This window comes from Ictidomys tridecemlineatus, unplaced genomic scaffold (genome assembly GCF_052094955.1).
Source record: "Ictidomys tridecemlineatus isolate mIctTri1 unplaced genomic scaffold, mIctTri1.hap1 Scaffold_292, whole genome shotgun sequence".
Taxonomy (NCBI): Eukaryota; Metazoa; Chordata; class Mammalia; order Rodentia; family Sciuridae; genus Ictidomys; species Ictidomys tridecemlineatus.
The window spans coordinates 195142-267230 of record NW_027522371.1 but is presented as its reverse complement, the minus strand read 5'-3'; the positions used below and the strand labels follow the sequence as shown (position 1 = coordinate 267230).

Here is a 72089-nt window from a genome sequence, read left to right as displayed (position 1 = left end):
CTAATACAGACATACAAGTTAAGATTATCTTTAAAATTAAACACAGTAGCCAGATATTGTTTTGTCCCTTAAGTTAAAGTACTTTGGGAAATCACCAGGCCACTTACTGTATGGATTTTCTTCCCTGGTTTTCCCCCTTCCCTGTAGGGTGGGTTCTGTATGATGATGTTCCATCTAGTCACCCAGCCTGCCTGGACCTGCAGCCAGAAGATAGCTGTCAGCAAACAGCAGCCCTCCCTTCACCCCTCTCCTGCTCTGAGGAGGACACAGGTCACAGGAGTGTTGGCCTGTGAATTTTGCTGCTCGATTTCCACCGCAGGCCTGAGTGAGGCCGACACTCCTTTCTGTAAAGATTGTACCCTGTGATCTCAACCTCGAAAGAACTCCCAGTCAGAGTCGTGTAAGATGGGCAAGATTATATGTATTTGAAGGGGGAAGACTAGGGGAAGCATTTTCCAATATGCCATTGGCTATGTTTTGAATTTTTACCACACTTTATGGACAGAACTGTGTCACATTAAAATTCATATATACAAGTCCCAATCCTCAGCACACCTTGGAATGTGACTGTCTTGGGAGATGGGCCTTCAAATAGGTAATGATGGTTGAATGGGGTCCTTATGGGTGGACCTTAATCCAAGAGGACTGATGTCCTTGCAAGGGGAGAGGCTGAGAGAGTTGCCAGGAAGGAGAGCACAGAGGAAATGTGGGAGGACAGTGAGAAGGCAGAAGCTAAGGACAGGACAGGGCCTCACGGAAACCAACCTGTTAGCACCTTGATCTCGCACGTCCATCCTCCTGCACTGTGAGGAAATGCATGGCTGCTGTTTAAGCTACTTAGTCTCTGATGATTTATTATAGGACCCAAGCAGACTAACACACCGTTGGAATGTGATTTGGGGGTTTGGGTTTTTTTATTTACCTCCTGTAAGAATAATTATGGTAGACAGTTGTGGTAATGCACACCTGTACTCCCAGCTACTCAGGAGGCTGCAGCAGAAAGGATGGCAAATTCAAGGCCAGCATGGGCAGCTTAGTGAGACCTGTCTCAAAATAGAATTTAACAAGGGCTGGGGATGTAGCTCAGTGGTAGGTAGACTGCGTGTTCAGCTTGTATAAAGGTTGGAAACTCGGCACTGCAAAGCAAAACAAAACACACACAAAAATAATGCAGGGAGGAAATGAGGTAGCATTCTGTCAATTTTCAAATTCATGGGATGAAGAGGGTTCCTTTTTCATTTTGTTGGGGAACTGGGGTAATATAGTGAAAATTTTCAGAGTCATGGGATGAAGAAGATGAAGGATTTTTTTTTCTCTTTTGTGATAGGAGTGTTCTGCTATTCTCTCTGTCTCTCTCTCTCTCTCTCTCTCTCTCTCTCTCTCTCTCTCTCTATATATATATATATATATATATATATATATATATATATATTATTTATTTTAATTTAGAGACTGGGTCTTAGTTGCTAAGTTTCTCAAGTTGGCCTTGAATTTGCCATCCTCCCTGTCTCAGCTTCCCAAGTACCTGGGCTCCCGGACGTGCCCACCATGCCCAGCTGGGAGAGAGTCTTTTTATTCCTGCTCTCAAGTGCTCCTTCCTCACAGGTCTCCTGCAGCCAGGTCTCTGTGCTCATTCTCTGTATCCTCTATCCTTGTTCCATCTCTGAGGCTCCAACTCCAGTTGGCCTCTCCTTAGGGAGGACGACTTTTCCACCATTTTTTTCTAATTTAAAATGACATTCCAATCTGGAGTGCCATCTCATTTACACCTACTCTGTAAAATTCTTTCAAACACTTTAAATGTAACAAAGTAGTACATAATTTTATAATATATGTTGTTCTTCAAACTTAAAATGAAAAACAACCCCTGATCCATCCTGTCCCCCAACCTCATGCCTGTCCTACAGTCTCTAATTCTTTTTGCACTTTCTTGTGCTATGTATCTTCCTGTTTTTAAACAATATGCTTCTGTTACTGATGCTTAATTTTCAGTGATCCAATATAAGATTAACTTTTCATTATAAAGTGTGAGGATTTATTTATTTATTTTAACTGTATTGGAGACTAAACCTAGGAATTCCCTCTTACTAAGCACAAACTCTTAACTCGGAGCTATGCCCCCAGCCAGAGAATTTGGTTTAGTTTTCCAACTCTTATCCTTCCCTCAAACCATAGGATAACCCCCACCCCCAATTCTTCCACTGTAGCAATATAAGAACATTTAGTTAAAACCAACATTCAGTGATTTGGTTTTTTTGCTTAAATTAATACTGTTCACAGATAGGCTGGATCTGTATATAGGACGGCATATTTCTCTCCTTGTAAAGCTTAGCTCTCCTTGGTGTTGAGCATTCCTCATTTAAAGTTTTGTTTAATTATCTCACCATTCAGCCCTAGTTCTTTCTCTAACTTTGTCAGAGCTGTCAAGTTCCTCTCAAGGCTATTTCTCTCAATCAGATAAAGTCTCAAGCTGCTGGTTCCCCTGGTGCCTCAGACTTCCTGTCTCACACTAGATCTGGAGCTTTCTGGACCCTTTGCATATCCTGGATCCTTGCTGGGGGAGTTCCCTTTGAGTCATGTTCTTTAGTATTTTCTGAGAAAGTATATTTGGAAAGTTTTTGAAACATCAGAAAACATCTTCATGCTACTCTCATTCTTGATTAATAGTTTGGGTCTAAAATTGTTTAAAATATTCTCCCTCATGCTTTTAAAGGTTTCGTTCCACTGCCTTCTAGCTTCAGTGTTTTCTTGACAAGTTGAACGTTGATCTGGTTTCTAATCTTTTGTTTGTGATGTTTTCCTTTTTCTCTCAGGAAGGGCTTAGGATCTGCTTTCTGGATGCTCTAAAATAGCATGAGCATCCGCCTCAGCATAGGCCTCTTTTTGTTCATCCTCTTCAAATTGAGACCTTAAAGTTCATTTTTCATTGAAAGTGGGCCCTTGTAATGTGGAGACTCGAATTCTCTAGTTCTTGGAAATCATGTGCTTTTTATTTGTTTGATATTATTGTACTTTTCTCCCTTCTCCTTTGTCTGTTCTTTCTTTACAAACTATTTGTCAGATGTACAGTCATTTAGACCAACTCCTTGTCTTCCCCCTCCTTCTTTCTGTCTCTTTATTTTTTTCTTATCTTGGCTTGTTCACGTCCTACAGGAGCTCCTGGGAAATCATCGGCAACCTCAGGCTCCAGCCCTTCTACTTCTATTCATTTTTGCAATTATTATTTCTTTAATTTCCTTGTTTCTGTTCCACTTTTTAAAAAACACTCTCTGGTTGTTGTGTAAAATGCATTATTTTGCTCATCCTTCTCTGAGAACTCTCATTATAGATTCTTAAAAAGCTCATGTCTGCTTCTTGTGTTGTCTCTTTTTATTTTTCCATTGTCTTCTGCTTGTTTGCTTGTTTCTTTGTTTTGTTGTCTGTCTTTCATAAAAAGTCATTTTCCAAGAATCTGAGATACTCTGAGATACAAAGTAGTTTCAGGTCCTGGGTTCATGCTGAATAGTTTTGACCTTGTCCCCTCACTGTGGGGACAAGGCAGAGAGCTGGCTTTTTCACAGAGGTAAGCCTAAATGTTAGTCGGCATAGGCCTTTGTTCTTGAAGTAGGCACTTTCTTTACTTTCTTGATGATGCATGTGAGGAAAGGACCCTAAGGTGTCTCTTAAACATCCAGCCAACACTTCTTATTTTCACTCATGTCTCACCTGTGCCTTTAGAGGAAACAGGGGATGGTCAGAGCTGCTTGGCACGACTTTCCTCCTCAGTTTTGTGCAATGACAGACCTCCCAAATTTCTTTAGACCTGTGATTTGTTCACCCTCTAGACCATTTCTATCCCATTCCAGTTCTAAAATGTCATTGCTATCTAGCTTGCTGTTTTCCACCTTCTTGTTCCCTTTCTTTTTGCAAATTTATAGCCATTTAATACCATCTGCTTTCATTTTCATCAAGTTTTGAGAGAGAGAATAAATGCCTGAGTTCTAAACACTTTATTTAACCTAAAGTCTTCTCACTTTTTAAATCACTGAGTTAAATTCAGCCTCAAATGTTCTTACTTATAAATTCTAGGAGGATTAAGATTGTCTCTTCTCCATATTCACCACCTTCCACTCTAATACACACTGCCCCCCTCCTATTCTAAAAACAACAATTATAATTCAGAGAGTTTCTGGGACTTCCTTGCTGGCTGCTCCATCTTTTCCGATGTCCCATCAGGGTTTAGGACTCTGTCACAATGCAAAAAGTTAGTTTAACCAAATTCTAACGTGTATCTTCTTCAGAGTCTACACTAAGGTGACCAATCCAGCTCAATGCTGGTGTTTATTAAATTTAAAAGACATGCTGATCAGTATCACAGAGCTATTAGTTATGTGAGCTCCAACTGGGAGACCCCAGGATTATGACTAGCCCCCTGTGGCTATGAAGTAACTGAAGTGCAGCTAATATGGAGGCAAAACTGAGTTAACATTTCAGTTATAGCCACACATCCATTCATGACAGGGAAGTGTTCTGAGAAATGTGTCACTCAGCAATTTTATTGTTGAATGAATATTGTAGTTTGTATTTCCCCAAATCTAGTTGGGATGGGTCAGTTACCAAGATCTCTTGATACAGTCAGTGATGAAATCCAAAGGCAGAGTAAGTACAAGATGCATGAAATTGCTGTGGGAAGAACATGGTAAACCTTTTAATTGATCAAGACACTTTTTTAAATAAGTAGGTATGTTATAATAATAAATTATCTAAAATAACAATAAAATATATAAACCAGTAACATAGTTGTTTCTTAGCATTATCAAGCATTCTGTCCTGTACATTATTGTATGTGCTGCACTTTTGTGGGTGTGTTCATACCAGTGTCCCCATAAACATGTGGGTTATGTGTTGTCACTGCTTTACAATGGTTGTGATGTTACCAGGTCATAGGAATTTTCAGCTGTATTAAAATCTTATGGGACCACCATTATATCTGTGGTATTGTTGACCTAAATGTTGTTAGGCATAAATGTTATGTTATCATTTAAACTGAATTCTGAATGACCACACATAGTGACTAACATATTGAACAATAGAGCTCTAGAGGCTCACAGACATTTTCTCTGTCTTCATTTTATAGTATTTCCTCTGACATGAAGAGAATTAAACATTTAAGCTTGTTTCTAATGAAGCAATGTACTACATGCATAAACCACATATGTAACAATATAATTGGGACATGAGTGTTTTGCACAGATGGGTGACATTAGAGGGTAGATTAACTATAGGATAACACATACTTGAAATAAAATTTGGAAAGAAAACGTATATTAAGGCCAATAGCTGTGAAGAAGTGTAAGAAGCAGGAACACAATGTATGTTGTTGAATGAGATCAGCTGTCACACAGGACAAGAGAAAGTCCCATTCTTATTGACCCAGTGCTGGCTGAATACTCAAAGAAAATATTTCTAAGTGAAATTCTGAAAGAATACTACAGCTTGTACCTTAGCAAGATTCCAGTTTATGTAGGTGCTTCTAATTGATCAGAATTCTTCTCTTTCTTTTTTTTTTTTACATAAAATGCTAGGCTGGGTGTGTAGCTTTGTGGTAGAACGATTGCCTAGCATGCATGAGGCTCTGAGTTCTGTCCCCAGCACTGCAAAAAATGCAAATCAAACAAAATGGAATGCAGATTTTTGTACCAGCTGTCCATCAGTCACCTTTCAGAGTTAATGCGAGAATATTTCAATTTTTTGTCCTTTGGCTCAGTACCCCTGTGGTGTAAATGAGAGAGTCACCTGTTTGTTTGGTTTTTAACCTTTATTTTATTTATTTATTTATTTATTATCGGTGCTAAGGCTGAACCCGGGGCCTCACCCATGCTAGGCATGTGCTCTACCACTGAGCCCCAGCCCCAGCCCTGGGTCACTTGATCTGTGGGGGTTATTAGTACAGATTCTCTGTCTTGTAAAGAAATCAAACAAACTGGTTATAATGCAGGGGAAGCATCTGGAATCGGACATGCCTCATTAGTATATTTCCTAACTAATTCTCCCTGGCACATGGAACAAACTTACAATCATTGTATATAATTTCTCAGATTCTGTTTTTTTTTTTTTTTTTTAAGATGCAATAGGAACTAAGAAGAAAACACAAGATTTGCTTTCTCCTCCCTTCTCCCAGGGCTCATTTCTTCAGGGAGAAGAGCCTGGTCCATGTGGAACTGTGCGGGCTCTGGGAAGGGAATTTCTTTCTTCCTGTTATTTTTTTTTCTTTTTGTAACTTGGAATTGAACCAAAGGGTATTCCACCACTGAACTATATTCCCAACCTCCCAACCTTTTGTTTTGTTTTGTTTTGAGGCAGTCTTGCTAAGTGCCAAGGCTCGCCTGGAACTTGTGATCCTCCTGGTTCAGCCTCCTGAATCACTAGAATTATAGGTGTGTGCTTGGGAGAGGAATTTCTGAGGAGTTGGATACCAGCTGTACTTTTGTTAGATGCTTGTAAATCATTAACATTTTTATATAAATCCAGAGATAAGGAAATACAAACAAAGGTCAGATAAATTGCCCTAGATCATAAAGGGATCAGAACACTGTCCCTATAAAAATGAATGCCAGGGGACCTTTCTACTATATCCACCCCTGGTGGGTGCTTTCAATGGCAGAATTAACTAAGCCACAGACACAGAGAAACCCAGTGATTTATATAAGGAAGAGAGTGGCTGTTGTGTTGGCTATAATTTGCTTTAAAATTCTTTAATGCAGGATATAGGTGATATATGCATCTGATAGTTGATTTTAAGCATAGAGAGAGTGCCAGATACTGTAATCCTAATCATGAATACACATTCTAGGGCTAGCTAGGCACATAAAATCACCTACAATCCAGCTGCCTTTTTTTCCAGCCAACAATAAAACTGAAGAGCAAAGTGTGTGTGTGTGTGTGTGTGTGTGTATGAGAGAGAGAGAGAGAGAGAGAGAGAGAGAGAGAGAGAGAGAGAGAGAGAGGGAGAGGGAGAGGGAGAGGGAGAGGGAGAGAGAGAGAGAGAGAGAGAGAGAGAGAGAGAGAGAGAGAGAGAGAGATGCTGGCGATCAAACCCAGGGCCTTGTGCACTCTAGGCAAGTATTCTACTATGGAGCCACTACCCAAGCCTTAGAAGAGCAATTTTATTGGTGAAATTCATTATTTTCAAGAAAGTGAGCTGGATAACATTGATAAAAGCTTTCAGCTCTCACCATCTGGATGGTATCTAAGGCCTGACTTCAATGGTGGTATGTCCAGTTTCCTGCTCAGGAGTCTGATGGCCTGATCAGTTTACTTGTAGGATGCAATTACATTTTTGTTTTGAGATAACATTTAATGCAAGGTATGGTCTGAGACCTGAGCTCTCAGAAGTTCAATGTAGGACCACACCTGGGATTCTTTCTTAATAAGTGTTTAATAAATGTATAGCAAAACTTAGTCTGTGATGCTTCTATTTGAACAAATGACCTTTCTTTATGGAATATGGGGAGGGGAGACCTAGAGTCTTCATCTATCTCAAATCAGTGGTGGCCAAATGAGCTAAGGTATATTTGCAAGAGTGACTGAGTGTGGATAGGTGTGATAGTCAGCTCTGCATTGCTATGACCAAAATATCTGGCAAGAACAACTTTTAGGAGGAAAAGATTATTTTGGCTCATGGTTTCAGAGGTTCAGTCCATGGTGGTCTAACTCCATTGCTCTGGGCCTAAGATGAAGTAGAACATCATGGCGAAAGGTGATGGAGGAGTCCTGCTCTGTTCATGGTGGCTAGGAAGCAGAGAGAGGGGGAGAGAGAGACAGACAGACAGACAAGTGAGGAGGGGCCTGCAGGAAATATGGAACCTTTCAGAGTACTCCCTCAGTGACCCGCCCCATCCAGCCATGCCCTACCTGCCCACAGCTATCATCTAGTCAGTCCATTCAAACTAGGATGGACCAATCCAGCTACAGCTCCCATAATATAATCCTGTCGCCTCCTGTAATAACACAGAACCTTTGATGGACACCTCATCTCCAAACCACAATAGGCCATCATCTATGACTCACCATCCTCCTTTCCTAGGTGCTTGCCTCTTCCTGTAATTGGGAGGATGCCAGGGCAAGTCCTTCAGTTCTCGTGATCCCAAAACTATTTCAGAATTGCGGGAAGGGGTGAGATATGTCACAAGCATGCCCAGGGTTAGGACTGAAAAACCCAGAGGAGAGTGTAACAGCTACTGTTTAGTACACGTACCTAGGACAAGCCTGTAGCAGGCATGTGGCCTAGGTTACCTCTTAAAGCCTCGTGTGTCTCCTTGAGATACATATCAGTGAGGAAAGTGAAACAGTAAGCGGCTAAGAGATTTGTGTGTGCTGGGAACTAGGGAAAGCGGAATTTTGAATTCAGATCTGCCTTCTGTGAAGTCCATACTGTTTGGCTTTAGATGATGATGATGGTGGCGGTGGCAGCAGCGACAGGGACAGCTCTCATCTTTATTGGAAGTAATGCTAAGTGAAGCAAGTGTGACGCCACTCTGCTTCCATGAATAGACTGAAATCAACTTAAGGCATATGTCCACGGAAAACACTTTGCTTTGGGACTCAGGAAAGCTCAGGAGCAAACATGATGTGGGTTATTGGCAAGTTAATTAAACTTTTCTAAGGTGCCTGAGTTTTCTCACCTATAAAGAGGGACCAGTTTTGCTTTCCTTCTAAGTTTATCATGAAAAACAAATGACATGTCTTTTGAAAATACAGCTGTGCTTGGTGCATAGCTCTGCTCCCTTTCGGGAATATTCCCCTAGTAAGATGGGACACCAGGAACCAGGATTGATTCTTTTTCAATCCTAGAAACTTCTCCCACTGCCAGCCTGTTGAACACACTCAGAGAATGTTTCTTGGCTTAACTAATCCTGAAAAACTTGTCAGTCTATTCCTGGGCTGCTTGGGACTGATTTTGTGCCCTCAGAATGGGAGGCACTATGGCAGAATGTGTGACTAGACTGGGTGCCTTCACAGTAAGTGCCTTCACTGGGGCACAGGACTGTAGAGACAGGGACAGGAATAGAACCCATATCCTGGATCTCTGGGCTTCCCTTCATAGCACCTACATCATAAGAGGAAACACAAAGTGAGGATTTGGAGAAGTAATAAAGCTGGAAATGTGAGCAAAAGTCAAGCCAAGAAGGGGAACTTGAAAGCTGTTTTGTAAAGGAAAACAGTCTTTTCAAAAGCATATATTATTGTAAAGATAAAAAAAAGTTGGGGGCTGGGGTTGTAGCTCAGAGGTAGAGTGTGTGCCTAGCATGCATGGGGTACTGATTCGATCCTCAGCACCACATAAAGCAAATTAAGGACATTGTGTCCACCTATATCATATATAAAGTTAAAGCCGGGCATGGTGGTGCACACCTGTAATCCCAGCAATTTGGGAAGCTGAGGCAGGAGGATCCCAAGTTCAAAGCCAGCCTCAGCCTATTGAGAGGCCCTGAGCAACTTAGTGAGACCTTGTCTCAAAAAAAAAAAAAGTTAAATTAATGTAAAACTGTAAACAACTTCATTTAGTAACTAATTCAAAATGAATGAAAGTCTGCAGATAACACAAGTGACAGTTTTGGTAAGAACTGATCAGTGTTACTTAGGAACGGAAAACAGAAATGTCTTACAATTTCCTTCTTGTTTTGGGCCTACTATTCTTAGAATACTCAGGTTTTCTTGCCCATTTCTAGCTCCTTTTCATTTTTACTGCTTTATAGGTGTGAAGGGAAGGGCAAGGGGCAGGTTGGGCCCTGTGGCAGGGACCTGAGCCAGGGCTGTGGGTCTAGGAGAGGGATCCCAGCCTAGTGCCACACCTGAGTACAAGCCAGAGTCATATAGATAGCATCGTATGGCACGGTTCCTCCTTTCTGTGAGAAGAGGGTTTTTTCATTGTGGTAATTAGTATTTTTTTTTCTTATTTATTTTAAAACTTATTTTAATTATGCAAATCTATAAGTTATTATAATTTGATACATGTATACAGTATGTAATGATCAAATCTTAAGTAAATTTCTTTAAAAACATTTCTTAGTTGTTGATGTACATAATATCTTTATTTATATTTATTTATTTTATTTTTATGTGGTGCTAAGGATTGAACCCAGGGCCTCACACATACAAGGCAAGCGCTCTACTGTTGAGTCACAACTTCAGGCCATTTTAAGCCAATTGTAATCAACAAATAATAATTGTACATATTTATGGGGTGTGATATTTTAATACATGCATACAGTAGGTATAGATCAAATTGAGGTAATTAATGCATCCATTTTTATTTTTTTGGTACAGGGATTGAACCCAGGGACACTTAACCACTGAGCCATATCCCAGCCCTTTTTACTCTTTATTTTGAGACAGGGACTCCCTAAGTTGCTGAAGGTAGCTGCGAACTTGTCATCCTCCAGCCTTGCTGAGTGACTTGGGAATACAGGCATGAGCCACCCTTCCTAGTGCTTTTCCATCCCTTTATCATTACTTTGTGTTTGGAGCCTTTGAGCTCCTCTGAAAAGAGACTTTTGAGATTTCTCACCAATCCCATGGGCATTTCAGCCAGTCCCCACTAGCTCCATTCATGGTACCACAAACCTGTGGTGGTTATGAAGTTTTTGTTTTGTTTTGTGATGCTGAGGATTGAAACCAAGGCCTTACACATGTTAGACAAGTACTTTATCACCAAGCTACATCCTTAGCCATTTTTATTTTTATTTTTTCGGTACCAGGGATTGAACTCGGGGGCATTCAACCACTGAGCCACATCCCCAGCCCTACTTTGCATTTTATTTACAGATGGGGTCTCACAGAGTTGCTAAATGCCTTGCTTTTGCTGAGACTGGCTTTGAACTCACGATCCTCCTGCCTTAGCCTCCTGAGCCACTGGGATTTCAGTCCCTTTTTATTTTTTTATTTTGAGGTAGGGCCTCACTAAATTGCTGAGGCTGGCCTTGAATTTACAATCCTCCTGCTTCAGCCTCCTGAATAGCTGTTATTGCAAGCATGTGCCACGGTTGTGAATTTTGAATGGTGGTGTGCTATATTTTACTGTTCATGGCCTTACATTCAGTGTGCTGTGTCCCTTGCCCCTGTGATGGTTCTCAGATTGCCACAGGGACAGATGTGTCCTAAACATGCCTGCTTCTCCAGATGTGCCTCACTAATGGCTTCAGGCTAAGGACTAGCATCTTTTCTTGCCTCAGGGTATAAGATCAGTGGGGCATTTTTGTCCAGGGTAGGAGGGGGGAAGTATCTTTGAAGGTCCTTTACTTTTTTAACTTCTCTCTGCTTTTGTACGGCTTTGGTATGATTTTCAAAGAGTTGAAAATGTGGCTGTCATTGTAAATATAAAAAGAAGATGGGCCAGAGATTTTTTTCAACTCCTTTGTTGATAAGGAAATCAGTAATGTGTTAAGATGAATTCAAAGGAGAGTATAAAGAACAGATATATAGGCATAAATGTGGATATTATAATACATTTTTTATAATAATCATTTCATTTATGTAATATTGTTTTATATTGTACATAAATTTTACATCTATAATTATAGTAATTTAAGAATATTAATATTCTAATCATATCAGGGGTGTCAATATGGACCAAAGTTTACTGGCACTGCTTTAGACAAGAATCATTTCCATTACCATCTGTTTTTAACAAGTTACCTTCTAATGTGTTCAGTAGTTTTCAGCATGTTCACAGTATATTCATAAGCACCACCACATTTTCCAAAATATTTTCATCACCCCCAATATGTAATACAATAAATCATGGATGATTATATGCATATTTGTAAATATCACTGAATCCAATCTTACATTTCATCCTTCTTGATAGAACACTCTAGAATTTAATCCCCTACTCAATCCTCAGCTGCCTCCCAACACATGTGGGCAACATTTTCCATCTGGCTCAGGATATGATCTGTTTCTACTTCCCCATCCCCTGGCTGTCCTTCAGTCCTGCTGCTGGGCTCTGCTGGGAGTTTCCTGTCATGGTGGTCCTGGGGTTGGTGAGGTACACGGGGGAAGATCTGGAGAACAGGCATTCATGTGAAGGCCCTGGTGGAGTCGCCTGAGGTTTTCATGTAAGTGAAGGCAAATTTCCTCCTGCGGAAAGGCTACTTTGTAGGCAAGGGAAGCTTGGGATTTGGATCTGACCAAATAGTCTCTTCACAAGCCTAGTGTCCTACTCCTTCCCAATCAGGGTCCCCATCTTAGCCAAGGAGCTTGCTAAGGCTGAGCTGGTCACCTCTGCAACAGTTCTGTCACCTGTACAATTATATTTAGGATCTGAAGAAGACCTTGTCTGTCCTGTGGTTATACAGACAAGGGATTCTTTGAATTTCGCCATATGGAGATCTTGAAATGAGGATTTAATTGTTCATGCTTATTTGTTTTTTTGTAATTCTCCCAGGGCACACAGGAACAGCTATCTAATTCTACAACCTTTTGTGATGATTTCTGTTGCCACAGAAATCATGTTTAACACCAGCAAGAGCCCCAAATCCTTGTCCTCCTTCCTCTCCTCTACTACCATCAGTACTAATTTGAGTCCTCCTGCTGCTGCTGAGTGGCACGGGTTCCTAGACTTCCTTCTGTTCCCTACACACGCACAGATTTGTGCATTACCCAGCCAGAATTCCACAGTGAGAAACTGTGGTCACTCTTGGTATCAGCCAGGGTGGGCATCAAACAGAATCTGCCTCTGAATGTTGGAACAGATGTGCTGTGGGCAGGATTTGGGAAGTATCTGTATTCATTTGCTGGGATGGCCATATCAAAGTTCCACAAACTAGGTGGTTTAAACACAGAAAGAGTGTTAGAAGGGGCTGAGATCCAGGCTGGTTCCTTAGCTTCTGGCACTTTTTTGGCATAACTCCAGTCTTCTTGTGGTATTCTCCCTGTGAGTCTGGCTGTTCAAATTTTCTCTTTTTGCAAGGATACCAATCTTATTGAATTAAAATCCACCCTAATAATCTCATTTTAAACTAATTACATCTGCAGTAACTGTATTTCCAATTATGTCACATTCTGAGTTACTGGGGGTTAGGACTTCCACATATGGATTTGGGGGGACAAAATACAATTCATTACACCATCAAGGGGTGATGAGCATGCAGAAATAACTGACAATAGGAAGTTGTTGGCACCCGTGCTGGATGTTCTTCATCATCTCCTCCAGCTACCCTCTCCGACTTTTTCCACCTTGCTCTGTGCTGGGAGGCTGACCTCTAAAACCTACATCCCCAAGCACCCTGACCTCCCACAAGTCTGATTTGGGTAATGGGAGACATAGGTAGGAGCTTTGGGGGTGGGAAGGGAGAAGTCAGGCTGTAATACCCCATCCCCTCCCAACACTTTTTATATTCCTGTGTCTCCATGATTCTTTCCTACTTAATATTGGGCAGGTAAAAGCTTAATAATGTTTAAAACATGGGTGAATGTGTGTGGATTGTGTCAGGAGCACATTCAGTAGTATTAGCTGATGCTCATGAGAGCTTACAGTGTGTCTTGTCTGCATTGTTATAACAGAAAACCACAGACTGGGGGATTTACAAAGAACAGAAATTTATTTGGTATTGGAGGCTGAGACATCCAAGAGCATGGCACCAGCATCTGGCGAGGGCCTTCATGCTGTGTCATCCCTGGTGCAGGGCAGAAGGGCAAGAGAGGGAGAGCAAGAGACAGGGACAAATTTGCTTTTATAATAAAGCTTCTCTTGTGATAACGAACACACTCCTGAGATAATGACATTAATCCATTCATCCATTAATTCAATCCATTCCTAAGAAGAGGTGACCTAATAACCTCTTAAAAGTACCACCTCTCAACACTATTCCATTGGGGACTAAGTTCCTAACCCATGACCTTTGGAGATATAGCCAAACCATAGCACTATATATTCCAAGTGCTTAAGTATATACTACTCTGCATAGTTATACAAGGGAGGTACTGTAAGTATTCCAATTCTGTGACTGCATAAACTGAGATTCACTGAGATTTCTATCTTGCCCAAGGTCAAGGTCACACAGCTAACTAGCAGCATGTTTGGGATTTGATGTAGGGCTGCCAGCCTGCACAGGCTGCCCAAAACCACAATGCCATATTTGTTTCCCGCAGGGCTCTCTATCAAATCTGATCAGGGTTTCTGTTTCTTTTTATTTTTCCTTTTGGTACCAGGGATTGAACCAAGGGCATTCAACCACTGAGCCACATCCCCAGCCCATTTTATTTTTTTAAATTTTAAGACAGGGTCTAGCTAAGTTTCTAAGGCTGTATTTGAACTTGTGATCCTCCTGCGTCAGCCTCTCACACTATTGGGATTACAGTCATGGACACCCCACTCGACTACTCAGGGTTTCTGAGATGATCCTTTTGGTCCTCTGCAAATAGGTTCCTAGGCTTTTTTTTTTTTTTTTTTTTTGTGGTGCTGGGGATTGAACCCAGGGCCTTGTGCATGCGAGGAGGGCACTCTACCTACCACCTGAGCTATATCCCCAGCCCGGTTCCATTTGGTCTTAGGTGTCCTGTAAGGATTTAACTAACACTTTTAAGTTCTGTCCTAGTTAACAGTCACACTGTAAGGGATACCTTTGTTAAAACTGAGGTGCAAGGATATTCTGATAGACTTTTTCTTTGCCTCTTTGGCTAGGAAGTTGGATTTAACTGCTTCACTGTGGAGATTGCTCTGAGCGCAACCCACCCTCCATATTCAAGGACAGCTGTTATGTGTCCTTTTTTAAAATAGCCTTGAGAAAATACTCATTTTAAATGTTTTTATTAGTACATTATACTTAATCATAATAGTGGGGTTGTGACATATTCATAGATGCATATGACATAATTTTGCTCCATTTCAATCCCCAGTACTGGCCCTTTCCCTCCCTATCCCCTTCCTCTATGCTACTGATTTTCCTTCCATTTATTTATTGTTTTTTAATTGCTGCATTATAGTTATATATAAAAGTGAAATTTGCTGTGATATAGTCACACATGCATACAGCATAGTTTGGTCCATTTTGTTCCACAGTTCCACCCTCTAATCCCTCCTCCATTCCCCTTGATCCCTCTCCTCTACCCACTATTCTCCCTTCTGTTTTCATGGGATTCCCCCCTTCTTAAATTTCCTCATTCCTCTCTAGCTTCTGCCTATGAGAAAAAACATTCTATCCTTGACTTTCTGAATTTTGTTCATTTCACTTAAAAAATTCTCCAGTTTCATCCATTTACCAGCAAATGACATAATTTCATTCTTCTTCATGGCTGAGTACATATTGTGTACATATACCATATTTTCATTATTCATTCATTTGTTGATGGGCACCTTGGCTGTTCCACAATTTGACTTTTGTGCATGCTCTGTAAATATTGACCTATCACTACAGAATGGCTAATTTTAGTTCTTTTGGATAAATACAAGGAGTAAGATAGCTGGGTCATATGGTGGTTCCATTCCTAATCTTTTGAAGATTCTCCACAGTGTTTTCTAAAGGGGTTGCACTAATTTGCAATCCCACCAACAATGTACATTTCCCATCCACCTCCTTGCTAGCATTTATTATTATTTGTATTGTTGATGATTGCTATTCTGACTGGAGTGAGATGAAATTTCAGTGAAATTTTGATTTGCATTTCCCTGATTGCTAGAGACTTTGAACATTTTTTCATATATTTGTTGGCACTTTATATTTCTTCTTCTGAGAAATGTCTGCTTAGATCTTTTGTCCATTTACTGATTGGGTTATTTGTTTTTGGTGTGTGTGTGTGTGTGTGTGTGTGTGTGTGTGTGTGTGTGTGTGTTTAGTTCTTTATATATTTTTGCACATTAATCCCTTGTCAGAAGAGTAGATGGCAAAATTTTCTTTCATTCTATAGGCTATTTCTTCCTGCTTTTGTTTCCTTTGCTGTGCAGAAGCTTTTTAATCTGAAGTTATTCTACTTATTGATTCTTGGTTTTATTTCTTGAGTTTTAAGAGTCTTATTAAGGAAGTCAGTGCCTGAGCCAAAATGTCCTCTCTAGGGTTTCTTCTAGCAGTTGCAGTGGTCTGACACTTGCCTCAGGTTCCCCAACATCTCTGCCTTTTCTGCAGCTCCAGCTGTTTCCTTGTGAGAGCCTCACACACGTGTCTTAAAAAGTAATGGTATCTGAGTGATGGATATGCCAGTCACCCTGGTAGGATCATTGCACGCTCTACACATGTACTGAAATATCATTCAGTGCCTCATAAATATGAACGAGTATGACATGTCAATTAAAAAATTGTTTAAAAGTGTGCCGTGTTAAAAAATCCGACAAATTGTTTTTAATTTTCATGCTATTTTGGAGTGAATTAAACAATGTTATTTGAACCCAACGCACTTGGGTGTACTGGCCTGCACTCCTCATTCCGTCCCTCCCAGGACAAACGGCTCTGAGTTGGGCAGCAGGACGTCGTTTCCCCTCGGTCCTTCACACCACTTCGAACGAGATGCGTGGGGGGGCCGCTCCGCCACCCGAGCTCATTCCCAGGAGCGGCGACCAGGGCCGGAGCGCGGCGCTGCCCAGGCTCTCCCAGCGATCTCGGTGGGGCCTGAAGGGAGGGGACCTGGCAGCGGGATCGGACTTCCTCCCTCCACTCCGGAACTGTGAGCCCGAGCGGCCGGGACGCGGGAAACCCGGGAGGCGCCGCGGGAGCCGGCGGGGCGGGGGCGGCAGGGGGCGAGGCCGGCGGCGGGGCGGGGCGGGGCCACGCGTGGGCTGCGCCGGGTGCGCGGGGCGAGCTGCTCCCGCTGCGCTCCCGGGGCTGCGAGCGCTGGGCACCGGCCGGTCTGCGGTTCCCCGCGCGCAGCCGCCGCCGCCGCCTCCTCCGGAGCGCTGGGCCCGGTGCGGCCGGTGGCCGCGGCGATGTGAACCGGGGCCCTCGAGCGCGGCTGGATCGCCGCGATGTGGCTCAAGCCCGAGGAGGTGCTGCTGAAGAACGCCCTGAAGCTCTGGGTGACCCAGAAGAGCAGCTGCTACTTCATCCTTCAGCGGCGCCGCGGGCACGGCGAGGGGGGGCGGTCGTCTCACCGGTAAGGGGCTCGCTGGGGTGGGCCGGGCCCCGGGCCTCGCTCCCTGCCGGGCCCGCAGCTCCCAGCTCGGGGCTGAGTCGCAGGTGGCGATTTCATGGGAGACACCGGGCCAAGACGGCCCTGCCTCGGGTTTGTTTTCCTTTCTTCTGCGTTTCTCGTGCAAGCTCCCGAGGAGGTTGAGCCAGAGGGACTCACAGGCTGGTGCATTTTTGCCGGGTGAGGCAGGTGTCTTTGCCACCTGGCCGGGTGAGCACCTGGAGGTCAGACTAGGTTCCAGGAATTGGAGAAGAAACGCCGACTGGAGCTTGGCCACAAGGCGCGCGGGAGTGGGGACGGTGGGGGGATGCCCCCTGAGAGGAGAGTGGACCTCTGTGCTGGGTGCCAGGTGACAGCCGGGCTTCAGGGCAGGCCTGGGCTTGGCCATCTGGACGTGGCTGAGGCTCCAGGTGGTGTCGCGGCGAGGGACTCGTGGCCAGTCCATGGTGAGGCGCAGCTTGGGAGGTCTGGTGTGTGGGCCTGGGACTGTCTCTTCTTGCCTAGGGGAAACTGAGGCAGTGTGATTCCCAAGCTTATGATCTTAGCAAAAATAAGCATAGGTTGCATACTCCTTCAGTATCTTCGGAGGAATGATAGGGAAAAACAAAACAAAACAAACCAAAACCAGACAAAGAAACCTCAGGCTTATGAAGTTGATGAAAAACAAGGCTTTTTTTTTCCCCTAAAAGTTATGATCCAAAGCTTTTGGAAATTGAGGCCAGCTTGCATTCACTAGAATGCCTGTTTAAACAGATCAATGAAGGAAAATTCGGTTGTACTTAGGGGACCTATCTGAAATTTTCCAGTTGCAAAATCTGAATAATAGTGACCTTTTGTCACAGCCTTCCTACAGAGAAAAGCAAGGTTGGAAAAGTCAAAGGACCAGGATTGGGTCCCCAGGTTAACTGTTCATGACTCTTGTGCCAGTCTGGGGAAGGCTTTATCCAGGTCTTGTAAAGTAGGGGAAATGGACCAACATGGCAAAACCAAAAGTTCAAGGGGAGTTACCTCTGGTAATTTAAGCTCAGAGAAAGCTGGCAGCTTGTTTTGTTAGAGGAGGGAGACTTGACAGAGACCCCAGGAGTGGGTAGGAGTTGGCAGGATTCTAGGTGGAAGGGGCAGTGGAGGGTTCTGGATGGAAGTGGGGTAAGGCAGTGGGGGATCAGTGGTCCTGGTGGGTAGCAGATGCAGCAGGAGGCAGGAAGCCATAGGGGCCTGGGAGGGCCTCTGAGCTGCACAGTGGTGCCTAGTACCCTGGCCCCTGGGAAATAGAGCTTGGTGGAGCTTTGCAGGGCCCAGCAGAGGTGAAGAGGCTGGAGAGGGGTTTGTGCCCTGTTCACTGATGGTAGTGTATCTTAATTTATGGTGCCTTAAGTAGGGTACCTGGTTTACAGTAGTCAAGGGTGAGTATAGGGCTTGGAGATTTTCAAAGTAGGAAGCACAGGACGATTGTCCTACACATTCTGTGTGCTGCTTTAAGAAAGATCTATTAGGGCAGATGAATGAAGGCCTGTCGCCTCCAGGTTATCCACATCAGGCAGGCTCTAGATGTGGAGGGCAAAGCTGCTCATACAGTACCTGGTTGTGCTTTGCTTCAGGCCCTCTTGTTTCTGACTGTGGTGTCCAGGGTCTACCTGTAATGAATTCTGTTTGATATGGACCCCTTGCCCTTGCATTGTCTAACCAGGCAGGTCTCATGTTGTAATAGCTAGGCTTTGGTCTTTCTTGGTTTGAACTTGCTGTGAATATACAGAACATTCTTAAAGGCAACAGTAACAACAACGAGAGAGAGAGAGAGAGAGAGAGAGAGAGAGAGAGAGAGAGAGAGAGAGAGAGAGAAGAAGACAACGACAATTTGAGACCCAGAACCACCTCCTGTTGATTGTGCAAGGATGACATTTCCTATGTAGCCTGATATTGACCTTTGAGCATTTAGCCCTGAGGCAAGTGGCATGGCTGTGCCAGGTGAGCCACCCAGATCTACAGTATCACCATTGTGCTAGTCTTCCTGGGGCCACTTATGGATGCTGTAAAGTCAAGACTGATTGGCCACAGGGCAGCTTCATGTTGTGGTTTTAGGAAAATGTGGAAATCCAATGTGACAGACTTTGGCAACTTAAGAGTTTAAAACTTGGATTTAGTTTATGAAAATAGTGGGAACTGAAGTAGAAAACATTGTGACTGATTAGTTTTTGTTTTTGTTTTATTTTTTTCATTGCTGGGGATTGAACGTAGCGTCTCCAGCAAGCAAGGCAAGCACTCCACCACTGAACTACATTCCCAGTCCTTTTTTATTTTTTGCTGTAAAGTCTCCCAAAATTGTCTGGGTTCTTTGAAGTTGTGATCCTCCTGCCTCATGCTCCTGAGTAGTTAGGATCATAAGCATTTGCCTCCATGCTGGGTTACTGTTCTTTGGAGGCCAGCAAATGGAGGGGGCAAAGAAGGGTTGGAAATAAAATGTGAGGGTGCAGTAATCAAAAAGTATATTTTTATTGAAGTGCTAAATTTGCTATCAGGTAGAAGTTTAAATGTAAGGTCTGGAGTCTACTGTGATATGAATTACCCAACTTCAGAAATATAAGTTTTTGTTTCATTGAGGATTATCACTTGCCAATCTACTTACACACACACACACACACACACACACACACACACACACACACACACTCACTATACACCTCCCAGTTTTATTTTTCTCCATAACTTTTTTACTTTCTAACATGTAATATACTTACATATTTTCTCCATAGTTTTTCCAAACTTAATTACCTATTTCTGAGGGCAGGTATTTTATCTATGATGATACCTAGCATATAACATATACTGAGTCAACATTTTTCAGGGCTTTTTTTTTTTTTTTTTTGTGTGTGTGTGTGTGTGTGTGTGTGTTTGCTTCTAGGTTGAACCCAATTTCAACCCCTCCCCCCACTTTTTAAAATTTTAGACAGGGTTTTGTAAAGTTGCTTAGAGCATTGCTAAAGTTGGTGAAGCTGGCTTTGAACTTATGATCTTACTGTCTCAGCCTCTTAAATTGCTGGGATTACAGGCATGTGCCAGCACATTTTTACAGGTGCATTATAATTATATATACTAGTGGAATTTTTTGTTACGTATTACTACATGCTCACAGTGTACCAATATAAGTTGGTCCATATTGTTCCCCAGTATTTCCCCTTTCAGTAAATACTTGTAGGATGAAGAGATGGATGAATGCATATATAAATGATAGATCCCACTTTTGTCTTAAAGTTGGATGGGTGCAGAGGCCCAGCTTTTCCAACTGAGGCTGAGCTGATGGAATGGAACAGGAATATCCCCTGTCTGCTCTCTGCTTCCTGTTTACCTGGCAGTCTGACCACTGTGGGAAGCCGGAGGGGTGGGGGGTGGGAAACAGAGTCCTTCTCCTCCTCCATCTCTCTCTCTCTCTCTCTCTCTCTCTCTCTCTCTCTCTCTCTCTCTCTTTCCCTTGTAGCTCCTGCTTTTTTTTGGGGGGGGGAGTATTGTGGGCACTATGGCACTGACTTCTCAGGTGGCCAGGCACAGACAGGCTAACTTTGCCATCTCTTGGAACCTTTTTCTTTTTCTTTAATTTTTAAAATTTTAATTTTTGGTGCATTGTAGTTATAGCCAACAGTGGGGTTCATTTTGACATATTCATAGATGCGTAGAACATAGTTTTCTGCATTTCAATCCCCAGTACAATCCTCTTCCCTATCCTTCCTCCATACTATTGGTCTTTTAATTTTTTATATTTATTTATTTATTTGTGGTGCTGGGGATTGAACTCAGGGACTTGTACATGTGAGACGAGAACTTTACTAACTGAGCTATATCCCCAGCCCCTTAAATTTATTCTTAATTGGTCCATTATAGTCATATATAAAACTGGAATGCCTTGTGATATATTCACACATGCACATAGTATAATTTGGTCCATGTTATTTCCCAGTTCTTCCCCCTTTTCCTCCCCACCTCCTCATGCTTGGTCCTCTGCTTCTGCTTTACGGCTCTTCCTTGTATTCTTGGGAGATCCCCTTTTTAATTCCTTATTTTTGGGGTGGGGGTGTTGGGGAGGGCAGGAGGAAGACCTGACTAGAAAATGCAGTCTGGGGCTCTGGGCAGTACTGAGGCTGCCACCTCGCCCTCAGGTTGGAGTGTGGTGTGTTCAGTATTATGAGGTGTTTCCAAAGTTCTGCAGACAGAAGCAATTTTGCCCCACTGGGAAGGAAGTACAGTTAGTTACCCAGTGTTCAGTCTCCAGCCCGTGGGAATATTTATTATAAATGTTCTGTCTTCTCGGAGAGAACAAAGAGAGGGAGAAGTTAGTGTGTGGGAGGCAGTGGACAGAAAGAACACCCAGGCCACAGCCGTCCCTCCCCCACAGCTCTCTGAAGCTCTTCAAGATGGGATAAGTGTAACTCTAAAGACCAAATATCATTGCTCAGATGTGCCCTTCTGAAGGATTTTATTTTTCAGTGTCTGATTACGTGTATGCCTGATGCCTGTATAATCTTGCAACTCTTTGCCCTAAGAGAATGGCTATTGTGAAGTTATAACATGAATCAACTATTGATGTTTGCAGAAAGCGTACCTTCAACCCCTGTTCTCATCATTGCATTTGAACCAGTGATGGGCTAAACGATTCCCTGAACAATTAGGGTCAAGGGAGGAAGATGGTGTAGTGGAAAATTGTGGGTAATGCTGGCTTTGAGTCAAGGTGAGTCTGTTGGTTTCAGATCTGGATTGAGAGGCCCGGGGCTCGTTTACTCAGTTCTTGGCGCCTTAGTTAATGACTTGGCCTTAAGATGGGGCGATGCTGACAGTTGCTCTGGGGTTAGAAACTGTTCCCCATTAGGCTTTGCCATTTTTTTCTTTCCACTAGGAATGCATGAAGCTTCCAATTAAAGTAAAGGTTAGAATTAAACAATAAACATTGAGAGCATAACTTGTGCTTGACATCTGGTTGGTTTGAAAAAAGAAAAACGAAGTAATATTTAACAAAAGTGAATGACATGAGGGCTTTTGGGAATAAAGATGTAAAGAAGTTTGTTGTAGTGAGGGACACAAGAAATAATCATTTATCTAATAGAAAGTGCTGTATTTCTTAAGTATAATTAAAAGATTAAGGGCTGGGGATGTGGCTCAAGCGGTATCGGGCTCGCCTGGCATGCGTGCGGCCCGGGTTCCATCCTCAGCACCACATACAAACAAAGATGTTGTGTCCACCAAATACTAAAAAATAAATATTAAAAAAATTCTCTCTCTCTCTCCCTCTCTCACTCTCTCTTTAAAAAAAAAATAAATATTTAAAAGCACTTTGGGTTAAGTATTGCCCAATGGCCAACTAACGGGCGTTTTGCAAGATTTGGGTACTGGGCTTCTTTGACCGTATAAATAGAGAACTTCACCTGGCGTTTGTTCATGCATTGATTATATAGCCCATGCTGTGCCTAATGTGAATTATCTGCTGCCTTTGGAGTCAGGTCCCCAAAAATAGGGGCTTCCTGTGAGCTCCCAAGCCTGCTCAGGATGACTCTGTCAGAAGGCTGGAAACTAGTGGAGCCCAGCATGCGGCTAACAAAAGTAACAGGGGTTCTAACCTCTAGCAGGACTGGAATCCTGCTCAGGTAGCTGAATTTGTTGGTGCCTTTTATTTCAACCAGTCTTTGGCTCAGCACCACACCCGGGGGCCTTGTGCAGGAGTCCCAGGTGTTGGCTCTAAGTCTTCCATGCTTTGGTTTTGTTTCCCCAAAGCACCATAAGGAAGAAATCACAAATAAAGGAAGTAGTTTGAATTTAGATGCACAAAACTGAAGAATGCAATGGGCAAAATAAGTGATACATCTTTAAGGACTGATAAACCTTTAATAAACACTTTGAGATTTCCAAGAATTGTAGTTAATGAGAGCGTAGTAGAGGCCCTGTATCTGTAATTAGATAATCAAAGGAGGCATACACTGTGTCACTCCAGGACATCATAATCGGTACAGATTGTGTACCTCTTATGTGGGTAGCAAGGCTAGTTCTTTCAGTCTGATTGGGACTCCTTGAGAAGAGTGGAAACCCTGGGTTAACCCTTTGTGGTATCTTTTAAAGAATTTATTTCCTAGCAGCAAAGGAGCAAGGGTGTTATGATTGTGACTCCACATTCTGGTGGCATTAGGTGAAGGAGGAATTCGTTGAAAATGATTGTAATAAACCTGACAGTATTCCAGCAGATTTTCCCTAGTTTTGAAAACTCTTCTCGGTTGTATTAAAAAGCAGCCATGAACATATTGTCATGCTCCTGGAGTTGCAGGAGCTCACCCTGCCTGGGTCTCAGGCTGCTTCTCCTCCACCTTCTGCTCTTAGGTATGGACCCTCCAGTGGCAGGCAGTTTTCTCTGCTGGGACTTTCACCAACTGTCCCCTCTGCATTGATGTCCTTGTCTCCCTGGCTGCCCAGCAACTTCTCGTTACCCTTGGATCTCAGCCTGAGCTCCACTTCCTGGAAACCTGCCCCTTCCCTTGCTCTGAAGCCTGGTCGCCTGATCCTCTTGTACTGCCTTCCACTTTGTTTTATAGCACCTGCCACTCTTTGTCTGGTGGCAGCTTTTGGTAGCTTTATCTGATTAGAGAGAACCAGAGCAGGAGCTTTAGGAGAGAGGTCCCAGGTCTTTGTCCTTTCTGCTCTGCCTCTAGCACCAGAATAATGGTTCTTGATAAATATTTGTTGAACACACAGGTATCTCAGTGGAACGGAGAGACGGGAGCCTGTGCAGTCGAGATGTTAGACCCCAGCCTGGAAATGGAACCATGCAGAACACAGGAAGAAGTAACACAGGCTGTTCTTCACTTTCTCAGGCCAGTGCTATAAGGACCAGCGGTAGCTTCTTGGCTGATCCAGCCCAGCTGTTAGAAATACTCGTCGTCGGTACCCTTCCTGTCAATGATTCCATCAGAGCCAGAATCATCCCCCCTGTACATCAGCAGCCAATTAACAGCTTTGCCAATTTGAGTCATTTGTATCCCTGAGCATTTGGTGGGTCATTTGTTCTGCTGGATTTTATTATTATTTTTTTCCTGCCTCCTTCTCTCTACTTAAAAAAAAAAAGGTGTGTGTGGGGGGGAGTCAACAAAAGAATACACAGTCCCCTAATAAGATTTCCTTATGACAGGTATGGCATTTTGTAGCTGGTTTCTAATATGAAATCTTCCATGTGCATAAGAGTATGTGCTATGAATGTAAAGCATAAATAACAGAATGAACACGATATGCCCGCCACCTGTTACCAAAAACACAAAACAAAACAGAATTCTCCATGCCTGAGAGACCCCTTCTGTTTCTCTGATCATGTTTCCCATCCCTGCCTTGTGGGAACCATGCTCCTGAATTATACTGCCTTGCTTTTTTTTTTTTTTTTTTGGAAATGGGGATTGAACTCAGGGGCCCTTGGCCATCCCCAGCCCTATTTTGTATGTTATTAGAGACAGGGTCTCACTGAGTTGCTTACCGCCTCGATTTGCTGAGGCTGACTTTGAACTCACGATCCTCCTGTCTCAGCCTCCTGAGCTGCTGGGATTCCAGTGTGGCTGCCTTGCTTTTCTTCATGTTTTAACACACTTGTAGGTATCCCGACTTGTTACATGGGTTAGTTTTGTGTGATCTTGTAACTTTATATAAGGGGGCTCATACTTCATACTTCCTGTACTTTCTGGTAGCTTGGTGAGCCTCCCCCCTCTGACGTGGCACCATGGCGACACATGAAGCTGTGGTTCACTCATTTCCATCACTACGCAGTCCACTGACTGAATATTCTGTGATGTAATCATTCATCCTCCTGTCAGGGGGTGTTTGGGTTCTAGTTGTTATTGTCTTTGCTCTTACGCATGATGGTGCTGTGAACATCCAGGTAGTATTCAGACTTGTAAAGGTTTCTCTAGAGAATACGTCTGTGGGTGACCTCACTGGGGGTGTGTCAGTCAAGAAGGGCTGGAAACACCCCAACACAGGGACTTCCTTCTTGCTGTGTATCCCGTAAGGTCAGCACGAGTCTCCTCATATGTTCGGCTCTCAAAGTTGGGCCAGTAAAGGCTTCACTTCCAGAGCTTCCAGGGAAAGGCAACTTGGTGAATCTGGCTGTTACACTTCTCCCTGAAGCAACACACCCCTTCTGCTTAACAAAAGTTCCGCTGGCCACAGCAGGTCACATGGCCACCTGTAACCTCAGAGACCTGAGGACACACCATTCTGCCATATGCCTGGAGGGAGGGAGAACTGGAGCATTGGCCAGCAATCCCAAGTCTGGGTGGGAGGGTTCTGAATTTTCAGACCTTTCAAGATAATTCTAAATGGTTTTCCCAAGTGCTTGTGTAAATTTACATTTCTGGAAGCAGGGCATCAAAACTTCCCACAGTGTAGATCCTTGCCTGATATTACTGCCAGAGATGCTTTTTGTTAATGACAATATACAATATTAGAATAGTATCTCAGAACCCCTGGAATAATATTTCTCTTTTAATAGAAATGTAAAAATGTGTGTGTGTGTGTGTGTGTGTGTGTGTGTAGTAAATATGTTTTTCCTTCTGAGAAGTATCTGTCTTTTGCTTGTGTTTCCTATTGAGTTAGCTCTAATTTTATTTTAAGGAGGTGTGTGTGTGTGTGTGTGTGTGTGTGTGTGTTCGTTCTGAATTCTTCAATTAAATGTATTTTGTCATGGGTCTTTGGAAGAATCAACACTTTTAATTTTTGATTTTCATGTAGTCTGGCATATCAATTATTTTCCTTAGGAATTTGTGTTTTTTGTTATTTGTTTGAGAAGGTGCTTTCCAGGGTGATGGTGTGTGATCAGAGCCAACAATCCTATAGCAAAAGATGGGCGGATAAGAGAAAAAAAATAGTAAGTTTATTTAATCAAAGTTTTACATGATGTAGGAGCCTTCAGAAATGAAACCCCAAAGACCTAAGGAAAGATATTTTGTGCGTAGGTTCCATGAAACGTGGAGAGGTGTGTGGAGATGCATGTGGGGATGCCCCCAGCCTCTCTGCACAGTGTTCTTTCTGGGTTATGGGGCAGAGCTCCTCTGGAATGAATTCCTAAGGGGGAAGGGAGAGAGTGATCTTTTGAAAGTTTATAGCTTGCTTTGAGGGAGAGGGGCTTAATGTCTGTGATTTGCCTTGGGAAGAGGAATCCTGGCTTGCATGACTCTCTTTGGAGGAAAAAATGGGCAGGAGACAGGAGAATGGGAGAAGGTCAGGAAGACCTTGTTTGCTGAGTTCTCTCTGGTCTTCTTTATTTCAAAGTGCTCAGCATGCCAAAGTGTCCTATTTGGGGGCATTGTGCTCTGAGCCCCTCCATGGTGCAGGGAGATCCTGAGATGACAGTGGAAGTCCCACTCTGGTCCTTCCTCTAAGTCCAGATTGGAGGAGGGCAAATGACGGCAGGAAAACTTCAGAAGACAAGGTATACAGCCATGCAGTATTTTTGCACACATCAAAAGAAGATCTGCACCTGGGGAGACCACGCTACACAGAAGGCTCAATAGCCAGAGAACCTGTGGAGTTATGAACTCCAGGAAAACGAAAAGTCACACAGGACAGAAAAACTTTTGCAGTTTTGCTAGAAACCTCAGCTTGCTAAATTTTTTTTAATCTTATTTTTTTTTTGTCCTTTGTTTTTGGGCTTAGGGATTGAACCTAGGGCTTTAATAAATGCGAGGCAAATGCTTTGCCATTGGGCTGCATCCCAGCCTGAGCTCTCTAATGTTCATGTGGTTGTAATGATGTAAGGATTGACAGGCAATGTAGCAAAAACTTACTGCACCATTGGGGCATGAGGGGAGGGTGGCAGTGGTGGTCAACCAAAGGGAGCCATCTCCACTTCTGAAAGCTGACTGTTAAGGCCTACATGAAAAATTAAAGGAGGGCTGGGGCTGTAGCTCTGGGGCAGAGCGCTTGCCTAGCATGCATGAGGCACTGAGCTCGATCCTCAGCGCCACATAAAAATAAAGAAATAAAATGAAGGTATTGGTCTATTACAACTAAAAAAAAATTTAAAAAGAATAAAAAGAACTGGAAGAGTGCCTGGCACGGTGGCGCACGCCTGTCATCAGCTGCTTGGGAGGCTGAGGCAGGAGGATCGCAAGTTCAAAGCCAGCCTCAGAAATGGCAAGGCACTAAGCAACTCAGTGAGACCCTGTCTCTACATAAAGTATAAAAAAAGGGCTGGGGATGGGGCTCAGTGATTAAATGCCCTTGGGTTCAATCCCTGATACCAAAAGCAACCAAATAAACAACTGAAAGAGGTTGTCCCTTGGGGGCTGGGGGAGAGGGGCATGAGTGGGGAGAGTGCTGCTGTGGTTCTCATGAGAAGCCTCATATGATTCCATGCTGCTTATATGCAGCTATGGCTTTGATGAACTATGGACAGATCTAACATTTGGGGGAGCTTGGCATTATTTTTGGCTAGCTAGCAGCTCCTCATGGGCAGTGGGTACCAGGAAGGCATTGAGCAATGTCGTGTCATTACCCTGTGGACTGTGAGTCCCCTGGATAGCTGTGTGTCAGCTTTGTCCTCTCCATGAGCTATATTTAGCCTTGGGAATGTCTAGCATGTGTGGGGTGTGTCCTTTCACACAGACTTAAAACTATCTCAGAAGTCCATCTGAACTACTCAGGTGCTTTTATTTGAAATTGAACGGTGTCTTGGATTTTTTTTCTCTCTTAAGAGGAAATTGGTTTGAATGATAAGTTCATGATCTTTGTCTCATCCTATCTCAGATGTGATTGTGTCACTGTAACCCACTCCTCCCCAGATCTAAGTTTCTTAACCTATAAAACAACAGCAACAAATCCTATAAAAAGAACCCAGACTGTTTTGGTTTTGTGGAAGATTTCATGCTTCAAACTGTTTTATTTTCCAGCGATGTCAGGGAAATTGATTTAATTATTTATAATTAAGAAAAATTCCCAAAGAGCATTTTATTTCACAGTGCTAAGGCCTGTACTCTGACCACACTCATGCTCTGGAGAGAGAGAGATGGTACAATGGCACCAGTGGTGATATTAAATTATGAATACTGAATCTAATTATTCTTAGAAACTACCAAGTTGGTGAACATTGCCAGGAGGGTAGTGCTGTCCAGCTACATAGTGAGTGCAGGGGACACGAGAGAATAACAGTAACTAATTTAGACTGAGCACCAGGAAATGTTCCTCTGAGGACCTGTGAGCTCTGCTGAAGCTTGTAGAATGATGTTAGCTGGGTGAAAGTTGAGGAAATAACCTTTGAGTAGAGGAAATGACCTGTGCAAAGGCCCTGAGGCCACTGAGAGTCTGTTTTGGACAGGTTGATTTTGAGATGCCTGGGAGTTGTCTAGTCAGCCCTGTAGCAGAGAAAACTGAAGTGGGGACCAAGGAGGGGCCAGTGGACAAAGGTAAACAGTAGAACATATTTTCCTTGAAGCCAAGAAGGAAGGAGGGAGGGGTCCACTGCGCATTACTATATGGAAAAGGCTGGTCAGACCCTGGGGGCCTCAGTGAAAGCAATTGGGGTGCAGGGAGATGTCATGTAGGAACAGACTGAAGACCAATGGGTGGGGAGGAGGTAGGGATGGCACGTGAGGATGGTCCTTGGGATATGTGCTGGACTTGGTGGAGAGCTGCTGGGCCTTGAGACAGGCCAGGACTGGGACTGGAGGGTCAAGTGGGTGTTAAGGGGTGCAGGTGAGGGGACTCTGGGAGTCATTTCCCAAGGAATTTTGTTTTAGAAAGAAGTAAAGTAGTCTGAACTGAAAAGAAAGACTTGCCCCAAGGAATCTGTCAGTGACTTCCGATGACATGATAAGAAAGACATATTTGGTTTCTGCCCCTAGTTCCTGGCACTCTAGAATTTATGATTTCCAGAGTGACAGGGGTGTTAGGAATATCTTTTGTTCTGATATTTGGCCTTTGAATCCAGTCCTGACACAGAGCACCCTCAGAATTTCCTGGTGATAGGAGTGTCTTTTCTTGCAATGAGGCGACCCTCCATGGGCTCCTGGGTGGTGGTCAGCACCCGAAAGATGAGCCACAGTTGGAAGCCTGGAGCTTTCTGCCCCACCCCCGTCCTCTGAGGAGGAGAAAGGGGCTTTATATTGAGAATAAATGATCATGCCTACATGATGAAGCCCCCATAGTAATCCCTAAACTATGGATTCTAGAAACTTCCAGGTTGGTGAACATTGCCAGGAGGGTGGTGTTGTCCAGCTGCACAGGGACAGAAGCTTGTGAGCTCAGGACCTTTCTAGTCCGCGCCCTATGTGCTTTATTTGATTCTTCACCTATGTTCTTTATAATGAACTAGTGAGCAGTAGTGCACTCCTGTAATATCAGCTACTTGGGAGGCTGAGGCAGGAGGATCATAAGTGTGAGGCTGGCCTCAGCAACTTAGCAAGATCCTGTCTCAAGATACAAAATAAAAAGGGCTGGGGATATAGTCCATGGTAGAGGACTCCTGGGTTCAATCCCCAGCACCTCAAACATAATAACAAAAAAAACCCACATGTAGATAAAAGCAAAACTAACTGGTAAACATAAGTGTCTGCCTGAGTTCTGTTGAGTTATTTCTATAACTGTTGGACATGAGGAGGGTGTCATGGGAATCCCTAACTTACAGATAGTTGGTTAGAAGTACAAGTGGCAACCTGGGTCTTGTGATTCAGTGGAGCAGTCTAGTGGGCCTGTGCCCTTTCCCCCAGGCTCCGCACCATTTCCAGGTAGCCAGTGTTCTGATTGACTTTTAGGACACCCAGTATGCATGTGCAGCTTTGGAGAATCATTTGGTGTGGGAGGAAGCAACACACATTGGGTGTTAGAAATGTGGTGAGTCACAGAGCAAAACTGTTTTCTCATCATCAAAAACTTTAATTTAGTGGAGCTCAAGGATGTCGGCTTAGAACTGCCCAGTGATTTTTTGAGAAGAAAATGGCACTTTAAAGATTGAGTAAGGTCAGCTGGGAGTGTAAAGCTCAGTGAAAGATTATGTGCGGCTCTGGGTTCAATGTCAGCACCATAAAAGGAAAAAAAATGAAAATCTGGATTATTTTACTTGGCTGGCATTTAGTGTCACCTGTCACCTGTGTGAGCAGGCCCCTTGTCTGGTAGCGTTTGGGTAGATGCTAGTAGGAATCTTCACGGAGTGTTTTGCTTGGACTTTGTTTCATACACATACATAGTTTTGTGTTATGAATAATAATCAAGATTCAAAAAATATAATTTACTTCTAGAAGGAAAACATAGGTTAAATATCATTTCTGTGGATTACGTAGGTTGGCCAGGAGGTGTGGGTCTGAACATCAAATCCATTTACCAAGGTTTTCACTTTTTATTATGGGGTGCTGGGACTTGAACCCCGGGCCTCTTGCATGCTTGGCATGTGCCCTACCACTGAACTCTGCCTCCATCCCTAATGTGGCTCTAATGAAGTCTGCAGCCCATTGGTTGGGCTATAGGGAAGTTATAATGAAGGACAAGCCTGGTGTGGTGGCACACGCCTACAATCCCAGCAGCTCTGGAGGCTGAGGCAGAAGGATTGCAAGTTCAAAGCCAGCCTCTGCAATTTAGCAAGGCCCTAAGCAACTTAGCTGGACCCTGTCTCAAAATTAAAAAAATAAAAAGGGCTGGGGATGTGGTTCAGTGGTGAAGGACCCTGGGTTCAATCTCTCTTACAAAAGAAAACAACAAAAGGCTGTGCATTCTTAAGATGGGATTTGCCTGGCGAGAAACAGTTTGGAAGGATCTTCTGGACTTTGTCCATAGTAGAAATGTTTTTAAAAGGCATAAACAGCCTTAGCTCAACTACAGAGAGATTTAGTTTTTTCCGCTGCCATGAGAGTACAGAAAGCTAAGGTGGGTTTGGGGTTCCTGTTACATTGCTGGCTTGATGCTATTAAAAATAAATGGAGACTCAAAAGCATTAAGATTGCTCTCAGAATATATAGCTGTCACCACCCATCTCTTAAGGATTGTAACAGCAAGAATTTGGCTGGACAGAAGGGTCAGGCTAGATCTCTGTATCAGAGTGGGCCCCGTTTAATCCCACAGTAATGGAGATGCCTGTTAATGTGAGGATTAAATTCCAAAATCAACATAAAAGGCAAAAACTATTTAAGGTAAAAACAACTTTTAAAATCAGCAGGCACCTGTCTTGGTAATTTGCTCATGTTTTAAGGAGTCCCTGAGAGGTGAGGGTCCCTATGGAACAAGGAGGGTCTGCCCTGCCCCCCATCCCCCATGATGACTAATGGACTGTCCCTGCTAATGGTCTTCCTCTTGGTGTGTTGTCCGGTGCGTAATGTTGAATTTGATAATTCAAATGTGAGCTGCACACGGCCACTCTGCTACCAATGACTAGTTGAAGTAAGTGCCCGAGGCAGCTCCTCAACAAGAGGCCATCCGTCATGATCACACCTACACTTTGGTGTATTGATTGGGGGAATTGCTATCAGGTGAAGTTGATGGTGGTGTTTCTCCTAGAGCCACGGTATTGATCTCTGCTCAGATGGCCTGCAGGCAAAAGGTCTAAGAGATGCTGTTTGCCTTTCAGGCTTTTGCTGGTCTTCTATTTATCCAAAGAAAACAGATTTTAGGAGAAGCACCCTTGCAGAGCCCTGTGCCACACTGGAAGGTTCTCTCTGCGAGAATGTGTGTCTTATGGTACAAGCTGCTTTTCTTGTTTGCTTTTTAATTTCTCTGCCACCTGAAAGGCTAGATTGGAACATTCTATATTAAAAAAGCAAGAGTTAAGTTAGAATCTGTTAAAATTTGTAGGCATCAGTGGATTTGGACTGGCACCTACACTGGCCCCACAGACCCAGCCAAATGAAGAGCTTAGTGGAAGTAAGGGAGGTTTGGGTGATTGCAGGAGACCAGGAGCCTGTTAAGCATGTTGTAACCAGGTGACTGGGTGGTTGACTAGGTGGAAGCCAGTCATGGCTGTTTTCCATAAATGCGTCAGATCAGGTCGTTGGTTGGTCTTCTCAGAACTCGCTCTGGCTACAGGCGCTGCCTGGTTTGCTAACTTTTTGTATTGTGTTTAGTCAAGTAAACTCTAGCAAATTAAATTCTTCTAGGAATGTTAACAGTTTTGATGTAGATTAGTTGGTCTAGGAATTTTCCTTTTAATGGTTTTGGCGCAGTTGGTAGGCCATGAAGCAGAGAGCCAACGGCCCTCTCCTTTCTCTCGGGGAACCAGCCGTAGTTGCCCACAGAGCATGCTGTGTGGGGTCTGCTTGCTGCACCTGGGGATGCTGGGTAAGATCCTGGCCAGGTTCTTGCTCCACAGATTTGTGTTTTGAATGGAGTTTGAGCATGTTTTTTGGTATGAACTGGGTTTGGAAGTTGTGACAATCAGCACTGGGTCCTGTAAGGAAGTCTTGGGTGTCTGAGTAGGTCACACAAACTGATCTATAGGAACAGGACTGGGTGGGTCCTGTGCAGAGGTCTCAGGGTCTGATGGGTTAGACACGCCATACCCCACTGGCCCTTCCTCCCCCTAGATTCCTGATCTGGGTTCATAGGCAGATAAACCTACTGGAAGATAGGGAATTGTGGGTTCAGCTATCCTGGAGTTTAGTATCATTCCTTTTGGAAGTCCATCAGGGTTAGTTTATGCTACAAGAGGGCCCATAACCTTGGGGTGGTACCAAGGATCAGTTTGTGCTATGAGAGGGCATATGACCTTTTTGGGGTTTGTGGTGGCTGCCTGGGTAAGACAGAAACTGGGCTAGGTCCAAGGTTTTGAACATCTCCATTTGGAGCCCCAGCCAACTTTATGTATATGAATTCCCAGAACCTGGACTTTTTTTTTTTTAAGTCAAATGGGTGATCCTTATCAGAAATAACTGCAAATTACAGTGGCCACAATGATAGTTTTAGCTTGGATAAAATCATTTATTTATTAGATACATTAGAAGAGGAAGATTAAAACCCCAACTGAATTTTATTTTTGGTATCAGGGCTTGAACCCAGGGGCACTTAACCACTGAGCCACGTCCCCAGCCCTTTTTTATATTTTATGTAGAAATGGTCCTGCTGAGTTCCTGAGGGCCTTGCTAAATTGCTAAGGCTGGCTTTGAACTCGAAATCCTCCTGCCTCAGCCTCCCTAGCTGCTGGGATTACAGGCATGCACCATGGTTTCTGGTGAGGTGTTTCTTAATTAGCCCACAGAAGCTTTAAAAACAACTACAGGAGTGGGGAAAGAGCTGTTTGTAGAAGCTAAGCCCATAGATCAGTGGGGTCTGCTTCCCCCTCCAGTAAGAAAAGGTCTAGCATGGAAAGTGCTGCTTCTGTCCCAATTTTCTAATGGGCCCCACCCTGGACTTATTAATTTCGCTGAAAGAACCAGCTGATCTGGGAAGCTTCCTGTTTGTGTTAGAGACCAATCTTAAGAAAATTTGTATACCTAGAGGAGATCTGCATTTGTGCACCTGGAGGAGGGAAGATTAAATCACTGGAAGCTTTTGTAATGAAGGCAAGGACAAGTATCTGTACAAGTGTCACCTCTGGCCATTTTTGTCTCTGCTCTTGGCCTTGGTTGTGTTCAAACCTGAGATCTGACTATAAGAAGCAATGAGGCAAGTCAGCCGAGGAAGGAGCACACATTCCTTGATTCATTCCTATTGCCAAAGTGAGTGAAATGGTCAAGGGTTGAAAATATCCTCAGAATGGTATTTGAGAAGGAAATTGGAGGATGTTTTGTAACAAGGTCTGTCTGGGCGTGGTGGAATCTCCTGTGATGAGTTAATATTTAGAGGACTGGCGACAACGGAGTCCTTTGGAGGCTCTGATTCTCTATAAATGGATGGGCACTCACCCAGGTATTCTGCAGACTTTTTTCTCCAAGTGCCTTGGGCTTTAGTCGGTATGACTATACTGAAGCCTTGTATTTGGAGTGGTATTTTCTGAATGCTCAACAGCTATCTTTGTAGCCAGGAGTGGTGGTGCACACCTGTAATCCCAGGTACTCGGGAGGCTGAGACAAGGATTGCAAGTTCAAAGCCAGCCTATGCAATGTAGCAAGACCCTGTCTCAAAACAACAATGTTTAGGGACATAGCTCAGTGGTAGAGGTTTAATACCCAGTACTACCCCCCTTGCCACCCAAATGCTAACTTTTTAAAATGAGTAACTCGAGCATATTTACAAACATAAGAACAAACATGTTAGGTGAATGTAAGTGGATGAAAGTTGACAGATAAACCTGTCATGTTTTCAGGAATTTTTTGAGATATATGAGTTATTTATGTTGAATTGAGAGATGTGACATGTCTGAGTCATTTTTAAGCTAAAATATCAAAACTTATTACAGAATCAATGTGACTGACTATTGGGAGATTTCCCAATTATCTTTAATGACTGGGGTAGGCTACTGGAGGTTGTTCTAAAGAGAGAACAGATGTTCACTGCTTTCAGTGGGAAAGTGCGGAATGTGTTCTGACTAATTGGAAAACATGGAGTGGTGCCATGGTATGTTGGAAGCTGATACTGTGTGGCATTTACCAGATGTTTGACCATCTCTGTGTACCACCGTCTGCTAAGGTGCAAGGGAAAGAGTTACAAGGCAGATGTAATCCTGACCCTCCTGGGAGTCATAGGGGAAGCAGATGCATGTGTATAGTACAAGAAAACACAGAAGATTGGTAATTGTGTTAAGTGCTGTGAAAAAAAAAAAGGCTGTCTACTCCCTGCAAATGGATGGATGGTGGAGCTGGACTCCTCATCAGCCATTTTTATTGCCACTCTGTGTGGGTCTCAGAGTTTTAATATTATAGCATCATCCTGTCAAGTGCAAGAAGTAGGAAGGAGGCACAGAAGAGCTTCATTATGATGGGAACCTTGCTCTGCCATCTTGGGGAGAGTTCTTCATGTCTAGCTGTTGCCCACTTCTGAGGAAGCTTTCTCTGAAAGTCTCCAAGAGATGCACAGTTCCAGGACTCCAGGGAGCTCCTAGAAGTGGTAAAATGGGTACCCAAGGTTTGAGACCCTGAAACCTCACTGCATTTCTGGTGGTGAGAAACACCTGGGTTAGTTCTGTCATAGTTTACCCAGGAAAATGGGTTTCTCTGTACCTGGAGTTCTCTTCAAAATGCATCATATATAGACAGTTGTGAATAACCTTTTATCTACTGTTATCAGTCTTCCTACTTGGAAAGCTTCTATATCACTGGAGAACACAGAGGATTTCAAGAACACATTCATGTCCCAACAAAGGTAGCGATTGAGTGAAATTCCTCTGTAAATATTCAAGTGGTCTTTCAGGTAGCAGAATTATAGCATTGGAAGTTGGTCTCCCAGGACTGGGAAACCAACCAACAGCCATAAATCATTTTAGCAATTTTAGATCTGTCACTGTACCAGTATCTTCCCATAATATCTGCCATCTTGCCCACTCCAGTATCAGTGCAGATGAATAGTGATGGCATGATCTCACAACCTTTAGGAACAGGCTTGCTCATAAAGCAACTCTTTTCAATATACCTTGTTTTTCTAAGCTGCAAAAACAGAACAAAACAAAACAATATGTACCCTTCACAGAATCTGCTCATGGTCAAACATTAATCTGAGAGCAGCACTGTGTCTTACTACTAGGTGGCAATAAAAATGGCCAACAGGGAGTTTGATTCTAACATTCATCTATTTGCAGGGAGTGGACAGTCTTAAAAGTACGTAATTCTTCTGTATTTTCTTATTTACATTGTATACATGCGTCTGTATATTTCTTCTATGAGAAACCTAGACACATGTTTTCCCTTCTTTAATCTAGTTACTGGATGCTAGACTACTTATCAGCTGTTTTAGGTAACTTTTCTATTGCTGTGACCAATATACCTGACAAGAACTAATTAGGGGAAGAAATGTTTATTAGGGGCTCAGTTTCAGAGGTCTCAGTCCAAAGATGACTTGACTCTCTTGATCTGGGCCCGAGGTGCAGCAGAATATGATGTCGGAAGGGCACACAGAGGAAAGGTAATTAGTTACCTTGCAGACAGAATGCAGAGAGAAAGGCGGGAAGGGGCACTGGGGATGGTGCACCCTTCCAGGGCATGCCCGCCTTTGGCCCACCTCCTTCAGCCATGCCTCACCTGATTAGGGTACAGCTCTCAGTCATTTCACCTCTGAATGTTCCGACATTAACACAGGAGCTTTTGGGGGATACCTGTATATATCCAAACCATAACATTGGCTTGATCTGGCCCAAGGTGCAGCAGAACACTATGTTGGAAGGGCATGACTACGAATAGGTCTAGGTCTCTCCAAGAAGAAACAGATACATGTATATAATATAAGTAAGATAATACAGAAGATTAGTAACTAAGTACTTTTAAAAGTGTCCACTCCCTGCAAATAGAAGAATAGTAGAATCAAACTCCTTGTCAGTCATTTTTATTGCCACCTATTTGCAGACACAGTCCTGGTCTCAGATGTTTGACCATGAGCCGATTCTGTGAAGGGTACATCTTGGTATTTTGGCAGAACAGGGCAGAGTCTGTAGTTGCTAATACTTTTTGTTGCATATGGATAAAATAGTATTGTAGCAACTCGGTTATGAGAAAAGAATGGACTTTTTGGTTAAAGTGGATAGATGCTTCATCTGGGTAGTTCTTTGATCTATTTGGCTGGTTTGATTCATGGAGACCTTGTCTAAGGAGCATTCTGCAAACTCCTGGTATTATTCCCAAAGCCATAGTGGTCTCTCTGGTAATCTTCTCTTCTGTGTCCCTGTAATGCCATCAGCTGAATGTTAAATGGTCTCTGACTGGAAAAAGAACTCAAATGCATGATCACAAGGATACTGTAACCTACAGATCTTGCACTGAGACTGGAAACCTAGGATGATAGTGACTGAGATGGGTGCCGATGATATTTTATTGAATAAAACTTGTGTGAGATGGTGGATTTAGACTGGGCACATGCATTGGGCTCCAGTGGACAAAACCAATATGGAGTTTAATGAAGCAGTTGAGCTCTGGTTGCAGAGGTCCTGTAGCCAGTTAACTAAGCTGTCGTCAACTGACCGCTGTAGCCAATCAGATGGGTTACGTGCCTCACCTCTGTTTTCCTGTAAATGCCGTCGGATCATGTTATTAATTGGAATTCTCGGAACCTGCTGTGGTTCTGGAAGCTGTCTAATTGGCGAATTATTTTTTGTCTTGCTTTACTCATGCCAACTGTGTTAAATTTACTTATTTTGTGGTACTAGGGACTGAATCCAGGATCTAGGCAAGCATTCTACCACTGAGCCATCCCCCATCCACCAGCCCCAACTCTACTAAATTTAATGGTCTGAGGAATTTTTTTTAAACAAATCATGAAATAGTAATCTTATTTACTTTGAATTAAAATTTGTTGAAACTCTAACTACAGGCAAAGCCAAAGATCTGATTGTGTTGATACCTGAAATCTTACTAAGGCTCAATACTAGACTCCCTATGGGTGAGTATCTAATTATACCAGAGAACTCTGTACAAATTGTGTTTGAAAGAATAAATCTGAGACTTGAGTGGCTGATGGACTCAAAAAAGATAATAATCCCCAAGGTGTGTGACAATACACAATCTGAAATACTCTATGTAACATTGATAAAATTGTATAAATTAGTTTTCCCATTACTTACAACTTCAGAGAGGGCTTTTTTTGTGTGTGTGTGTGGTGGTGGTGGTGTTGATTGAACCCAAGGCCTGGTGCATGCCAGGCAAACACTACTGAGCTAAACCCCAGCCCTGAAAAATATACTTTAAGTACAAGGCATCTTATTATAAATTTGTAGAAAAGTCAATTTGAATATAAAGCTTAAAAAATTTACAAACTAAAATAAGAATTTGGTTGATCAAAACTGTCAAAAGGGAAGGAATGGGGATGTCAGTCTTCAAAGACATCAAGATCTTAAAAGACAAAGGCTGTGGGGACTGTTCCTATTAAAGGAGATTAGAGGCCTGGTGACTGCAGGTAGTCCTCAACCCTAACAGGGATACTGTACTGGAAGGGACATGCTAGAAAGGACATCCCTGGGCCTATTGGCAACATTGGCATGTGAATGGCAGATAAAATATCAATTGTACTAAGTTCACTGTGGTTGATCACTGCTGCTATTGTGTAAGAATATTCCTGCTTGTAGGAATAGCTTTCTTCTCTGCAGAAAGATTGCATGTATGTGAAAGGGAAATATAGCAAAAGGGGTATACTTAACAATGGCTGGATTTGAATGTTGGTAAAAGGTATACGAGTGTTCTCTGTCCTGCTTTAGTTTTTATAGTTTTAAGTTTGATTTTTTTCCAAAAAGTTAAATAAAAGTGTTAACCTGGAAGCCCTCACTCACTTTGAGGTATTTATTAGCCTGTTAACAAAATATAAAATATTTAGTGGTATTGAAAAAATGTTAAGATTGATGTGGTGTAATCCCAGAGGGTTGGGAGGCTGAGGCAGGGGGATTGCAAGTTGAAAGCCAGCCTTAGCAATTTAGTGAGACCTATCTCATAAAAAAAAAAAAAAGGGCTGGGATGTGGCTCTGTGGTTAAGAGGCCTTGGGTTCAATTCCCCAGTACCAAAAAAAAAAAAAAATCAAAATTAGGAAATTTCTACAAGAAAAATGTTTATCATTTATCGTGAGTTAGTAACTAGCTGGTTTCTGCTTTTCTCATTGAAATTAGTTGTGTTTTTTTTTTTGGTTCCAGGGACTGAAATCAGGGGCACTCGACCACTGAGCCATGTCCCCAGCCCTATTTTTTGTTTAGAGACAGGTTCTCACTGAGTTGCTTAGCACCTCACTTTTGCTGAGGCTGGCTTTGAACTCTATAGATCCTTCTGCCTCAGCCTCCTAAGCCTGAGATTACAGGCATGTGCCACCACACCTGGCCAAAACAAGCCTGATTTTAAAAGAGCTACACAGGAGTCCTGCACAGGCCGTGTATTTAGTCTGTTTCAGTACCTTGTCCATTGTCCTCTGGATGATAAACAACTTTAATGTTTTATTTATTTATTTATGTTTTTAAACCAGGGATTTAACTCAGGTGCTCAACCACTGGACCATATCCCCAGCCCTTTGTATTTTTTGAGACAGAGTCTTGCTAAGTTGCTTAGAGGCTCACTAAGTTGCCGAGGCTGGCTTGAACTTGCTGTCCTCCTGCCTCACCTCCCAAGCTGCTGGGATTATAGTTGAATATGGTTCTTAACATCATGTGCATCTGTATGTAAAAGAGTAGGCCTTAATTGTGTTCGGCAAGCAGTTCAAGTTTTAAGAGAATGAACATCTTGGGAAGGATCATTCAGGAGGTTATTTATCATGTGCCTCTGTGCCTAGTGCTTTTCCTGGATATAAAAGTAAAAAGTTCTGTCCTCTTGGAACTTGATGCTGATGTAAGGAATTAATCTAGGGCCGGGATTAAGTTTGCACTGCAAATCCCCTTAAACATGTCAACTGGGCATCATTTTAATGATACAAGTTTGAAACATTTTTTGTACCTTTATTATAGTTTTTGGTTGGCTTTGCCTTTGAAAATGGAAATATCTAGTCAAGGGCATTAGTGTTCTGAGCTCCGTCTTTGAAGTTCTTGCTTACTTTTGGTGTAATAACTGCAAACTCTGTGTCCAGCCACGAGAGTTGGAATAAGCAGCTTCTCCTCCTGGAGATCCCCTTACCAGAGACTGAGCCCATGGGCATCTATGTGCAGCTTGGCTTGGGTGCAGACACCTGTCCTGTGGGCTCGGCCCGCTAAGCCCTGTGGAGAACTGGCACAGCTGGCTCTGGCTGATCTTCCAGGCCTCTCCTGATCTTGCTCCCTTTTGTGCAGCAGCCATGCAGCCTTCTGGAGGCCAGGGGACTGGAATGAAGTGAATTTATTTCCCTACTTAAAAGTAACCCCAGCAGCTGTGGGCTCCTGATCACAAAGATGGCACCCAGCCCTCTGCAGGGGCTCCTGGAGGCTGTGCCCCCAGGGTCATGGCAGGGTACTTCTTGGAGCTGGGAGTCAACCTTTTTTTCATACAGATGAGAAAACAAAGGCCCAGGAGGAACTTTGTGGCCTGTCAGAGGCACAGACTGTCTCACTGGCTTGTCGCTTAGGTGAGCCCTTTGTAGCAAGATAAAGGAGCCCTGAGGCATGGCCCCCAGCCAGTGTGAACCTTCTGGAACATCTCATTGCTCTTGTTCTGGGCTGGCCTCTGATGAAACTCATATGTGTGTGTGAGATAGTTTGTGTAACAGATATAAAAATATTTTGCAATACTTTCATATTTAATTTACCATCTAAACTATAGTGTACGTGTCCAGAGTACATCAAGTACTATCATAATATTGGGCAGCCATCATTACCAACTATTTTCAGAATTTTATCTTCCCACATTGAAACTCTGTGTCCATTAAATAGGACACTCCCCTCTACCTCAGCCCTGCCAGCTGCTGTTTCATTTTCTGTCCTTATGAATTTGGGTCCTATACTTTCTTCCTCTGAGTGGAATCATGCAGTATTTACAGTATTTGTCTTTTTGTGTCTCTGGCTTATTTCACTTGGTGTAATATCCTCCAGATTCTTAAGGCCAAATACTATTCTGCTGCATATACATACCACATTTTGTTTATCCATTCAACCTTTGAGGGACCCTTGAGTTACTTCTACCTTTGGCTGTGTACAAGTAGCTGTTGAGGTCCCTGCTTTCCTTTCTCTTGAGTCTATACCCATGGTCATGGGTGCACTGTATTACATTTGGAGAATCCCTGATTTGGCCTTTGATTCTTGGTCCTTCCTGACTTCTGTGGACTTCATTGTACATCGAGGGCTGTACTCAGTTTACGGGGGTTGTAGTCCCCATCCTTGGGTCCCTAGCCTCCCGAGGACCATCAGCCTGCCTCTGGAGTCTCTTCTCTTCCCATTTAGGTGGAACGGAGAATCGAAAGGGAACTGAATGAAGCTTATTTAGGAGCCTTGTAATTCATTGAAGGAAAAGGAAATAGAATTCAACTTGGCATTTGCAGGTTTACTGCTGAGTCTGGTTTTGGTTCTCATGTGGCTTTGTTTTTCATACCTTGAGATCTGGGTGGAATACATAAAGTTGGTGTGGCCTCGGAGGACCTTTCTAACATGTTCATAACTACATCTGCATTAACGGAGGTGGTGTTGGGGAAAAGAATATCAGGAAGTAGGAGAGAAAACTATTACCTGGATGACCTTGGGTCTTGGTTTCCTCTTCTATAAATTGAACTAATAATATGTAACTAGTAATAAGGACTTCATGAGTGATTGGGAAAATGAGCCTTGAACAATCTGGAGCAGTGCTTAACAGTCACTGTGCTGGTTATTAGTTCGCTCTTCCCTGTTCCTTATGAAATACTTGGAAGCTGTGTGTGTTCCTCAAGCATTTAAAAAAATTATCATACAAACACTGTGTCAAGGTCTGACTTTGGTTCTTGACTTCTGAAGGGTGACCTGCCACAGTGGGAGGAGCGTGGGGCAGAACACAGGAGCTGGGTTTGGGTTCCACATTCACAGTTAAGTACTGTGACTTGTGACACCCCTCTACTCCTACTCCCTTCAGGCTCCCATCCCTTCCTCTCAAGTGAGGCTGGACCCTCTCTCCTAGCTCCTCCCAACTCTAAGAGGTTAGCTATCCCCAAGGGCATGCTTGTGCGCACTGTGCCGAGTGCAGGGAGTAAAACAGTTCATGGGAGAAGAAGTACTCTGCTAATGCAGTTCCTTCTGAATGCAGTTCTTTTTCTCCGAACTCTATTCTCATCTCTCCAGGTGGTACATACATCTCCTCAGCAGTGTGTGAAGTGAGCTGAGAGATTGAAAAGCCCAGAAATGGGTTGCCTAGTGTCCCAAGATCCTCCTCCTTAGGGTTGAATGGGGACCAGAAATTTTTGTTGCCAGTTTGGTGCCAAGTCTTTGTCTCACCTAGAATCCCAATACTTGTGGGAAGTCAACCCCCAACATCCCCGTGTCTCTGGGACCACTCACATCCAGCCAGGGAATATTGGAAGGGGCTGTGTGTGTCACTTTTGCTTGCTCAGAATTAGGATGAAGCTATCTTCAAAGAATTGGGTTGGGACACTCTTGCTTTGCCTACTCCAAGACTTGGCCACTGTACAGTTGATCTTGTCTTTAGTTCTGTCTGTATTTCCTCCAAGGAAGAATAATCAGCTTGCCTTTTTGTTCTGTTTTTTTTTTTTTCATATTCTTTTAGTTGTCAATGGACTTTATTTAGTTATATGTGGTGCTGAGAATTGAACCCAGTGCCTCACACATGCTAGACAAGCGCTCTACCACTGAGCCCCAACCCTAGCCTATTAAAAAAAAAAAGTTGCTTATGAGCTCTGTAGTAATTCTGCACTTTCCAAAGTGTTTTCACCTCCATGTTTTTCAGGATTTTTCTGCGTCACTTGCAACCTGAGGTCTAGTGTGGCCATTCACTATGCCAGGCTATGGGTAGCATAGCCCTGGTATTTTGTTTTTCTCTAATGCCAATCAATCACCAGGGTCACTCCAGAAGTATTTAGGGATGCCCATATGTGCCCAGCAGAGGCATATGGCAAAGAATTCTTACCTTCAAGACATTCTAACCTAAAAGGGGTCTCAAAGGGAAGAGGATGGAGTTTCCTCTATTGCCTTAGCTAGTGCCACTATTTGAATGTCTAGTGGATTTAAAAAAAAGGCTGTAAACTCTGAAAAGCTGTGAATGAGATTTGGGGCTGTCTCTGAATTAAATGTATATGTGTTGGTTACTCTGCCTGACTCTAGAATTGGGGAAGGTCATAGTTTTTAAACAGTGCATTTAAATAGTCCCAAAGCTCCAAGGTCTCCATCTTACTTCTGTACTGTAAAAGCTTGCCCACCTTGTCTTTGCAAGCTACTTCACACTCTGGTTAGGTAACATATCCTGGCTTTCTATACCTAACATGTTATTTCTGATCTTGTGGGCTTGTGGTTTTGGAGTTCCTTTTTGTAGAGGACCATTGGAAGGAAGGACACGAGGCTGACCCAGGACTCTTTAGAAATAGGAATTTTAAAAATAAGTGATATTCTCACAGACTAGACTATACTGTGGTTTGTGGAATTAAAACTTCTGGAAAGAGATTTTTGTGTGTGTGCACGGGAATGTCTTTGTGTATTTTCTCAATTCTGCACCCAAGCAGTGTTTGAGAAATCTGTCAGAATGGTATTCAGATTGGTGCACAGGTCAAAGAAAATGATCTCTCTGGTTTTTCTGTAACGGTGCATCTCCTGCACTCTTAGAAGGGAGTGGCTGTGAGTAGCAGGGTAGGAATGTGAGGCTGTGTTGTCAGAATCTGAACTCTGGCCCTGGACTCCATAGGTGCTGTTTTGCCAGAGAGCACTTGTTGGCCAGGAGCGACGCTGGCCAGAGGAGTGGCCGGAAGGCTGCTTGATTGTTTGGATGAGTGCGTTTGTCATGGGAGACTGCTTTTTTTTTTCTTCCTTTTTTTTAAACAAGCATAAAAATATCATTTTCTTAGAGGAAATTGTTTTGTGCACAAATGTCATGGGCCTTGGCGATCATAGAGTGTTTATCTGAGGTAGCTGGGTAACTGAAGAGCTTAGTCGGAGGCTCTTAAGGTGGTGAGGACTCTCTTGGAGTGTCTGACTTCCTGTCCCAAAGCTGTAGGAAGCCCTCTCGCATCTCCAGAAGCTGTGAAAGAGGCTGCTGGGCCACTTGGCCACCTGATGACTCTGGTTGTAGTATTTTTCCCTCAGCTTTCTAAATAATGAACAAGTGCTTCTGGAAGCTTGTAGATGGCTGAGTACCAGAACAGGGATTATGCCCTGAAAACTGGAGGGGAAAAAAGTTAGAATGGGTCAGGTTTCCAAATGAAGGGTTGGTTCATGGTGGGGCTACAGTGTTGATGACCTTTGCCCTCGGGACATAACCCTCATTTATCTTTTACCAGCTGTGGATTTACTTAAAACCCCTGACAAATCTTTTTACTTCAACCGATGATGATCCTATAGTGAATTAACATACAGTTTTACTGAATTTTGAAGAGTTATTGGGGGGGGGCTTGGCGAATGGAAATGTGGGTTGTCTTCTTGGTTAGCCTGCTACAACTTTTACAGTATTCTCTGGTAGTTATTTTTAGGAGATCTGAAAGTATTTCTCGGAGAGCCTTGAGATTACAAATGAACTTGTCTTAGGCACCTAGCACTGTATTGCTGTATTTAGGTAATGATGAAATACTCTCAAATGTGTGTAAAGAAAAGGTCTGAGTTATTTTTTTGCCACTGTAGATTGTAACTCCTCCTAAGCCTTCCCCTCCTTTCTCCTGCGGATTCGGGTGCATGCATTCCAAGGCGCTGGAGTTGGAGCCAGTGTCCGTGGGAGGAAGTGTTCTCTGGCTCGTGTTCTCTGGAGAGCTGTGGCTTTGGTTCTTACTCGTGGGCACCTTGCTGAATCTCAACAGCCAGCTGTCTCTTAAAGTAATTAATCTTCCCTTTCATAAGGTAGATCTGCAGCCCTGAAGGTACACCTAGGGAGTGGTGCTCAGAATTCATCACAGGAGAAAAATTCTCTAAGACAGTTCTCACATATTGTCCTGGGGGTGGCTGAGAATCAGGTGCATAACTTTCCCAGCCTTGTGCACTGGCGTGGTACATGCTTGAGAAGCCACCCTAGAGAAGTGGCAATATCTTTGTGGTCACGGCCTGCTTGGAATTTGGCGAGATCATTACCAAGCCCATTAGCTGCAGTGACGCCCCCACCCCGCGGTGTGGCAGTCCCATGGCTGTTGCTGGTTGCTCTTTGCATCTTCTTTTGTCTGGTTGACTCTACTGTGTTGTTTTCCTGAAGCCTTGACCTTGACATGAACATAGTACTGTCTTGCTGGCGGTTTACACACCTCGTGCTTTGGCCAAAATGTCCCACCACCTCCAGACAAGTATGCGCTCCTGCTGTAGCCAAAGAGGACCACAGCTCAGCCAAAGCTGGTCCCCTTGTGATGTGCTCATGGCGCGCTTCTGTGAACTGTGCACTGATGAAGAACACAAGTGGGTTGATTGTCCACGTTTGGGAGAACTGTTTTTTTTAAAATTTACTTTAATGCCTTTAATTAAAACCTTGACTATTGCAGGAGTTTATTTTAGTTGCTTATGTAATATTTATAGAACCTGTCTATCATAAGGGCTGGCTCTCCTTGGCAGTGAAACCAGATCATCAACAGTATTTTTTTAATATGTTCTAATTAGTTATACATGGCAGTAGAACGCATTTGGACACATCATATATAAATGGAGTATAACTTCTCATTTTTCTGTTTGTACATGATGTAGAATCACACCGGTCATGTAATCATATATGTACGTAGGGTAGGGTAATAATGTCCGATTCATTCTAGTATTTTGAGGACTGTTTTCAGTCATGATTTAGTTCTTTATATTAGAAAACAAATGTAATGATGCTTTATCACATGATTTTATAAATGTCGGTTATAGAAAACTGGAAAAATGTGAAAGAAAAATCCAGTGTGAAAGAAAAATCCATTGTAGAAATCTCTCTAGATATGACTTACATTATTTCCTGTCCAGTGAGTTGGTGTGTTGCTGCTCGGGTGGTCCTGCTGGGATGAGTTGGTCCCTTTCATCCCTGACTACCAATCCAGGCACTGTGTGAGGGGCTGCTTTGGGAGGGCTGCCCTGCCAGCCCTTCCTCTGCTCTTGCTTTATGACCTGCACCAGCAGCAGAACCTCCCAGAGCCTTGGGGGTAGAACCCTGCCCACTTCAGGAACTTTGAAGAGAGCCAGGCACAAGTGGATGTGGTGATGGGAGGAGCTTGTGGCAGTGCCCGGCCTGTTACAGGTGACCCGAGTGTGCTGATGATGGCGTGACCTGAAACCGCCTACGTTCCAGTGGGCACAGCTGGTGACAGTGTTCTACAGGATAGAATAAGATGGATGCTTTTTTATTCTTTGGAATTTCTTTTCTGACCCTTCCTGCACGAAAAAGCTGATGAGAAAAGCTTTAATATATTCCATTAGGAAAGATGGAAGTTTGTCCTCTTGGAATCTGTTTGGTGAGGTTACTCAATGATATTTCTGAGTTGCTGAATTTTAAAAGGGCTAAGTAGAATAAAAAAAAGAAATAAGAAAAATTTAAGAATTCTTCAGTAATCCTTGAACATTTAGCTATAATAGGGATTCTCTCCTAAGTGTTAAGGTGTAATGGTCCCTTTCAGATGTTCTCTAGGCATGTGAGTGTACATGTGCCCACGTCCTCTGAGTGCCACCTTTCTAAAGGCTATATGTCCTTAGCCTGAGCCCTGGCTGGTGGCCGTGAGAAAGCCCTTTCTGAGGTTGGACACAGACCAGCTGCCATGGGATCCCTGGGTTTTTAGGGCTTCTGGGACTCTCTTGCTCGTGTTTCTGCTGCAGTCTGTCAATCCTAAGATTGGCACTCCTGCATAGGGCTTCTATCTTTCTGCATTAGTTATTTGACTAATGAGAGAGTCAGGTAATTTTTTTCCTAAATGTAGGCTGGTTTATTCTTACCTTACTTTATATTCTCCTAGGCAGACTTCAGCAGACAGTTTGATCCAATCCAAAGGCCTCTGCTTAGTTGTACAAAATAGCAGGATAGATCCAGGGATTCTTTTTTTTTTTAAACTTTCTTCTCATTTATTTATTTGTTTATGGTGTTGAGGATGGAACCCAGGGCCTTATGCATGCAAGGCGAGCACTCTACCAACTGAGCTATATCCCTAGCCATAGACCCAGTGATTCTAAGCTTTGGCCACAGGGGCCAGAATCTGGAGAGCTGCCAGTAACTGTCTCAGGCCACACCCCAGACCACTGGCCTCTCTGACATTACAGTTTCCAAAGCTCCCTAGGGGCTTCCTTGCTCAGCCAAGGTTGAGAACCAGGTGGAACAACTCAAAACTTATCCTCAGATCAGTGGGAAAGTTGCAGGTCAGGACTGGCGGCCCAAGCACGTGGGAGATGGTTTGTCCTTCTACATGGGACAGAAAGATTATGTCCCTTATGTCAGTGTGCTATGGAAGGGAAGAGGAGGGGTTCTTCATGTCACCTGTCATCCTGGTCTGAGGAACTGCTTTTGATGATAGAGTAGCCCTAATTGCTATTCCAGCCTGGTGCTGGCACTGGTGAGTGGGCGAATCTGCTGATGCAAGAGGCCAGGTTCCACATGCATCTCTACCTCCAGCTGACTTGGCTTTTTGCCAATTCTGTAGAGAGGAGGCATCTTCCTGTTCATCTTATTTTTTTCTGGTTCTTCCATGGCCAGAGAGAATTATTGTCTTCATTTTTGCAGATAAATCCGAATTTCAGCTGGAATGAGTGCTGTGTCTAAGGAGAAGTGATCTGGTTGGTGTCCTTCCAAGGACCCATTCTGTGTGCAGCAGTCTCCCGGATGGAGGCAAATACAGAGGGTGGCAGGTGCCTTCTGCTCCTCTGTAGCTCTTGAGGTATGGGAAACTAGAGAAACACCAGCAGGGTCTTGTGCCTTAGGGGTGAGGGAGCAGAAGGTCCTACAACAGTCGTCCTGAGTCTTGGATACGCAGCAAGTCCTGGCAGAGCCTGTGATGCTGCCGGTGCCCAGGCAGCACCCCAGACCTGTGACATCAGACTGCAGGGTGGAGTCCCAGCCCCTGCATGGAAGCCAGTGGGTGAGAACCCCTGCCCAGGGAGAGCCCAGGACTCACTAATGCACCCTGATCCAGGAAGAAAGGGTTCCAGGCATTGGGACAGAGGGCACACCTCCCTTCTGTGCCTGTCAGGGAGGGAACAGAGGAGGTGGCAATGGGACACTGGGGTAGAAAAGGAGGTACAGGCTCCTGAATTGGCAGGGAGGCAGGTACCAAGCGATCCGCAAGGAGACCTCTGCACCTCATGTGGTTTATATCTCACTGTCCTTGTTCCCCAGCTGGAAAGGGCTTCACGTGGGGTGTTTTGGGGAGCTGGAGGACTCAGTTGGAAGCTGCTGGGGAAATTTGAGGAGCTGGTGTATTTCCACTCTGCAAAGGAGCCCAGACCCCACCAACACAATGGGACCTGAGGCTAGGGTAGGGGCCCTTGAAGTGAGCCCAGTCCTTACCAGTTCCTGACTCTGTGACAGATGATGAATGTGATAAGAGTGGGATTAGCTGTTTCAGGAACTTCAGCAAATTAGCATTGTGTTCCTGGGGACCAAGAGGAAGTTATCAGGAGCCGGCTTTCCAGTTTCCCTGTGAAAAGCTGAGCCCCCACCCCCACAGAAATTCTAAGGAGTTCACCTTTTCTAAAGGTTAAGGGTTTTTGTTTTTGGTTTTGGTCATCTAAATAATTAACATAATTTTTGTGTGAGAGTCTCCTCCCTGAATTTGCCCTGTGCTCTACCTAGATTGACAAGGCAGGTAAATAAATAGCAAAGTTATTTCCCAGTAAATAGAAATTGGTTACAAAATTCACGTTGGGTCCAGAAAGATCTGCTGGGCAAGATGGTCACATCTTGTGTATTTAAAGCTCCTAGACAGGATCTCATCCCTGAACTGGGCAGTTTATTAGTTTCTGAGGGCTGCTGTAAACATGACCACAAACTGAGTTGTGTGAAGCAACAGTTCTGGGGTCCAAGTTCAAAAGTGGCATGCCAACAGGGTTGTGCTCCTTCTGAAACCTGGGGGATGCGGGACAGTTATCGCTTGTCTCTCCCTGGCCTCTGGAAGATTGTTAATGACAATCTTTGGGGCTGTTTGCCAAGGTTTAGTGCCAGTCTCATCACATGGCGTTTTTCCTGTGTGTCTGTCTTATACAGCCATCTCTTCTTGAGGACACCAATCAAACTGGATTAAGCCCCCCCCCAATACAGTGTGACATTGTTTTATTTCATTAGTTAACTAACAAAACAACTGCAATGACCCTTTAAAAAAATCAATAGATGTTGAGATGTGGGTCTGACTATGTTACCTATGCTGATCTTGAACTTTTGGGCTTAAGTGATCCTCCTGCCTCAGCCTCCTGATTTACTGGGACTTCAGGTGTACACCACTGACCTGGCAATGACCCTCTTTTTAAATTCAACTTGGAGGTATTGGGTGTTGGGACTTTAGCACATCTTTTCTGGGGCATGCAAATTAATCTGACCGGAAGTGGACCAGTGGCTTTGTGCACCTTTAATCTCCACACAGACCTAGGTGATGGGTATTATCCCCCACTGGACACACCAGGAAGCTGAGACTGGTAGAGCTTAGGGTGCTTAGCCAAGCCACACAGCTAACAAGGGATGGAGTCAGGACTTGACCCCAGGACTTCGGGACTCTAGAGCAATATACAACTTCCCTAGTTGAGACCACCTGTGGGTTCTTTTGGGACCTCCTGTGGAATGGAGTATATAACTCAAATTTTGAGCTTTCTCAGGCAATGTACAGGGGACTTCAACTGTGGACTTAAGACAGTTGTAGGAAGCCAGTCAAATACTAAAATACAACTTACTTGTCTTTTTTTTTTTTTTAAACTGGGCATTGAATGCAGAGGTGCTTAGCCATGGAGCCCATTCCCCAGCCCTTTTTTAAATTTTGAGATAGGGTCTCATTAAGTTGCCGAGGCTGGCCTTGAACTTGTCCCCCTGCCTCAGCCTCCAGAGCTGCTAGGATTACAGGTGTGCACCACTGTGTCTGGCTTGAGTCATCTTTCTTGAGGAAAACATGAAGTTAGATTTGTTGAGGTGGTGAGATGGAAGGTTTTTCTTAAATTTTTACTCTTATTGCTCTCATAATTTCTGTTAATAGAATAAAGAGAAGCTTTTTTCAGCCATGCGATCAGCACGCTAGCTTCATAATAGAGGTTTGAAGCATAAAAAATAACTAGTGAGTTTTAAAATTAAAGAGACATAATTCTTGTTACCTTTATTGCCCAGCTCAGAGACGGCTCCTCCTAGCTCCCGCCTCCAACCACCTAATGTGGTGGCGAGGTTAACACAAGAGGCCAGCGAGAGAGGGGGAGTACGCCAGGGAGTGAGCTTTTATTGGGGAACAAAAAAGTCAAAGGAAAATTTCATCCAATGAAGATCGAGGGGGGCAGCATTCCAAGGTCAGAGTCAGTGATTGGTCTTCAGGTCAGCCGTCAGGCACACCTCCACACGGACAAGCCTTTGCACCTGGGACAGGGTGGGGACGGCTCTGACACAGCTGTGTCTGAGTGCCTCTCACCCAGCCAGGGAGGCAACTCAAATCACATGCGAGAATGGCTTCCCACACTTTTTATTTTTTAAATTTTATTTCAAAAAATATTTATTTTTTAATTATAGGTGGATACAAAATCTTTATTTTTGTGTGGTGCTGAGGATCCAACCCAGCTCTTCAAACATGCTAGGTGAGCGCTCCACCTCTGGGCCACAACCCAGCCCAAGAGAAGCCTTTAGATCTTGGTTCCTCAACAGCCTGCTGAATGTCCTGCGTCTCTTATTTTCACCAACCTTACCTGACAAGGACCTGTGCTGATTCTTCTGGTGGCAGGCCTCTCCAGCGAATGAGCACTCTGGACATAAGGATCAGGTCATGAGATGGCACAGCTGTGGTTGTGATTGCCTGGCCACTGTGCTTGTGTCTGTGAATTGAGTGTCAGTACTTTGCCAACAAATCCTATGTACTGTCTTATCTTGGGCTTCCGAATCTGGAAGCCTGTAACAACTTCTCCTAAATGGGTAGCTATGAATAATCAGATTCCAGATCAGAATTCCCAGGAGGACAATCCTTGTAGTAATGAGACGTCCATGAGTCTGAGGGATAAACGGCCCCTGCTAAGCTGCCGCCACTCATTAAATTTTAATTTCATTTGATTTTTTTTCCTTCCTAGTTACTGACTCCAGGTTTCCTTTATGCCACATGTTTCTGTCCATAGAAGTTGGTTGAAATGTATCTTGAGGGTCAGAAGGACAGATTTCCTAAAGACAAGTTGGGTGATCACTATGGCATGGAGTGTGATGGCCTTAGGGACAGGGCAAGATGTCTCTCCTTGTTACTTGACCTTGTCTTAGGTCTCATCAGGATCCGAATGTGGAATGTGGCTGAGCCCTGATCTGTGGCTTTCTTGGGACCTGGAAAAGGTGAAAGGTTCTGTGACTCATCAACTGCCAGTGTTTTGCAGACTGATAATGTTGCCTTCGAGGAAGGCAGAAGTCAGGTGGGCAGTGTGGTCACATGGGCCCTCATTTCCTTGGGGCAGAGCCCTCTTCTGGGGAGTTAGTGTGTTCTCCCTACCTCCAGCTTTTCTGTTTCCCTTTTTGTGCTTTTTTTGAGATTCATGGTTAAATTCCCAGCTGCATGATTGGCAGAAAAGTTTCACTGTCCCAACATCATCAACATCAGATCTATTTAGATAAAAGTGCAAAATATCTCAGAGTGAAAATAGAGACATAAGTTCTGACTCTAAGAATTGGGAACTGGTGCTACATGAGTTTTTTATGTAGTTATTTTTGGCAGCCAGTCCTACATTTCATTCAATTGATGATAACAGTAAGATTGGGGAGACATATTTCCTGTTTATCTATAGGTTTTCCATTATTTCTCTAGTCAAATTTATCCATTACCATCAGGAGGCTATATTTGTTTTAGTGATGAACTTTCCTCCTGCAAGCATTAAAAAAGAGTTGTCTGGCTGAAGATTTTTTTCTAAATGACACAAACACAGCCCATTCCCCCACCCACACACACTTAATTTTCAATTCTGAGCTTTCTGACAATGAACTGCACTGTGGTAGAAGAGAAAGGAGGAAGGCGGTGGGTAGAGAGATCTTTTTATAAAGATCAGCAATTCTCTGTGCTTTCATCCCAGGCAAAGATTACATTTAACACCCAGGGGTCTCCGCCACCTCAGATCCTTTTCAGAATGAGTGGCTGTGGCCCTGCAGATAGTTTGGGGTGTCCTTTCATATTTTGCCAGTATTAAATATACCCCATTGAGCAACAAATCAGAGATTTATCTAAGAATAAATCATATCTCTAATAAGGGGGCCACTTCTTTTAAATTGGATAGTGCATTATATTGAACAGACATATTTTCTCCAAAGTACAAAAATGTGTCAGTCAGACATTTTTAATGAATATAACCTAAAATTTCTCTTTCTGTAGGAAGATGGTAGTTTTTCTCAGTAGGACGAAATGGAAAGATCTGCTGAGTTTTGTTGGCTATTGTGTACTTTATTTACTCTCTCAGTGATGGGGAGAGTTAGGGTTTCTCTTAGATTTTTCAGTATCCAGGTTTAACATCAGGAAAGGAAGAGGAATAAGAAAGATGAAAGGAAGGAAGGAAGGAAGGAAGGAAGGAAGGAAGGAAGGAAGGAAGGAAGGAAGGAAGGAAGGACGGACGGACGGACTACGGACCTAGGTAAGCCTAGTGGATGCACAGCAGAAAAGGGGCCAGGAATGGACTGATTTTGCTCTTATGTGCTAGTAGTTGGCACTGCAGTGTGTTCAGTAACCTCTCAGGGGTTGGGTCTGCCTCATTTGCTACAGCAGCCCTGGTACTCAGCATAGCAGCACCTGAAACACCTGGTAGGTGCTCAGCATCTATCTACTGAATAGATTTACACGGTGTGCTAAACTGATATGATTATTTCTTAGACATTCAGATTCCATCTTGGGCTATTGCAATGCATGGTAACGTCACCGATATTAGTTTAGAAGCAGCTGGGGAAGAGGAAAGAGTTTAAATATGAAGATGCATCCACCTTTTCATCCATAGTAAAGTGTTTTCTAAGCACTTGTATCCCTAAGGAAAAACATTGCTATGTGCTGTCTATATTTGTTCTAATTACTGGATTTCAGTGGTGACAATGACAAGAAAGGTGGTATGGGCAAGGGCAGAAAGGAACTTGAATCCTTAAAGGGCTATAATCTGCTTTAGAGACCTGGCTTAGCTGCACATGGATATAAAATATGAATAACCAAAGACAGATATGGATATGTTGGAGACATCTGTTTCTTAATATAAACTAAAATATTCCTAATATCTGAAAATACTGGATAGAATATTTAAATAGATGTAAGTGTAATCCAAAGGAAATTGGGAAAAAAATCAAAGAAGAAGACTAAAGGCCCAAAATAATAATAAAGCAATATTCCAGAAAGATAAGTGAGCAGTGCTCCAGTGGACCTGGTGTATTCATCTATTCCAAATTAGAGCTTCAATTTTCCAGGACTGATCTCAGGAACAGAGATGAAACTTGAGTTCCATGAAAGTCAGAGCATAGATTCCTGATGCATGTGTCCTGTAAAACAGACTCAAGAAAAAACACTACCAGGAAGGGGAGAAGAGGAATTTTCCCTGTGAGGGAAAACTTTCCTTAGGGGCTACATGCAGAGAAAGGTGGTTCTTCCTTGAGAATTTACAACATAAATTGACCCTCTCATGCATCTGGAGACAAACTTTACATTACACAAGTGAACCAAAAAGCTCAAACTAACCCTTTTAAAATGCTCTCTGGATGCTAATGCTCTGAGGCACTACATGGAAGAACACACCTTAAACCCAAGCTTCAAATAATCCCCACATATAAAATGAAGTGAAGGCAAATTCACAATTAAGAAAATAATAATAAGAAAACAAGACACCACGAGTGAATTTTCTTAATACACAAACAACAAAACAACTCTACAAAACTTCAGATATTCCAATGACTGGCAGAAAGTATGATATAAACATGAAAAATTATTTAAGTAAATTAGAGAGTCAGTTTAGTCTATCTTTGACCTAGGACTATCAAAAGATCAAGAAGCAGAAGTCACATTTTAAAAAGAAAGAAAGAGAACTCCCCCCAAATATAATAATAAAGATTAGAAAAATAATGGGTTAAAAGCCCATTAGAGTTGACTAAAGAATTGATGTGTTGGAAGACAAATACGAAAAATTATCTAGAATGCAGTTCAGAAAGATAAAGAGCTGTAATAACAAACACCAAATCCGAGTCCCAGAGGGAAGAAAAGAGTTAACAGGGAGGAAATGATACTTAAAAATGGTAGAAGAGAATTTTCCTTCTTTGATAAGAAACAGGAATTATGATAATCAGAATAACTAAAAATTAATCTGTATACATCCCAGTGTGACTACAGAATATATACAAAGAGAGAATCTTTAGTGCAACTGGGAAGAAAAATAATGGAAGACAATTTTAAGGCTTGACTGGAGTGAGACATGGAATATAAAATCTAAGGCGACGCTCACTGTCCAGTCACAGCAATAAACACCCAAAACACTGGCAGGAGAGGAGTGGCTCTCTCCTTTCAGAACTGGGAATTATTCTTCTTAATTTAAGAGTGACACTGATATTGCAAAAGAGGTAGAAAAAAATTGTCCCTTTAGCCTACATCAAGTTGTCTTTAAGTAAAACATGCTAAAATCCTTCAGTGAAGTGCTGGTGTCTTGGTGGGACTGGGATAAGACATGTAGCAACCAAGGTTTGCTACATGTCTATGAAGGAAGCATCCAAGGTTTATAGGATCAAACTTGACTGATAGTTTGTTAGGTGCCTCAGAGTCAGAAAAATTTCAACAAGTCATAAAAAGAAAAGCTCAAAGTCATATGGAAAGGTGTATTTTATCCAACCCAGAGGCAAAAGAAGATTCTTGACACGTCTTTTGTCATGATAAAATTCTCCATGCAAAGCAGACACCACCAATTAACAACAACACTATTTCTTACCTTGGACCTGTTCTCAAAAACTTTTTGTGCTCCTGACAAGAGTTACTAGTGGATTCCAGTTCACCAATGTATCTCTAGTACCTAGGACAGCTCCTGAAAACTTATGCTCAGTAAACACTTGTCCATAGATGAATGAATTGGAGTTGACAAAATTGATCCTATTTGCCACAATCAGGCCAATGACTAATAATAATGAAAATAATAACTAGAGAGAGAGAGAGAAAGAGCTTTTTTGTCCAATCCATCTCCCCAGAATAGGTGAGCACTAGGAGTTAAGAAATAAATCTTTGTCTGAGAATATGTTATTTCATTGGAACAAGCTGGGCATGAAGAAATGGCCTCTTGGGTTTGTGGATTTTAGTTCATGGAATTGAAAAGTGATTCTTGGAGGTGGCGTCTGTGGATAGTTTCAGCTGGCCTTTCTTCTTAACTGCAATTTTTATCTCCCAGTTTTTTTCTCTGAACATCAAATTATGAGGGCTAGCAGATGGATGGAGATTAGTGGATGTGAACAAGGTTCAGGAAATCCGGTATTGAAATAAAACTTCTGCATGAGACAGGTAACACTTTCATAAAAACACACAACAATTTGAAAGCTTTAATTACAGCTTTGGAATGAAATTCTAGAGATACAATGTGAATTAAAACCAGTAAGATGACCCAAATGAGAAGCTCATTTGAGACCAACATCAGTAGTCTAGAAGATGAAGTAGAAAGAATATTTCACACAGAGCAACAGTGCAAAGAAGGAAAAGGAAAGATTTCAATTGAAGTTACAATTCTGGAAGAAGAATTGAGGCAAGGTGTCCTCCTCACTGGATTATGTCAGTGGGTGTGTGACATTGATATGTCTTGCTGCTGGTGCTGTTCACTTTGATTACTTGGTTAAAGTGGTGTCTGACAGGCTTCTCTAATATAAAGTTTCTATTTTTTTTCATTTAAAATTAATAAATTAATTGGAATAGAGAACCAAAAACTCTAGAAAGAATAAGAGTTCTAGAAGGAGAAACAAGAGCATGTGGAGAAGCAGTAGTTAAACATTATGGTTAAATATTATGAACTGAAGACAGACCATAAGACATGGCCTGAGTCCCTAAATACAAGCTTCAACTAGAATTCATAAAAAAGGATACACTCAGACACATTCTAGGAAAAGCCCTGAACTTTAAGGATAATGAGAAAATCTTACGGACTTCCAAACAGAGCAAATTCCTTACAATGGAAAGAGAAGCAGAGCAGATCACGCTGGAAGACAGAGACAGTTATATAAATCTGTTGGTCATGAGAGAAAATGACTGCAAACTAGAGATTTCATCCCTGCCTGACCTTCACGTATCAGGGTGAAAAATATGCATCACTTGCCTATCTAACTGAAGAAAACGTTCAAGGAAGAATTGTAGCCAAATGAGCAGAGCAGAAGTCTACAGAAAGGGAAGATGAAAAGTGGGGCAAGAGTCCTATATATAGCATAATTTAAATGGGTAAAATAGTGACCTTGGTAATTTTGGTAATATAACTGCCAAGTAAAGGTTTTCAAAATAAGGAGACATACTTTAAAAGAAAATAACATTAAAATGTAGAACTAATTAAGTCTCAGCAAAATCTTCAAATTGAAGTATGGAAGTAGAAGCACTCTAATGTGACCCCAGCTACTAGAAGAAAGTAGAGAAGTTAAACTTATTCTAAGTATCTCATCATATTGGGGTGAATAACAGTGATGGAAATGAGCACATTGGTGGTAGGAAAAGTTGATATCTAATGACATTATACAGAAATGTGCTTTTGATATGTGTCAGAAAAAGAATAAATGGTAATTTAATCAAATGAGAATTAATAATGAAAAAAAGAAAAAGAAAGCAACAATTAAGTACATCAGTTTCTACACCAAATGTGAATGAGTTAAATTTTCTTATTAGGAGATAGATACTACCATACTGGGTTTCCAAAACAAAGTTCTGTGTGCTTTTGTTTTGTATTGTTTTCTAATTTTTAAAATAATTTATTTTATATTATTACATTATGACATTGTCATAAGTAACACTTGGGGAAAGGGGATGTGAAAGCTATTCAAGGCAAATGAAAACAGATATCAATAACAGGTAAGACTGAATATAAGAAAAATTACATTAAACAGTATTAAAGAAGAATATTATATGATGATAAAGGTGGAGATTCTGAAATCAATAAGGATTCATAAAGCCATATATACTAAACAATACATTAACTAGAGTAAACATAGAGTCTTTTATTTATATATATATTTTTTTGTATTTTAGTTTAATAAGACTTATAGAGGAGCTACAAAATGGTACACAGTTACTTTGTGCCCTTCATCCAACTTTCCCTACATGATTATGGTACAAGTACCAACAATAAGAAGCTGACATTATCACAACTGAACTATAGACTATTTAGATTTCACAGTTTTCCCACTCATGTGCTGTGCATATGTGTGACCATGTGTGTGTTCCAGCATCTAGTCTAAGATACTACATTGTATTGAGTCATTGAATTTCCTTAGTCTCTAATCTCTCTAGTCTGGGACAATCTCCATTCATCTTTTTTTTGCTGGTACTGAGTTCTACACAGGATGTTCTACCACTAAGCTACACACAAACAATTTTTTTTTGGAGACAGGATCTCCTAAGTTACCTCCTAAGCTGCTGAAGTTGGCCTAGAACTTGTGATCCTCCTATCTCAGCCTCCAGAGTTGATGGGATTTGGGGCATGCACTATAGATCTCAGCATTTCTTGTCTTTCATAACCTTGATTCTTTTGAGGAGTTTCTCCCAAACTGAGTTTGATGTTTTCTCACATTTCAACTGAAGTTACAGTTCTGGGATAAGAATTGAGGCAAGGTGTCCTCCTCACTGGATTATGACAGTGAGTGTGTAACCTTGATATGTCTTGTTGCTGGTGATGCTCACCTTGATCACTTGGTTAAAGTGGTGTCTGACAGGCTTCTCTAATATACAGTTACTATTTTTTCCATTTAAAATTAATAAATATTTGGGAGGGGAGGTAAGTTTGAGGGCATGCAAATGTCCTGTCTCTTCCTTAAACTTTCACCCACTAATTTTAACATTCATTGAAGGATCTTACCTGCATCAATTACTGCTAGTGTTGTACTGGTGATTTTCTATTTTGCTCATTTCTTTTACATTATTAATTGGAATTCCTCTATAAAGAATATTTGTATTTTCTCCTAAATTATTTATTTATTCAATCATACATTTGTATCAGATTGGATTCATAGATATTTATTTTATTTGCTAGGTTATAATCCAACACTATACTTCTCAATTGGGAGTTCTTTCAGTTGGCTCTTGATGTGACTCCACTTTTTAATTTTTTAAAAAATATTTCAGCATTTACTGAATTTATGTCCCGATAAGATGCTCATCTTATATTTTCTCTGTCCCAGCCCTGGACTCAACCACTTCTTCAAGGAGTCCTGATTCCATTTATTAAAGAATGGTATTTAAAATCCAAGAGCTGGGCACTGATGGTGTTGCTTGTTTTTATATATATTAACCTCCCTCCCTTCCATCTATCAATAGGTAGGTAGGTAGATATTCACTTTTGGAGAATCCTGTATTATTTCATTATTTTCAGGTTTTGGTGATTATGAATAAAACTATTATAAATATTTACATATAGAATTTTGTGAAAATGTAACTTTTCATTTTGTTATATATATACAAAAATATTTATACATAAATGCATATTTTTAACAACACAAGATTTCATACAAAGACCTTCAACTTCAATTCAACATGACAGGGTTCATTCTAGCCTTGCCAATTTGCTCATGACTTCTTTCTCCAACATAACCTACCTCACCTACAATATATTTACATATTTTACATATGTAAAATAGTTTCAGAATTGCTAAACTGTACTACCATGAAAGACAAATTGACCAACTAGAGTGTAATATGGACATACGGTTCTTTTTGTCTTTAGGCTAAACAGTATCCTATGAAAACATCTTTTGTTAAAGTTACATAGGCTATTTTCATTATGTCTCATTCCATTCAGTGTGGCCAAGTCATTTATTTATAATATAGTTAGATTAATTTGTCATAGTTTGTATTTGACCTTGGGTTTCCCTGAGATCTTGGTTCTTTAAAATTTAAAATTAATTCTTTGTGTTCTACAGTTCTATGGGTTTTGAAGAAGCATACAGCAACATATCCACAACCACAGTGCCATACAAAAGAATTCCATTGATCCCAAAACTCCCTTGTGCACTCCCCCTGTAATCAACCGCTCTCACCACTTCCAATCTTTTATTTGTTTCTGTAATTTTGCCTTTCCAAGAATATCATAAAAATGCAATAATTCAACATGTACTCTTTTGTGTCTCATCTTTCACTTAAAATGCATTTAAGGTTCATCCATGCAGTTAGATAAATCAGTACTTAATTCCTTTTTTACTGCTGAAGAGTACTATATTGTATGAATATGCCATAATTTTTTTCTCCTTTCATCTGTGGAAAGGCACTGGGTTGTTTTCAGGTTTTGGGGGTCTGGATATATAGTTCAGTGGTATAGTAGTTACCTAGTATGTGTAAAGTCCTGAGTTAGGGCCCCAGCACTATAAAAATAAAAATGAAATCAAAAATAAAAATAAATGAAAAACCTTTGCCAAACCAAGATGTTGCAGATTTTTAGCTTATGATATCTCATAGAAGTTATAAAGTTTTATGGTGTTGCATTTAGGTCTAAATCCACTTTGAGTTCATTTGCATAGAAGGTTTGTAAGAGTTAGGTCAAGGTTCATTGATTTTCACATGAATATCCAATTGTTTGCAACTCTCTGTTTAAAATATTATTTGTTCTCCATTAAATTTCCTTTCTACCATTGTAAAAAAATAGTTGATTAAATCTGTATATGTGTATTGGGGGGAAGTACTCTCTTCAGTTCCAGTGATTTAGGTATGTCCCTTCACAAGTACCACACAGGTTTACTCTAGTTCTACAGTAAATCTTGAAGTTAGATAGCATAATTTTTTTAACTTGTCTTTTTCAAAATTAATTTGGCGCTTCAATTCTATTGTGTGTGTGTGTGTGTGTGTGTGTGTGTTTATGTATTTATATTTATATTTTAGAATCACTTTTGGGCTTTAAACATGAAAGCATGCTGGGGTTTTGATGGAGATTGCATTGAAACTATAATTCAAATTGTGGGAAAAATATTGACATTTTAACAGAATTAAATCTTTTCAATCCATGAACATGATATATCTCTCCATTTATTTGGGTTTTTAATTTTTCATCAGTATTTTCTGATTTTTCAGAGTTCCTGAAGGTAATTTGTTACATACATACTATATCTATCTATCTATCTATCTATCTATCTATCTATCTATCTATCTATCTATCTATCTGGCTGGTTTTTGTTTGTTTTTTTATTTTTATTTTACTTTTTATGTTTTGCAGTTCTGGGGACTCAACCCACAGCTTGTGCCTGCTTGGAAAGAGCTTCACCACTGTTGCATTTTAAGCCCATAACTGAGTGTGTGTGTGTGTGTGTGTGTGTGTGTGTGTGTGTGTTTTAATTAACAATTTTTATTTAAAATTCCTATTAATCTCTTTTAGTATACAGGAATACAATTTAATTTTTGGCAATTTACCTGTATCTTGAAAAGTTTATTTCAGTTTTGAAAGGGGTTTCTTTCTTTTTAAATCTTTGGTATTTTCTACATGAAAAATCTTGGTGTCTGTGATTACAGTTTTGTTTTTATTCTTTCCAGTCACTTTGCTTTCATTTTTCCATTCCTATCTCACTATCCAGGACTTCCAGAACAGTGCTGAATAAAAATGTGAGAGAGGACATCTTTGCCTCATTCCTGAGATTTATGCTGATGTTGCTAGAGGGAAACATTTAGTTTTACTATTAAATTTGATACTTGTATGGGGGTTAAATAAGTGCTTTTTATCAGGTTCTGTAAGTTTTCTCCATATCCAAGTTAAATTATGTTTTTCCTGAATAGATATTTAATTTTGGTCATTGCTTTTTCTGTATCTATTGAAGTAATCAGATTACTTTTTCTCCCATTCATCCATTAAATGGTAAATCAATCTTCATTCCAAAGATAAATACCATTTGGTTGTGCCATTATCCTTTTTATGTACTGCAGTATTTGACTTGTTGATGATTTTGGTCATGTATTCATATATGAGAAAAGAAAAGTTGTATCAATTCATTCTACTGTGTTCCCTAGTCCCATATCCCCTCCCTTCCCTTCATTCCCCTCTGTGTAATCCAGTGAAATTCTACTTCTATTCTTCTCTTCCCTACCCTCTTTGGCATGGGTTATCATCCACATATCAGAGAGAACATTCAGAAACATTGGTTTTTTGGACTTCTTATTTCACTTGGAATGATATTCTCCAGTTCCATCCATTTACCAGCAAATGGCTTTTCTTTGTTGGTAGGCTTTTGATGGCATCTTCAATTTCATTGCGTGAAATTGATCTGTTTAAATTTTCTATGTCCTCTTGTTTCAATTTGGGTAGGTGATATGTCTCTAGAAATTTGTCAATGTCTTCATAATTTTCTATTTTATTGGAGTATAAATTTTCAAGGTAGTTTCTGATTATTGTCTATATTTCAATAGTGTCTGTGGTGATATTTTCTTTTTCATCATGAATTTCAGTGATTTGAGTTTTCTCTTTTTCATCATTAGCTTGGTTAGGAGTTTATTAATTTTAATTATTTTTTCAAAGAACCCACTTTCTGTTTTGTTGATTTATTTTTTTGTTGTTTTTTGTTTGTTTGTTTCAATTTTTTTGATTTTTGGCTCTGATTTTAACTACTTCCTGTCTTCTACTCCCTTTGCTATTGTTTTTTTCTTCTTTTTCTGGGCCTTTAGTATCCCAGAGAATTTGATAAGTTGTGTCACTATTCTCATTTACCTCTCAGTATTTTTTATTTCATCCATGATTTCTTCTACTAGACATTTTCATCAATAACATATTATTTCATCTCCAGGTGTTAGAGAGCTTTTATTCGTTTATTTTATCATTGGTTTCTAATTTCATTCCATTGTGATATGATAGAATACAAGGTATTAAATCTATTTTTTGGATTTACTAAAAGATGCTTTGTGGCCTAAGATATGGTTTATTTTGGAGAAGGATCCATATGCTGCCTATCAGAAAGTATATTTAGTCATTGATTGATAAAATATTCTAAATATATCTGTTAAGTCTAAATTATTAATTGTATTTTTCAGATCTATAGCTTCTTTATTTATTTTTTGTTTGGAGGATCGATCTAGTGATGAGAGAAGTGTGCTAAAGTCATCCAGTATTATTGTGTTGTGGTCTATTTGATTCTTGAGGTTGAGAATTCTTTGTTTGATGTAAGTAGTTGCTGCACTGTTTGGGGCGTAAATATTTATGATTGTTATGTCTTATTGATATATAATTCCCTTAAGCAGTATTAAATAAACTTCTTGGCCCCTTCTGATTCACTTTGGCTTGAAGTCCACTATATTTGATATGAGGATAGAAACCCTATGTTATGGTGTGGATGTGAGGCATAACCCAAAAGCTCAGATTTGAGACAATGCAAGAAGTTTTAGAGGAGAAATGATTTGGTTATGAGAGCCCTAATTAAATCAATTAATTAATCCTGTGATGGGATGAACTGAGTGGAAACTGAAGGCAGATAGGATATGGCTGGAGGTGGGTCATTGGGGTTGTGCCTTTGGGAGATTATATATATATATATATATATATATATATATATATATATATATATATATATATATATATATATATAATCTGGCAAATGGAATCCCTCTTTCTGCTTCCCGATCATGACATGAGATGGTTTCTCTGCCACATTATTCTACCACGATGTCCTGCTTCACTTTGAGCCCTGGGGAATGGAGCCTGTTGTTTATGGACTGAGACCTCTGAAATTGTGAGCCCCCAAATAAACTTTTCCTCCTCTACAGTTGTGCTGGTCAGATATTTTGGTCACAGTAGTGAAAAAGCTGACTAAAATAGAAATTGGTACCAGGAGTGGGGCCGTTGCTGTGATTAAACTGACCATGTAGTTCAGAAGCTGTTGAAGTTTTTAAAATAAATCTGAGGAATTTTGAGATGTGTAGAATTGCAAACTGGAAATGCTTTGGGTTTTCATAAGCAGTGCTTAATGGCTGGTTTGTGAGAGGTCAGAGGACCTGAATGTCAGTGTGTCTGTGGACACTGAAGACAAGATTCAAGAGTGTTCAAATAAGGAACACTCTATTTGAATATGGATTATAGATCATCTTATGTTCCAGATGAGAAGTGGTCTGCATTTTGCCTATGTCCTGAGGTTTTCTGTGAAACTGATTTTCAAAATGATGGATGTTTTAATCTGGCATAAAAATTTTCTAGGTAGCATAGCTTTCAGGCAGTGGCATGGATATTGCTGGCAGCTTTTAGCCAAGTTTATTGTGATAATCAGGAACATAAAGCAGAGGAGGAGGATCTGAAAAACTTGGACTTGAAGGGTAGGAGTAAAATTGGGGCTAAAGAAGTTGCAGTTGTTAAAGAGATTAATGCCACTAAAGAAATGCTAAAGACTTTCCCAGAGACAATAAGAAGGATGGTTTGAGGTTATTATCTCAGGAGCTAGCAATATCATATCTATCTCAGGCTCAAGGAAATACAGTAAAAGTTCTCTTGAAAGAAATCAGTGAGGCATTCTTCTTGCACAAGGAGGCCTGGGAAATTTTCTCCTCATATTCAGCTACTCAGGCATTCTAAGACTGCTGTGGCCAGGGTCCCTGGAGGCTTGGCTACTGCTGGATATGGTGGCAGATCTTGGTGTCAACCACATGGTACTAGTTCTGCTGGAATGTAGGATACTAGAGTTAGGAGATCATGGAGGCTTTCACTAAGATTTCAAAGAAAGTTCTGGGTGGCCAAAGTGAAGCAGGGTCAGAGTGCCGATGGGCAACCCCTGTGAGGAGAAAGCTAAAGCTGCAGAGAAGATCCCCAACATTAAGAAATGCCATTAAGAAATGCCTTGGACATCATACAAGGAAAGCTTCAGGAATTGAGCATAGAGAAGCCAACAGAAAGGCCACTTGGACTGCAACCAACAAGGATAGAGAGGTGGAGCTACCCAAACCTGTTGAACAGAATAACACCATGCCATGTGCCCCAGATGCTAGAAGTGGAGCTACAGGACTTATTGGCCCAGCTGGATTTCAATCTTGCTTTGGTCCTATTCTCTCTTTCTATGCTGCTAATTTTGTGAATGGAAATGTTTACTATGAACCTTTATATATTAGATACTTGTAAATAGCTTTTGATTTTTATAGACGCTCATGATGCAAACTTGTCCTGAGTCTCAGAGGAGATTTTGGACTTGAACTTTAGGGCAATCCTTGAACTATTGAGACTATGGAGACTCTTTGAAATGGACTAAATGTATTTTGCATTATGAGATGGTCATGAGCTTTTATAGGCTAGGGGCATAACGTTACAGTTTTGTTGTGAGGTGTACCCCAAAAGCTTATGTGTGGGACAATGCAAGAAGGTTTAGAAGAGAAATCATTGGGTTATGAGAGCTTTAATATAATCAGTGAATTAATCCTGTGATGGGATGAACTGAGTGGAAACTGAAGGCAGATAGGGTGTGGCTGAGGTGGGTCATTGGGGTTGTGCCTATGGGATGGAGATATAAATATAAGCTGGTAAATGGAGTCTCTCTGCTTCCTGATCATCAGGTGAGCTTCTTTCCTCTGCCACACTCATCCACCATGATGTCCTGCTTCACCTTGAGCCCTGAAGAATGGAGCCTGTTGTCTATGGACTGAGACCTCTGAAACGGTGAGAACCCAAATAAACTTTTCCTCCTCTACAGTTGTGCTGCTCAGGTCTTTTGGTCACAGTGGCAAAAAAGCTGGCTAAAATAACCTACTTGTTTATAATATCCATATGAATGATTTTTTTTTATTTTTGTTTTTTACTTATCCTTTTACCTATAGTCTAGTGATGTCTTTGCCTATGAAGTAAATCTCATGGAGACAACATATTGTTGGGTCTTGTGTTTTAATCCAATCTGCCAGTCTGTCTTTATATTGATGAGTTTAGGCCATTTACATTCAATGTTATGGGTAAATGATTTTTATTTCCTGCCATTTTGATTTGTTTTTGGTTTTTATTTGAATTAGTTTCTCCTTTGGTTGACTATTCTTCTAGTGTATTTTCTCTCTTTACTGGTTTTCAGTTTTATTTTTCATTTCTTCTTCATGAAACATTTTATTAAGTATGTTTTATAGAGGAAGCTTTATAGTTTGTGAATTCTTTTAACTTTTGTTTATCATGGAAAATTTTTATTTCATTTTTAAATCTGAAGCTTAATTCTGCTGGTGCTAGTAGTATTCTTGACTGGCATCATTTTTCTTTCAGAGCTTGCTATATATTATTCCAAGACTTCTTGGCTTTGAGGTTCTGAGTTGAGAAATCAGCTGAGATCCAGATTAGTTTCCCTCTAAATGTTTTTTAGTTTTCCCTCTAAATGTTACCTGTCACTTTTTTATAGGGGCCTTTAAAATTCTATCCTTATTCTCTGTGTTAGGCATTGTCATAATAATGTGCCTTGGTGTAGGTCTGTTGTAATTTTGTATATTTGGGGTCCTGTACACGTCCTGTGTTTGATATTCCATTTCATTTTAAGGTTGGGAAATTTTCTAATATTATTTCATTGAAAAGATTGTTCATTTTGTTGGTTTGTTTCTCTGAGCCTTCATCTATCCTGATAAATCTTTAGTTTGGTATTTTCATGTTACCTCATATTTCTTGGAAGTTCTGTTCATGATCTCTTAACATCTTTTCTCCATGGTCAACTTTATTTTCAAGATTACATGTTTTGTCTTCATCACCTGAAACTCTGTCTTCCAACTCTGTCTTCTGTGGTCTAGTTTGTTGGTGATGCTTTCAATTAAATTTTTAACTTGGTTTATTGATTCCCTCTTTTTGAGTATTTTCAACTGATTTCTTCCTCAGGATTTCTATCGTCTTATTAAAATGATCTTTCACTTCTTGTATTTTCTCTCTAATTTCTGTTCTTATTTTATCTTTTACCTTATAAATCAGTTTAACTATGAACTTTATAATCCCATCTCTGACATTTCCTCCACTGTGTGTCAATGGAGTCTATTGTTGAGGTAGTCTGTGTTGTTTGGGATGGTTTTTTCCCTTGCTGTTTCATATTGTTTGTGTGTCTACCCATCTATTTGGATGGATCTGATGCTCTAGCATTTCTACCTTTAAAGTTCATAGTGTCCTTCTATATTACTAGTACCTCACAGATGGTGGGGGGCAATGATAGCAACAATCTATGCAAACAATATATAACAGTAGACTAAGTCCTTAGTTCCTATTTTGATATCTAGTATTAATTGGTACAATATATAAAGATTGTAGGATCAGCAATTTCCATCAGTAAAAACAGTAAATCAACATGTATTATGTCTAGCTTAAAATCAAATAATAGGTGTTGTCTATGACTTCTGCTATATTAACTACTGCTGTAACACTGGTGGTAGGGATGGAGGTTATATACCTCAACTAGTATTAAGAAGTGTTAAGGATAGAGTTGAGTAAGAGGAAATAAGAAGAGAGAGGGGGTCAGAAAAGTGTTTGCAATTTGAAAAGGTGAGTAGGGCAGATGCAGTGGTAATTTAGGACTGTTGTTAATGTGGAAGAGGAAGAAAAATAGATGAGTATAAAGGAGGAGAAATAAAGTGGAATTTGAGGGTCAGAAATAGAAAAAAAAGAGAGAGAGAGAAACAAGGGACATAGAGTAATAGCAAAGACAATACAAATCAAAATCAAAATATGCTAATCAAAAACCCTAACCCTCAAAATTCAGAGCATGGGAAAATTATACCCTTAAAAGAAGGAAAAAAGAAAAGAAAACTAGAAATGAGGAGAGAAGCAAATATGAATACACGTAGGAGTCCTTGAATCAGCCAGTACACACTAAATATATATATATATATATATATATATATATATATATATATATATATATATATATATATCCAAAATCAAAACCAGAACTACAACCACCACCACAACAAAAATCTTGGTGAAATGTAAGAAATTAAGGAGTTGGTTCCTCTATGTAAGATAAAATTGTTAGTGAGAATATGTGTTTGCTGTGCCCACCTTATTTTCTTGTTTCTTCTTGATATTTGAACCAAGTGTGGGTCATGGATTGTCAAGTCTTTCCTTTTTATTGTGTTGTTTTCTTTGTTGAAGGTTGGAGATGAAAACTTTATATTTCCCTTCTTGGGAGATCGGCTTGGGCAGGAGGGCTGTGGACCTGGAGGCCAGTGGCATGCTGGAGAAGCTGCAACGCAAGTGGGTAGTGACACTGATGGCCACATCTATGAGCCTGGTTGGCCACATCTAGAGGGTCAGGTGGCTCAGGGCCCCCATGCTGGGTCCCGCAGCTGGTGGCAAAAGTGTGTGCTTTTCTGGCCAAATTTCACAGGGAAGCAGGACCCTGGCATGCAGGACTCTGCACCACCACTAAGCTACAGGATACTGGGGGCCAGAGGGCACTTGTGGGTGCTGGACTACTACTAGACCTGGCGGGTCCTGGAGACCCCAGAACAGGTGAATGCCAGATTGGAGAGAGTGTGGGCCACCGTCTGGTGCCATGACCTAGAAAGCGCAGGCCCAGGTGGACCCTCTGGGAACCCAGTGGGGGCCCTCACACCCACCCTTCCAACTTGTCAACCCGCTCGCCACAGGACTCACAGGGTTGGGGAGGGCTGGGCTCTCTTCAGCCTCTCTAACCTGTGTTCACCTGGTCAAAATGCTCCCAGTGCCTGATTTTTCATGGGTTTGCTAGGCTCAGACAGACCCACACAGACCTAGCTGCAAACTCACAGATTTCTGTTTCCAGTTTCTGTTGGCTCCACCATGCAGCTGTCCCACAATCGTCCACCATGGATGATTGATAAACTCAGGGCTAGAACTTGAGTTCTGAGCAGCCAAGCTAGGAGAAATGTTGCCTCTTGCCTCTAATCTGCCATCTTGCTCCCTCTTCTTAGTAATCTTAACTCATTTCCTGGATTTCAGGGTGACCAATGCTCTCCCCGTGTAGCATGGAAACCTAGGGCTCCTAAGCATAAGAGAAAAAGCCCAGATATGAATACAAAGAATAGAGGAATCCAGAGACAAAGACTGCACCAGATTGCAGAAGCCTGCCCTTGACTTTACCTTCTAAAAAAAAGTTTAATGGTATAAACTTTCCTCTAAGAAATACTTAAGATGCATTCCACAAACTTTGATAAACTATAATTTTATTTCCATTTGGTTTAAAATGATTGCTTAAATAGCAAAATATAAAGTACCAACTCTGACCCAAGAAGCAGCAGGAAAGCTAAACCAATTATAAAAGGTGAGCTTATAAAGTTGATAAGAGATATGCCACATAGTTTCAAACCCGAGTTGTCCAATGAATTTTAGTAATCAGATAATTCCAACATTATTAAGACTATTCGAGATCATTTAGAAGAGGAATGTTCTTACCAATTTGCTTTTTTGAGATGACTATAACCTCAGAACAAAAATTTTATAAAATAATAAAGGGGAAAAGTAAACATACCAAAGACCAATCTTTATCTCAAGACAAATATGAAAATATTATTATTCTAATACTATCTATTTGAATCTGGATATATAGCAAAGGAACTATATTTTATGTCCACATGGGGCTTAAGTCCAGGGATGTGAAGGGTGCTCCTTGTCTAATATTTATGAATGTCAGCTAAAGGACAAGAATCATACAATAATTTCAGTACATTTCAAAAATTAACAGATAAATCTTGGTGCCTATCTTAATTAAAAAGTATAACCCACATAAGGAAACTCCTTTAATATAATAAAGTTACCAAAAACTAACACCACCTTCACTCTCCCATGAAACTCAGCATTTATTTTCAAGGATGAAAGAAAATGAAACAAATATTACAAAAAATAAAATTTACTTTTATTGATTATACCAATTATGTGTGTGTGTGTGTGTGTTTTAGTCAGCTATTTCATTGCTGTGACTAAAAGACCTGACAAGGACAATTTTAGAGGAGGCAAAGATTATTTGGGGGCTCACAGTTCTAGAGGTCTCAGTCCATGGACATGGGCTTCATTCCTTGGGGCTCAAGGTGAGCTGAACATCATGGCAACAGAGTGTAGTGGAGGGAAGCAGCTCAAGACATCACACCATGAAGAGGAGAGAGACTCGCACACACAAAACATATACCCCTATGGCAGGCCCCCAATGACACACCTCCTGCAGCCACACCCTATGTACCTTCAGTTACCACTCAGTTAATTCCTATCAGGGGATTAATTCACTGATGGGTTAATGCTCTTGTAACCTGATCATTTCACCTCTAAACCTTCCTGCATTATCTCACACTTAACACCTTACATCTAAACCATAACATACATATATAACAAAGAAGTTTAATAAAACTAATAGTATAAAAAGTGATCAATAGGGTAGCTTAATACAAAATAAATATAAAAAGTAATAGAATTTCTATATGCTAGCTATAACCAACTAGAAGAAATGAGAAACTATTTCATCTACAGATGATAAAAATTATAGTTCTTAAAAATAAATTTGACATAAGAGGTTCTGTATATATACCAGAGAAGTATCAGATGAAAGACAGAAATCTGGTCAAACTGAAAGCTGTACCATGTTCTTGAGTGAGATGGCTTGATATTACTCCAGAATATCAATTTAACTACTTATTTTTGTTTTGAGGAGATGGAATGGAGGAATCATCTTAACATTTGTAAAGAAGAATAAATATCTGAGAAAGGCTAAGATTATTATGAAATTTGATAAAATTCAGGAAGTTGTCCTACATTGGTAAAATAAAATAAATAAAACAAATCATTGAAAGATAATTAAAAACTTAGAAATAGATCTTGGTGTATGAAGGAATTAAATACATGAAAATAGTGGCATTCCAATCTGGTGGGAAAATAATGATTTTTTTAAAGAAATGATGCTGTTCTCCCATTCTTATTGCAGCACTATTTACAATAACTACAATATGAAGACAACCTAGATGCCCATCTATGGATGATGGGAAAAGAAAATGTGACATAAAAACACAAGAAAATATTATTCTGCCATAAAAATGAAGTCCTATCATTTGCAGCAACATGGATAGAACCAGAGGTCATTATGTTCAACAAAATAAGCCAGATACAAAAAGACAAATATCACATGTTCCCATTGTGAAACTAAAAAGTTAGTCTCATATAAGAATAAGTTGGAATAGTGGTCACTAGAGACTGAGAAGAACAGTGGTGGGGAGGCAAAGAAGTTTAATAGGGGACATCAAAACACAGATACAGAGGAATAATTTGTTCTGTTTTTTTTTCTATAGCACAGAAGCATTTGCTATTGCTTAAAACAAAATGAGTAGAAGAGTATGAAATTCCCAGCACATAAAAATGATTAATATTTGAGTAGATAGAAATGCTCATTATCCTGATTTGGTTATTAACCAAAGAATACATGTTGTTGTATACATGTGTTGAGTTATCAAAATGTATCCATAAAGATGTGCGAATATTATTTCTCAATAAAAAACTTTAAAAGTAAGGAATAGTGATGGTACTCTATTTGGGAAAATAATAAAATTTCACCACATACAAATTTCAGATAAATAAAAGACAAATGTAAATTTTTTTTAATCTTAGAAAGTCCAGCAGATTACATGTGTAATCTTATGGTTGAGGATACAATTTTAATCAAGAAAGAAAATCAACTAAGAAATAATAACATAATAGAGAAACATATGTAACCACATAAAGAATTAAATCAAAATACTGGCATGTTAGCCAGCTTTCCATTGCTATGACAAACTACATGAGAAAACAAATCACTTAAAGCAGGAGAAGCTTATTTTTCTCAGCGTTTCAGAGGTTGCAGTCTATTGTTGGTTGGCCCCATTGTTTCTAGGTTAATAGTGAAGCAGAATATCATGGTGGGAAGCATGTGATAGAGCAAGGCCGCTCATCTCCTGGCAACCAGAGGGCACAGAGAATGTAAAGAGGAGCCAGAGACAAAATATACCTTTTCAGGACATGCTTCTAGTGACCTGCTTCTCCAACTAGGCCCCACCTCCTAAAGTCCACCACCTCCCAACATTGCCACCACCTAACCTTCAACACATGAGCCTTTGGCTGATATTCCAGATCCAAACTACAATAGCTGGCAAAAACAATATTGATGTATTGTGAGTGCATTGAAATATTTACCCATGTTTTAATAAATATAAACCATATTTATAGGTAAATGAATAAGAAAATGCAGAAAAACAAGACGCTCACAAGGATTCCATTTAAAGGTGACCAAAGTAAAGCTAATATGTTTTTGTGTCTAAGTATGGTTATGTATGCATGCAAAAAAAAATTGTGGTTATTTAAAAATATATTTTTAAAATTTCACTGAGGGAAATTAAAACCAAATGTATTTAGAAAATTGAATTTATTCAAAAATCTAAACTCCAATAAGAAGGTAGAGACTTGAGATTGCTGAACAGAGAAGAGACTGAGAGTAGAGGGTAGAAGAGCTGATACAGTTCTTGAACCTAAACAATATACTCAGAAACAGATTGCATCAGTGAAAAATATGTATTTTTTTTCATTCAGTGGACAATAGCCATTGATCTTGGGATCAGGATCAATGTAAAAGCTGTGTGCACTGAAATGATCCGCTAAGCCCCAAATTAGGTTTTATCATTGGTTGTTTTCCTCTGTCTTCAACAGGAAAACAAAACAAAACATCAAACCATATGAGAGTCCTAATTCTGAGGCTAACAACTTAGGAAATATTTGAAACAGCAAGAATCGTCAATGTCCTTCTTCAGTTTTTGATAAAATGCCATTCAGAAGGGGGAGAAAAAAATCAAAAGACAGAGTGTTTTGTTCCCATTCAAGTAAATTTGAAAAAGGTTTAAACTAGTTACTATCTTGTTTTGGAATGAAATAACTGATTTCAGACTCTGCTCTTCCAATAAGACCAGTGCCATCAGAGAAAAGAACGTGATCGGTTCCCCAGAGATTGTGTCAAAGAAGTTGTACTCTTACATTCTGTAAGAATTGTTGTATTGAGATGATTTTCAAAGAAATTCTCCAGAAAGGAAAATTCCCGCATTCTGTCCTAGAGGTGATAAAGACCTGCGTCCCCAGTCGGAACCCGGGCTCTGCAAGCTGTGTTCAGAAAGCACGTCGTTATCTCAATCCCATTTCACTTATCAAGCTATGTTATGCAAGTTTTTCATTCTT

At 41.3% G+C, this 72089-nt stretch overlaps 1 protein-coding gene across 1 annotated transcript; it reads left to right on the top strand.

The window, feature by feature from the left end:
* The first annotated feature begins 16481 nt into the window (after positions 1 to 16481).
* Positions 16482 to 68782, top strand: LOC144373185 (uncharacterized). Its single transcript, XM_078036283.1, has 4 exons — positions 16482 to 16576; positions 16644 to 17064; positions 64484 to 64586; positions 67026 to 68782. Exons 1-3 carry the CDS (start codon positions 16482 to 16484, stop codon positions 64571 to 64573), a joined length of 606 nt encoding a protein of 201 aa, XP_077892409.1. The 3' UTR covers positions 64574 to 64586; positions 67026 to 68782.
* The last annotated feature ends 3307 nt before the right edge of the window (positions 68783 to 72089 follow it).

Excerpts from the sequence above, each read along its gene's own strand:
- LOC144373185 (XM_078036283.1), top strand. The coding sequence starts at position 16,482 with ATGCGTGGGGGGGCCGCTCCGCCACCCGAGCTCATTCCCAGGAGCGGC. Across the intron at positions 16,577-16,643 it reads AGGCTCTCCCAGCGATCTCG|CCCGAGCGGCCGGGACGCGG; the intron begins GTGGGGCCTGAA and ends CGGAACTGTGAG. Across the intron at positions 17,065-64,483 it reads GGGGGGCGGTCGTCTCACCG|GTGAGCTTCTTTCCTCTGCC; the intron begins GTAAGGGGCTCG and ends CCTGATCATCAG.